The sequence below is a fragment of the Vulpes vulpes genome, chromosome 7 (genome assembly GCF_048418805.1).
Source record: "Vulpes vulpes isolate BD-2025 chromosome 7, VulVul3, whole genome shotgun sequence".
NCBI classification, from domain to species: Eukaryota; Metazoa; Chordata; class Mammalia; order Carnivora; family Canidae; genus Vulpes; species Vulpes vulpes.
The window spans coordinates 102,223,055-102,295,143 of record NC_132786.1 but is presented as its reverse complement, the minus strand read 5'-3'; the positions used below and the strand labels follow the sequence as shown (position 1 = coordinate 102,295,143).

General features: G+C 39.5%; 1 protein-coding gene and 1 pseudogene across 12 annotated transcripts; both read left to right on the top strand.

Moving 5' to 3' along the window:
* The first annotated feature begins 188 nt into the window (after positions 1 to 188).
* LOC112915808 (poly [ADP-ribose] polymerase 1 pseudogene) lies at positions 189 to 1,458 on the top strand (annotated as a pseudogene).
* Positions 1,459 to 39,680: 38,222 nt separating this feature from the next.
* Positions 39,681 to 62,831, top strand: TRA2A (transformer 2 alpha homolog). Of its 12 annotated transcripts, none has more exons than XM_072764547.1 (10): positions 39,723 to 39,936; positions 40,466 to 40,555; positions 49,558 to 49,870; positions 50,152 to 50,285; positions 53,857 to 54,022; positions 55,710 to 55,898; positions 59,566 to 59,681; positions 61,112 to 61,237; positions 61,569 to 61,636; positions 61,796 to 62,831. In XM_072764547.1, exons 5-10 carry the CDS (start codon positions 53,990 to 53,992, stop codon positions 61,804 to 61,806), a joined length of 543 nt encoding a protein of 180 aa, XP_072620648.1. In that variant the 5' UTR covers positions 39,723 to 39,936; positions 40,466 to 40,555; positions 49,558 to 49,870; positions 50,152 to 50,285; positions 53,857 to 53,989; the 3' UTR covers positions 61,807 to 62,831. The 12 variants fall into 12 exon arrangements, with proteins under 12 accessions (XP_025848918.1, XP_072620648.1, XP_072620650.1 ...); XM_072764548.1 differs by having other exon boundaries at positions 39,742 to 39,936; positions 49,558 to 49,859; XM_072764551.1 differs by having other exon boundaries at positions 39,745 to 39,936; positions 61,572 to 61,636.
* Positions 62,832 to 72,089: the final 9,258 nt, after the last annotated feature.

Here is a 72,089-nt window from a genome sequence, read left to right as displayed (position 1 = left end):
CGCTGAGCAGGGAGCCTGATGTGGGGCTCGATCCCAGGACCCCAGTATCATGACCCAAGTTGAAGGCTAACTGACTGAGTCCCCAGGCGCTCTGACATATGTAATTTTAAAATGAGATATTTATTCCAGAATTTTTTCTCTCCTTCATTCCATTAAAATCGTTATAATCGTTATAATCAAAATGTCCCCCCACCATCATTGGCAGCAACAAACTGGAGCAGGTTGCTATCCAAGGAGGAAGTCATTGAGTACTTTATGAAATCATATGAAGAGAAAACTGGGAATGCCTGGCACGCCAAGAACATCATGAAGCATCCCCAAAAATTCTACCTTCTGGAGATTGACTTTGACCAGGACAAAGAGGCAGTGAAGAAGCTGACAGTGAAGCCTAGCACCAAGTCCAAGTTCCCCAAGCCCGTGCAGGACCTCATTAAGATGATCTTTGATGTGGAAAGTATGAAGAAAGCCTTGGTGGAGTATGAGATTGACTTTCAGAAGATGCCCTTGGGGAAGCTGAGCAAACAGCAGATCCAGGCTGGGAACTCCATCCTCAGTGAGGTGTAGCAGGCGGTGTCCCAGGGCAGCAGAGACTCCCAGATCCTGGATCTCTCAAATCACTTCTGCACCCTGATCCCCCACGACTTTGAGATGAAGAAGCCCCCATTCCTGAGCAACGCAGATTGCGTGCAGGCCAAGGTGGAAATGCAAGACAACCTGCTGGACATCAAGGTTGCCTACAGTCTGCTCAGGGGGAGCTCTGACGACAGCAGCAAGGACCCCATCAACATCAACTCTGAGAAGCTCAAGACTGACATTAAGGTGGTGGACAGAGATTCTGAGGAAGCCAAAACCGCAGGAAGTTAGTTAAGAACACTCACGCGACCACGCGCAAAGCACATGACCTAGAGGTAATTGATGTTTTTAAGGTCGAACGTGAGGGCAAGATCCAGTGCTACAAGCCCTTCAAGGAGCTGCATAACCGGAGGTTGTGTGGCACGGGTCCAGGGCCACCAACTTCATGGGGATCCTGTCCCAGGGCCTCCGGATAGCCCCACCGAGGCACCTGTGACAGGCTACATGTTTGGTAAAGGGATCTATTTCGCCGACACAGTCTCCAAGAGTGCCAACTACTGCCACATGTCCCAGAGAGACCCAGAAGCCTGATCCTGCTGGGAGAAGTTGCCCTTGGGAACATGTACGAGCTAAAGCACGCTTTATCAAATCAGCAAGCTACCCAAAGGCAAGCATGGTGTCAAAGGTTTGGGCAAGACGACCCCTGACCCTCCTGCTAGTATTACTCTGGATGGCGCAGAAGTCCCTCTTGGAACTGGGATTTCCTTTGGCATCAACAACATCTGCCTGCTGTATCCAACCAGTACACTGTCTACTGACATCGCTCAAGTCAATCTGAAATACCTGCTGAAGCTCAAGTTCAACTTCAAGATGTCCCTGTGGTGAGCTGGGGTGAGAGGCCAGGGTGCAGCCCGGTGGCAGGGATGAGGGTGCCCAGCGCCCTGCACTGCCTGACCCGGCCAAGGCCGCCACCCTGCCCCCAGAGATCCACCTCCACTCAGTCTCCTTAGGAAGGATTTTCTTTCTTTTCTTTCTTTTCTTTTCTTTTCTTTCTTTCATTTTGATTTATTTATTCATGAGATACAGAGACAGAGAGAGGCAGAGACATGGGCAGAGGGAGAAGCAGGCTCCATGCAGGGAGCCCCACGTGGGACTCGATCCCGGGTCTCCAGGGTCACACCTTAGGCTGAAGGCGGCGCTAAACCACTGAGCCACCCGAGCTGCCCTAGGAAGGATTTTCTACCCATGTTTGCTCACTTGTTAAGCGATGTCCTCCCCGCCCCCCCCCCCCCCCCCCCCGCTTTTCAAATCCCTTGTTTGTGTGGGTCTGGGGGTGGGGTGGGGTCCCCCTGCGGCCAGCTGACAGGTGGGAGGGGTGGTTGGGACGACTGGTGGGGACGACTGACAGTAGGAGAGGAAGGGGGTTCCATTCTAGACTAGTCCTGCAGGAAGAACCACTAACGTCACGATGTCTGCCTTGCTCACTGGCTTCCGGGGCGGGGGTCCTTTGCCCTTCTTTCCACGTTGAGTTTCAGTTTTGGAAAAATGTTAAGCATTTATTTTAAAGTAAAAATAAAAAAAAAACAAAAAAAAAAAATAAAAAATAAATAAAGTAAAAATAAAAACTAATTTCATACTAAGAAAAAAAAAGTCCCCCTATTTTGTTTCCTAGTGGCACTAATGCCAACTTAAACTTTCTTGATTATAGTTGTTATATAGGGTTTTTTTTTTTATTAATTTGCAGAAATCTTGCTCAGCCAAGGTCACACCTAGAGTCAAAAATAAATAATTCAAAAATTATTCACAAATAGATGAAGGATGCCTGGGTGGCTCATTTGGTTAAGCGTCTGACTCTTGATTTCAGGTCAATACCTTTTTACACGCTTATGGTCATGTAACCACCATCCAGATCAAAATATAGATCAGCTCCTCAGAAGGTTCCCTAGTGTCCCTTTCAGTCTGTGCCTCCACAAAGGGACCACTATTCTCATTGATGTGGGAAACAAAGGCAAAAGAAAAAATTAAATTTCCTTACTACTTACAGCCCATTGATGAGTCCTTGAAACAGGTAGAGCAACCTTCCTCTGGGAGCTCAGGTGCCTTGATGTTAATACTTTGCTAAGGGCAAAAGGCAATCTTAGTTTAACCCCCAGGATTCTGTAAGTCTACTTTAGTGTGTAAAGATTCCTTTGGAAACTTCCTTTATCTCTACCCCTCAAGATATATATGTCGGCCGTGGATGGAACTGGAGGGTATTACGCTTAGTGAAATAAGTCAGAGGACAAACATTATATGGTCTCATTCATTTGGGGAACATAAAAAATAGTGAAAGGGAATAAAGGGGAAAGGAGAGAAAATGAGTGGGAAATATCAGAGAGGGAGACAAAACATGAGAGACTCCTAACTCTGGGAAACGAACAAGGGGTGGTGGAAAGGGAGATGGGCAGGGGGTTGGGGTGACTGGGTGACAGACACTGAGGGGGACACTTAACGGGATGAGCACTGGATGTTATACTATATGTTGGCAAATCGAACTCCAATAAAATAATTAAATAATTTTAAAAGATATGTCAGCAATCATCCCCTAAGTATATGGTCCACCAATAAATATCTGAAGGGTCTCATGTTTAAGTTTTATTAGATGGTAATAAATGACCTTTTCCTAACCACAGCTAGCCCCTCAAGGTCCTGGAAACCTTGCTTCCAAAATTCCTTAGAGATTTATGCTCTCCCTAATCCCCTCCCAACTTGAAAGTCTATAATTGGCCACTCCTCAAGATCCCAGGGCAGCTCTTTCTGCCCATGAATCTTGTCCCTATGCTTTAATAAAACCACTTTTTGCACCAAGGATGTCTCAGGAATTCTTTTTTGGCTATTTGCTCCAAACCCTAACATTTTTCTGCATCATTATCTCTAAACTTATATACCATGATAATAAAATGGTGCCATCACATTGCAATATTGTAATGCATATGATAAATTATTGTAACAAAATATTACAAATATTCTCACTTTACTAGTTTTCAGTTATATTGCCACCTCATTATCTCTTAAAATCACGTAGATCCTTAGAATATTTCTTAAGTTCCTTATTTATTTATTTATTTATTTATTTATTTATTTATTCATTTTTAAAGATTTTTTTTATTCATTCATGAGAGACAGAGAGAGAGAGAGAGAGAGGCAGAGACACAGGCAGAGGGAGAAGCAGGCTCCATGCAGGAAGTCTGACATGGGATTCAATCCCAGGTCTCCAGGATCACACCCTGGGCTGAAGGCGGCACTAAACCACTGAGCCACTGGGGCTGTCCTTAAATTCCTCTTTTAAAACTCTCAGTGTTGTAATATCATGAAGCAAATCAAAACAAGTGCACTAATCAATTTGTTTAAAAGTCTCTTCATCTGAGACTCTATCTGAACCTATCACGGCCAGAAAATATGCTGCATGGAACTTAGTTTGATGGTTATTGATACCTGAATCTTATTTATGAAATTTATATAAAACCTTTTTGTTTCTTTGTTCTAATTTCCTTATATCTTATTTGAATGGCATTGTTGTTGAATATCTTTTTATTTTGAAAACTACTTTCTCTAAAATTAAAAAATTCATTATTTTCAAAAGTTAAACAGCTGTGTAATTTTTTTTTGGTAAAATTTTGCTAACATTAGTAATAACAATGAATAGTTTATACCAAATAATTGTCAACAGCGCAACTTCAAAAAAATTTCATTTTCCTCCAAAGGCCACAAATTGCTCTTGGCTTGAATTCTTCTATTTTTTTAAGCTTTTCTAATGCATCTTATATCTTGTCTAAATTAAATCCAATTATTTTGACAAAACTTAATGTTTTGAGGGATCTCTGGGTGGCTTGGCGCTTGCCTTCAGCCCAGGGCGTGATCCTGGAGACCTGGGATCGAGTCCCACGTCAGGCTCCCTGCAGGGAGGCTGCTTCTCCCTCTGCCTGTGTCTCTGCCTCTCTCCCTGTGTGTCTCTCATGAATAAATAAATAAAATCTTAAAAAAAAAAAAAGTGAGTGTGTGTATATACATGTGTGTATAATTACTCAACAAGACATTGTACAATCTAGTTGAAGTTGATAATGTAAATATTTCAGGGTTTTTTTGTATATGATTTCTTTTCTTGCTTTACTAGCCATTAAATTAATAATATTATACTTAATTTTCCCCATTCTAGATAGTGATCATTATTTGTCTTAAATGTTTATCCATTCTAGCTTCAACTTTCAAAATCATTTATTCTGAATTTCGAAATGTTCTGCTGCTTTCTGTAAATGTTGTGCTGTTAAAATAATATTACTTTAAGAGTATTACAATAATGTCCTATGTCAGTGTTTACTTGTGTTGATAAATGCTGCCATTGTTTGCTGATTACTCAGTCTTTTCTTTTCCCGGCTCCATAATAGCATGTGTGTGCCAGTGACATTTCCGTTCTTCTAATAAGAAATCTAAATATTTCTAGTCACAAATGCTTTTGTTGGCCAAAACTGACCCTGAAAATTGGTTGTGAGATATATAACAGTATAACAGAATACATAGCTTTAAACTTAAAATATAAAATACAAATCCTATAGTTTTACATTCCATTTGAAAGCATTTTGGTGCAAAGGAAATTACTAAATTTTTGCTGAATGAAAATAAAAATTAAAAATTGTAATCATTCAGGTGAAACAGAAGAATACGATAATCATTGTCCAAGATCATTGTTCAACAAACATTGAAAACCTCAGGGTTTCTCTTGCTCACTCACCTGCTGATTTCATGTATAATTCTCTATTAATTCTAATTGCTTCAGTCAAATCCTAACCTTAATCAGTAAAGAATGTGAAATTATTAAGATTTCATTTGACCCATCCAAGTTGTGTATTTGAAGAGAATAATTTTCTTCCTGCTTTTATTGCATTGATTGGTTATTAAATCTCCATTAAAGATACAATCTCCAATCTCCTATTCAAGAATCTTAAGTGGATCATTTTCAACAGAAGTCTGCTTGCTATCATTGTTTTCAACTTTTAAAATTTTAAGCAGACTAGTTCTTCTAAAGACTCCCTATTTTAGGGTGCCTGGCTGGTTATGTCAACAGACATACTACTCTCAATCTCAGGGGATCATGGTTTCAAACCCCATGATGGGCATAGAATATGTTTTTTAAAAAAATACTTTCTTTTTCATTTCTCTTCAGCTTTTATTCTTTTTGAGCTCCATTTTTGTATTTTCTGATGACCTTGACTTGTATTTATTCTCAATGATCTAAGTTAAAAATAATCTGTAATATATTCAGATTTTACACAACTTAAATATATTTTCATTTTAAAAGTTAATACAGGGGCACCTGAGTGGCTCATCTGAGTCTGACTTCAGCACAGGTCATGATCTTAGGATCCTGGGATAGAGCCCCAAGCCCCTTGTCATTGAGCCCACTGATCACATCCTTGCTCAGCAAGGAGTCTGCTTCTTCCTCTCCCTCTCCCTTTGCTCTCTCTCTCTCACATAAATAAATAAAATTTTTTAAAAAGTTAAAATACATGTAAAATAAAAATTAAAATGAAATTTCATATATTACTTTCAAAGAAGTCTTTTTTCTTCTAAAGTATCCAAAATTATTTATTACGTTAAAATGCAATACACAAATTATAATTAATAGATATTAGAGTATTCAGCCAAAATTGTTTAAATAAAGCTGAATTTTAAATTCAGTTTTCTGAAAATTTAACTAAGCCTTTTAACATTTTTATGAAAGCAAAACTATTCTTAATTCTATCTTTCAATGTCCAATTTAAAGCATCAACTTTCCATTTTAAACATGTTATGTCTAAACTACACATACACATTTGGTAATATGAATAGTTCGTTATTGCAAAAGTTCCTCAGCTGCTATATTTATCTGTCACAAACAGTGCTAATGTAGGAGTCCCGCAAACTGAAATAGAGAGCAGCAAAGAAATGAATGGTCAGTGCTACTGAGAAAGGACACTTCATTACACAATAATCTATTGCATTTGTAGCATCTGAGAGGAAGGATTTGTCAAGTAATTAATTCATTTTCTCTCTCACCTAAGCGTTTTTGCCATCCAAGTGCTCCCTGTCCTCCAAAGCCACGTCTACCTCCAAGGCTAGCAGCAGTGTAACCTACAGACCTTCACAACCATGAAGGGATTCATACCTATTTTTAAGGACATAGGACAACACAGATATGCAGAAGTGTTTCCCTGAGGCCTAAATAGCATGAGTTCTAACTTAGGATGCAAATGGTTACAGGTCAAGCCATGCTAGCCCTAAGTACCAAGTCAGTGACCAAGGTGCCCATGTATACTTTAAAAAATGTACTTTTTGTTTCTTTGTGATATGTAAAGACATTTAAAGTGTAGAGTCCAGAGTAGAGGTGCCTTCACCCAGGTCTAAAGTACCGCGCCTATATGGCTTCCCGTCCTTTGCTACAAACAAAATTATGATAAACATTCTCATTTCTGTCTCCTCAAGGATCTGTGAAGAGTATCTCTGAGATACAAACTCAGGAATCAAATTTTTAATTTCACCAAATATTGATTGCTCACTAGAACAGCCATATTAGCCATACACTCCCTTCTGAAGTACATATTTTCTCTATTACTCCACACAAATATATCATTTTCAAAACCAAATTGGTATTGTACTTTACCTATTATTTCACAGTTTGAACTTCTCATTTGTCTAGTTTGATATTGATCCATTGGCTGGATCCTTTAGGCAAGATTGTCTAACTGGTAACCACTCAATTGTACCAGCATCTGAGCTGTATTTCTGTATTCTTCACTCAATTACTATACTTATTTATCCAGAGCACAGACTATAGCAGATTATTAAGAGCTGTTTCAGGCATTGGGGACACAAAGACAAATGAAGCATAATCCCTTACACTCAAGGACCTTGGAGTCTGGAAGACGCAATAAGAAAACTGTTCCAAAACCTTGTAGAATTCAGTACTTACTGTCATTTTCACTTTTTCTTTCACAAATTCCTTAATTCTATCAAAAGAAAGAAATGTTAATCTGAAAATACATGTCCCTAGCAAACTCTCACTTGCAATAATGTGTTTATTTGGTAAGAGCACATAAATGATACTTTGATCCTTTCCGGAATCTTGCCTAGAAGCAAAATCAGTTTCGAGTACTCCACCTTCCCCTTCTTTTTTAATGGATTGGTTGTTTAATTAGGTTCTTTGTAAGAAATTTATTTATTTTTAAAAAGATTTTATTCATTTGAAAGAAAGAAGATGCACAAGGTGGGCAGGGAGGGGCAAAGGGAGAGGGAGAAGCAGACTCCCCACTGAGTGCAGAGCCTGACAAGGGGATCTATCCCAGGACCTGAGATCGTAACCTGAGCTGAAGACAGACACTTAACCAACTGAGCCACCGAGCAATGCCTCTTTGTAAGAAATTTAGAACACCAATTTGTGAGGGTAAATTCCATTTGTGGGAGAAAATTCAGAGTGGAGGTAGCCCTGAAGCTGAGGAACAGCTCTGATTTTTGGCAGAATTTGTGAGTCTATGGCTTTCTGATCAACCTTGCTGTGCTCTGTAATCTCACGTTTCTCTTTCTCCATGTTGAAGATCTCACCTTCCTGGTGTCTGAATTTATGCAGCTTCTTCTTCTTGAAGTAAGCATCAGCAAGGTGTTTTAGGATTTTCACACTGTTGATATCAATTTTGGTGGAGGTGGCAACAACAAATTTCTAGTGTTCTATGCAGAGGAATCCAACTGAGAGCCAGAGGTCTGGTCACAAGTAGTAAGCCACTGCTCAGTTCGTTCAGGAAAACCACCCTCTTGCCTCTGTGGCACCTAATGAGGATAATCAAAATGGTGCCTCTTTCTTTGTGTCTCTCGTGAATAAATAAAATCTTAAAAATAATAATAATAGACAAATAAATAAATAAAATTATGTAATCAGAATTGAATATTTAAGGGCAACCCAATCCTCTTGATCATTGTACATCTAGCACAGAACAGGGCAAATACATATTTAATGAATGATAATAAGTGAATGAAAATATCTTCCATGGATTTATGCTTGTCTTTTCTTTGAACTTTATATAATCTGAACATTTTTGTACTTTTTAAGATATAGTTGGATATTCCTATTGTTATAAAAATTTATAACTTAGGTAGAGTCACTCTCCCCCTACATCACTGTCATTTTTTTCTTCAGTTAATTCCAATTTTTAAAGCATATACACACACACACACACAAAAGCATATACATCTTTCTGTGTTTGTAACTAGTAAAGATGTTAACTCAAGGCTGTGGGAGCTGCTCAGAAAAAACTTCTTGGGCCTGACACCCCTCACACCTACATGTAATGATTTTCTTTTTCATGGTCAGCAGAAGGACCAACAGCCAGTGACAACTATATTTATTTATTTATTTATTTATTTATTTATTTATTTATTTATTTATTTTTTACGATTTTATTTATTCATGAGAGATACAGAGAGAAGGCAAAGACATAGGCAGAGGGAGAAGCAGGCTCCCCACAAGGAGCCCAATGTGGGACTCAATCCCAGATCCCGGAATCATGCACTGAGCCAAAGGCAGACGCTCAACCACTGAGCTACCCAGGCATCCTGACAACTGCTTTAAAGAAAGATCTATGCCCTTTGCAAACTGAGAAGGTGATATTCCATATGACAGAATTTGAAGCATCTTTTGTTTTTGATAGTCTATAAAAACACTACAAGATATTCTGTGTATCCCAAATAAGATGAAAAAAGGTGTGATAAAGTGTTGCTGTTAACCTAAAACTTCTACCATTGGGAAAGTTATAAAAGGAGGACAAACCCTTCTCCCTGTTTCCCTCAACTGTTGCTGATAATAGTTCAAATGTTCCCATAAGTGTCAGTGCTGTTGGCTGTGGGCAAACATGAGGGACTAACTGCAGCCAGTCTGGCTTAAAGCTATGAAGACTACTGAAAGAATCCTGTCTTTAGCAGGAGCCTGAATACATAGTGGGTAATGTCTGGATACTGTTTCGTTTTGTTTTTGTTTTTGTTTTTGTTTAAGATCTATTTATTTGAGAGAGAGAAAAAAAATAGAAAGAAAGAGCAGGAGGGAGGGGCAGAGGAAGAGGGAGAAGCAGAATCCTTGCTGAGCAAGAAGCCTGCCTAGGGGCTCAATCCCAGAACCCTGAGATCATGACCTTAGATGCTTAACAGACTGAGCCAGCCAGGAGCAGCTGCTTTGCTTTTTATTTGCTAAGGAATTAAGGGGACATGAACCATTAATCAGTCTTTGTTGTTTCTATCCTTTAGTCTCTATCTCACTGTAATCAAAAGAATTAAAGTGTGTTCCTGCCCAAGAAGTCAGGCAAATCCAATTTGGGTAGGCACTAAAACTCTATTATAAAATATTAAGGCAAATTAGAGTTACTTATTATTTCAAAACTGTATGATTTTCCTATCCTGTATAAACTCTGATATTTTAGATGGAACATAGCCTTATTTTGACACATAGATAAATCTTGCCATTAAAAAATACGTGCTACAAGGGTGCCTGGTTGGCTCAATCAGTAGAGCATGCAACCCTTGATCTCAGGGTTGTGCATTCAAACTCCATGTTGGGAGTGGAGCCTATTTAACTTTTTTTAAAAAGTGCTACATATTGTATAATTCTATTTATATGACGCGCCCAGCATAGGCAAGTCTAGAGAGACAGAAAATAGATTAATGGTTATTAGAGGATGGAGGGAAGGGAGGTAAGGAGTGACTACATAATTGGTACAGGATTTCTTTTTGAAATAATAAAATACTCTGGAATTAATAGTAATAATGGGGGATCCCTGGGTGGCTTGGCGGTTTGGCACCTGCCTTCGGCCCAGAGCGTGGTCCTGGGGTCCCGGGATCGAGTCTCGCATCAGGGTCCCTGTGTGGAGCCTGCTTCTCCCTCTGCCTGTGTCTCTGTCTCTGTCTCTCTCTCTCTCTTTCTCTCTGTGTCTCATGAATGAATAAATAAAATCTCTAAAAAAAAAAAAAAATAGTAATAATGGGAGCATCTGGGTGGCTCAGTTGGTTAAGTGCCTGCCTTCAGCTCAAGTCATGATCCCAGGGTCCTGGGATGGAGCCCTTGCATAGGTATCCTTGCTCAGTGGGGAGCCTGTTTCCCCCTCTCCCTCTCAGTGCTGCCCCTCTGCTGGTGCTCTCTCTGTCTCTTTTTTAAATAAATAAATAAATAAATAAATAAATAAATAAATAAATAAATAAATAAAATATTCTTCAAAAAATAGTAATAATGGTTGTAGAACATTGTAGTTATACTAAAACTCACTCAATCATGCAGTTTAAAGGTAATTTTTAGGTTATGTGAATTTTATCTCAATAAAAAAACTGGAAGGGGGCACCTGGCTGGCTCAGTCGGACAAGCATACAGCTCTTGATCTCGGGGTTGTAAGTTCAAGCCCCATGTTGGTTGTACAGATTAGTTGGAAAATGAATAAATTAATTAAAACTTTTTAAAAAATGTTTTTGAATCTGGTTTCTTGTGCTCCGGTATTTTAAACTTAGTTTTGTCAAATGTAAGGGGACATATAAAACAACAACTTATATAAAGCTGCAAAAGACTAATATTAATAAAAGATGAGTTGGCCAAAGGGAAGAAAAAAACGAAAGAAACGTGTATCTTTGAGACGCCTACCTGCGTTCAGGGACCCATGTGGCCTGGAGCCCTGCCCTTGGCTTTCTAGCATGCTCATACTGCCACCTGGTGGCATTGAATCCCCAAAGCAGTCTACCGTCCTACCACCCCGAACGCTGCCCTAGCTCATGTGAATCCCCACATCAGGGAGGATCCCCACACTTATGATTGGCCATCTCTTACCTATTCTTCCCTCCAAGCTTGTCCTCTTCTGGTTGTAAAGGACATGCAAAATGAATACCTCGATAAAGTTTGAAAACCCAAGTGAGTAAACATATTAAGATCTAAATTCTGGGATGCCTGGCTGGCCTGGTCCATATAGCATGCAACTCTTGATCTCTAAGTTGAGTTTGAGCCCCATGTTGGGCATAGAGTTTACTTTAAGAAATAACAAAAAGATTACTAAAATCCCAAATAACTTATAAACATATTAACTCAGAGAGGTGGCAGAGGTAGAACTGCAGACACACCCCCATTTGTTGCATCAAATAAATATGCATTGAGCCTGCTTTGTGCTGGGTATTGCTCCAAGCCCTAGGAATATACCAGAGAATATAACTGATGAAAATGGAGCTCATGTTCTTGGAGTGTGGGGCAGGACAGTAAAAATGAATGAACATATTAACATGGATGGATCTCATCAACATAATTGTGTGTGTGTGTGTGTATAACTTAAGATACATTATATGAACAGCCAAGGAGTACAGGTTAACCACATGTTAACATGAGGAAAAGCACCAATTTGTAGCATTTGCTGATTTCTATAATATAAATACTCCTGTTATGGCTAATTCTCAACTATTGGTGGTTTAATAACCAGCTCACAATATTCCTACAATGTTAACATTCAGTCCTTGCAAGCCTGTATGAGCAGGCTTCAGCACCCACTGCTGAATCAGTTGACCCTGCATAAGAGCATGGATGATTCATTCGTAATAATGGAAGGGAAGAAACAGTAGTTGGTAGAGCTTGCTGTTAGGTGAGTAGATAAGGTAGCGGGAGCTTATAGAAATTATCTTGTTTTCCTAGTGATATAGGAAGCAAATGAGTTGAAGAGGGATAAGTTTTGAAAATAAAGAAAAAGGAAAGAGGAGGGAGGGACCAAGATGGTGACATAAGAGGCTCCTGAACTTTCTTGTTCCCATGGTTGCATCAGATATATAGCTATATGTGGAGCAATTCCCTCTGAGGGAAATCAAGAAATTAGCTGAGTGATTTTTACACATCAGGCAAACGAGATACAATCTCACCATAAACTTCACCTCTGGTACAGTACCACACAATCAAGAGAGAATCCTCAACTCCATTTCATTAAGATCAGTCCTCACTCAGGAGAACCAGCTTCTCTCTGAGTATCAAAGGTTTTGGATCACATATCTACTGTCCCAACTTGTAAAGCTTCCACCTAAGGGATGGGCCCCCCAATCACCTTGCTTTGATAGTCAAGGGGGCTTGTATTCACAGCAAACAAAGAAGTAGTTTTTAAATAGGCATTGGTGAACTTTCCCTGCCCCCACCCCTGAGCCCTACATCTGGGCTCAGCACAGAGGGAACAGATAAAAATGCCCATCTCCCAGTTTCTCTCCAAAAGGGGTTTAAATCCAAACATTCATAGCTACTGACTGAGAGTCCAGCTTCTAATAAGCCTGCATCTAGGTGCTAAATGGTGATCCTTCCTTTTGGGACACTGTCAGGTCTTGGCACACCTTCAGTTACTGGGAGCCATTAAGAAGAAAAATGGTAGTTTGGATCATCACAGTTTTGAGAGGCAACTAAGAGCTCAGGTCAGGCTGATTGGCAAGGTTTATCTCCTGCACAAGTCATGCCTCTCAGATGGGAGATGTGGCTATCTCATATAATGTACAGAAACCAACACAGAGAGTCAAGGAAAATGAAGAGGGAAATATGTTCCAAACAAATGAAAAAGATAGGGATGCCAAGGTGGCTCAGCGGTTGAGCATCTTCCTTTGGCTCAGGTCATGATCCCAGGGTCCTGGGATCAAATCCTGTATCAGACTCCCCACAGGGAGCCTGCTTCTCCCTCTGCCTATGTCTCTCTGTGTGTGTGTGTGTGTGTGTGTCTCATGAATAAGCAAATAAAATATTTTTTTAAAAAAAAGATAAATCCCAGGCAGCCCAGGTGGCACAGTGGTTTACTGCTGCCTTCAGCCCAGGGTGTGGTCCTGGAGACCCGGGATCAAGTCCCACTTCAGGCTCCCTGCATGGAATGGAGCCTGCTTCTCCCTCTGCCTGTGTCTGTGCCTCTGTGTGTGTGTGTGTCTCTCTCATGAATAAATAAATAAAGTCTTTAAAAAAAATAAATCCCTAGAAATAAATTGTAATGAAATGGAGACAAGTGAGAGAACCCAACAGAGAGTTCAAAGTAACAGTCATAGTAGGGTGCCTGGGTGGCTCAGCCAGTTAAGCATCTGACTCCTGATTTCAGCTCAGGTCATGATCTCAGGGTCATGAAATCAAAGCCTGAGTTGAGCTCTGCACTTGGTGTGGAGCCTGCTTAGGATTCTCTCTCTCCCTCTGCCCCACCCCCCACCATTCTATCTCTCTGATAAATAAGTAAATAAGTCTTTTTAAAAAATAACAGTCATAGGTCAGAACAATGCATAAACCAACAAAGAATTTCAACAAAGAGATAGAAAATATTAAAAAGTACCAAAAAAGGGCACCTGAGTGGCTCAGTGAGTTAAGTGTCTAACTCTTGGTTTTGGCTAGGGTTGTGGTCTTGGAGTCAAAAGATCAAGCCCTGTGTTAGATACCACATTCAAAGTGGAGTCTGCTTATTCTTCTCCACCCTTCTCTGCTCCTCTCCCCATGCTCTCTCTCTCTCAAATTAATACAATTTTAAAATATTTATAAAAGATTTTATTATTTATTTGAGAGAGAGAGAGAGAGAGCCAGAGAGAGAGCACAAGTGAGGTAAGGGGCAGAGGGAGAAGCAGACTCCCCGCTGAGCAGGGAGCCTGACGTAGGGCTAAATCTCAGGACTCTGGGATCATGATCTGAGCTGAAGGCAGTTGCTTAACCAAAAGTGGATTTTTAAGTCACCCAGGCGCCCCTTAAAAAATATTTTTTTTTAAAAAAAAGATACCAAAAGGAAATCACAAAGCTGAAGAACGCAATGACTGAACTGAAAATTTTAATAGAAAAAAATCATCAAATCACAAAGGAAGAGAATGAAAGAGGAAGAAAGGAACAAGGAGACTATAAAGCATCTGGAAAACAATTAACAAAATGGCAATAGTGCAGTTTGCAAGTGCATATTATCCATGATTACTTTAAATGTAAATGGAATAAATTCTCCAATCAAAAGACATAGAATGGCTGAATGAATAAAAAAAAAAAACTCAACTACATACTATCTACAAGAGACTCGCTTCAGCTTAAAGGGCACACATAGACCAAAATCAACAGGATGGAAAAATATATTCCATGCAAATGAAAACTAAAAGAAAGCAGCAGTAGCTATACTTACATTAGACAAAAGAGACTCTAAACCAAAATTGTAACAAGAGACAGGTTCGTTGTATAATATAGGAGTCAATCCTTCAAAAGGATATAAGAGTTGAAATGTTTATGTACCCAACATCAGAACACCTAAATATACACAGCAAACATTTTTTTTTAAGATTTTGTTTATTTATTCATGAGAGAGACAGAGAGAGAGAGAGAGAGAGAGAGGCAGAGACACAGGCAGAGGGAGAAGCAGGCCCCACCCAGGAAGCCAGACATGGGATTCGATCCTGGGACTCCAGGATCACGCCCTGGGCCGAAGGCAGGCGCTAAACCACTGAGCCACCCAGGGACCCCCCCTACAGCAAACATTAATAGACCTGAAGAGAGAAATAGACATCAATACAATAACAGCAGGGAACTTTAATAGTGCACTTTCAACAAAAGATAGATCATTCAAATAAAAAACAACAAGGAAACATTGGACTTAAATGGCATGGCTATTTCCACAAAGTAGCAGAAAAGAACACCAGCAAAGAATGGACCCTTCCCAAATAGAATTGCTCACCTAGAAGAGCCAATTGATCAACCACTGCAGCTAAGAGACATTCACTGTGGTCAATTATAAGCATAGCTCTACCATCTGTTTATGATACCAATTGCTATGATTTTGTGAAATCAATATTTGCTAAGAAAAGCCCTGGTGAGCCACTGTTCAACAAAGACCATAGGAAAAATTGAGATACAGAAGTTTATTGCTCACAGGTGCTGGAGAATGTACAAGCATGCCTTGGACCACATGTTTTCTGCTACTTTCCACTACACTGCAGCACACTGCCTATTTCAGAATGCTACTGAGGCTTCCCACCCCAAAGGGCCAGCTCCAAAAGAAACAACCAGAACCGAACCTTCCTGAACCTCAGAGCATTGCTCATTAAAGCCAGTTTGAGGTGTCTCAGATGTTTTTTCAGTCTATTAATTGCCCCACAGAGTAAATTCCCCAGTGGGTATTAGACCAGGTATATTTCCTGACCCTAAGCACAGACAATTGGCTAAGATTGTCATAAGTCCCATACATTAATGGTAACTCCCACAATTAATTAGCACAAGTTCTAATGGCCTAATATAAATAATCCTGGCTCTATTAGACACAGGAGTCCAAGTTACAGTAACTCCAGGTAACCCTTCTAAATTCCCTAAGAGAACCTCATACAGCCTATAAGGCATAGCAGGTAAAACTAAAGAGAGAACAGACTAAGCTATGTGTGTCTGTTAGTGCCATATTTCTAAAACAGTTACCAATAATGATGGCCCCGTAGCTCTCTTTCCCTACTTTAGATATAGATGCCCTCACTCACCTACAAACCTGGTGGAGTAAACCCAAATTTCTGGCCTTTCTTATGGGAGCTGCCAAATGGGAGCCTATCCAAATGCTTCCTCCAGTGAAAATAATAAATACATCACATTATTGGCTGAAGCAAGATACAGAGGGCTTTTGGCTAATCATTAGAGATATTCATATTTATTTATATGAATAAATAAATAAATCTTTTTTAAAAATTGACTATTAAAAGCACAGGTTCTGGGGGCACCTGGGTGGCTCAGTCGGTGAAATGTCTGCCTTCAACTTATATCATGATTATGAAGTCCTGAGATTGAGCCCCACATAGGGCTCCCTGCTCAGTGGGGAGCTTGCTTCTCCTTCTTTTTTTTTTTTAATTTTATTTATTTATTCATGAGAGACACAGAGAGAGAGAGAAAGAGGCAGAGACAGGAGAAGCAGGCTCCATTCAGAGAGCACAATATGAGACTCCATCCTGGGATTCCGGGATCACTCCCTGAGCCAACGATATACACTCAACCACTGAGCCACCCAGGCATTCCTGCTTCTCCTTCTCCCTGCCTCCTACTTGTGCTCTCTTTCACTGTCTCTCTCTCTCAAATAAATAAAACCTTTTAAAAAATAAAATAAAAGCACAGATGCCAGCCACTGTAGCTCCCATTCCCAATATTATAAAGATGATAGATGACGTCCAAAGAACTCACGGCCCCTACTTTGCTGTCCAAGATTTAGTCAGACATGTTTTACCTGGTCCTAATAACAGAAGACCCACACTTCAATTTGCTTTCAGTTTTGAGGGTACCCGGTATACCTTTACTGAGCTTCCCAGGAATTAACTAAATAGCCCTGCCATCACACATACCCTATGCAAACAAGATCTAAATTCACTCAAACTAATCCACTGCTGCCTTCAACATCATATAGATGACATTCTACTGTGGAGGTCCTCTGAGGATGTCATCAGGAAGACTTACACCTAGTAAGCCAACATCTACAGCAAAGAGGATGGACCCTTGCTCCACATAAGATCCAAGGACTGGCCACTTCTATTCAGTTTCTTGACATGGTTGGTCAGGTGAGAGCTACAAAATTCCTCTTGCTATAAAATATAAAATATCAACTCCTCACCATTAAGCCTCCCACTACACTATGGCAGGCACAGCACATGTGATATCTTTTCATCTTTGGACTACATGTTCCACACTTAACCATATTACTTAGGCCTATTTATGCCATTACATGAAAATCAGCTTTCTTTTCTTTTTTCTTTTCTTAAAGATTTTATTTATTTATTTATTTGAGAGAGAGAGAAAGCACATGAGCAGCACGGGAGGGGCAGGGGGAAGAGACTATGGGGAGACACAGGGGGGCAGGAAAGGGATAGCCAGACTCTCCACTGAACACAGAGCCCAACACGGGGCTTGATCCCAGGACCCTGAGATCATGACTTGAGCTGAAGTCAAACACTTAACCACCTGAGCTACCCAGGTGCCACTAAATCAGCTTTTTCCTATTGAGGAGTACCTCAATATACTGCATCATGGCTGGCCCAACAAGATATGCATTAGGCCCTGCTTTAGTCCCTTGAGGTTCAGACTTCTGAATTGAATCACTGGTGATGCTTCATTACCATGGAGTCTCTGGATGAAGCATAGCTCTACCTGGCTGTCCATGGGGTTCTGGACCAAACATCTGCCCCAAATAGCAGTCAGGTATATGACACTTAAGCACCACATGTTGGTAGCTTACTGGACCCTTTTAGAGAAAAAGATATTAACAGGCTTCCAGCTTCACACACCAAGTTCCCATCTTACCTTGGTTTAGGGTTTCAATGCAAAAGAGACTCAGCAGGGCCACTGAGGCCACACTGTTAAATGGGAACTCATACCTTTAGGAAAGGACTAACCCTGATATCAAGGGTTCTTCCAAAATACAGAAGGATGTGGCTTCCCCCATGCTTGGCCCCTTGTCCACTGATACTGAGGTGCAGCGAGAAGCACCTTCACTGCGGGCCCCTCTAATAGTTTGGGCGGACCTTCGGAAACAAACATCTGACATAGAAAGGGAGTGGGCACCAACACCTTTGTACACAATGCAACCTGCTTGGAGGCTGCAGCATATCATCAAGCTAAGCTGCATATCCCTAGTCCAGGGGAGCTCTCCTGGCAGAGCTAGTGACCGTGTGCCTGACTTTACAATGGGCCATAAAAATGAGACTCCCAAGGGCACACATTTTTACTGACTCCTGGACAGTGGCCAATAGGCCCACAGTCTGGTCTGGACAGTAACAAAGGAATAATTTTATGATTCGGGGAAAGCCTATCTGAGTTATCTCTACTTGGAAAGAGAGCCAACTCACATATGCCAATCATGCTTTGTCATGTCTCTGTCCACATGCCAGCAAACACCAGGAATACATTATAATAACATTGTAGCCACCTTATCCAAATTACACACCTGTTCCAAGGCTCTGTGTGGGCCACTTCCCAAAATATTGAACACAGTTCCAGACACAACTACTCCTCCAGAGATGTCATATCCACTAGCAGGGTGGGCGATATCCTCTCAGGCCATAGGGGGAGTGATGGCACTCCCTGATTAGGCCTACTGTCATTGCGTCCCCCTCACCCTGGTTCTAGCCAAAGTGGTGGTAAATAACCGCCCCTCTTTGCTCCTAAAGAAAACTCTACAAGACTCTGGAAAACATGTACTTCCTAGGGTAACAGACCTTATTCATAACAGCAAATTGATTTTTTTCAGGCTGCTGCCACCCTCTGCTGAAGTTGGTAAGTACATAACAACCATAATTGATACCTTCACTAGACTGCTGCTGACCACTTTTCAGCATATCGTCTCTTTCTTAACCAGATATACGCTCATCTCCTTCAGCTCACCAGACATCATAGATTTAGATCAAGGAACCCATTTCTCCTCCCAAGTTGTTTGGTCACAGGCTTTAGAACATAGAATCTTGTGGAATTTCAACCTAGCCTACTGGTCCCAAGAGGCTAGACTTATAAAGAGACGGCACAGTGACCTGCTCAAAGACTTGCTTTCTAAGCTTTTAAACAATAAGGGGTCCCCAACTGGATAGTAATTTTATTCCAGGCTCTAATACTGCTTAATTCTCAGACTTCATGTCTCCAAATTTCCCACATCAATCATCAGTCTCCTCCAAGGACTCCCCTGATAGCATTTCCAGGGAACCTCTACCCCTTTCATTTCAGAGAGGACATCACTCATCTGCTCACCAGGAGAATGCTCCCTTTACTGTGTTGACTTTTCCACCATCTCATCATCTTACATATGCTAGCAACCTGACCAAGGGCAGATGGTGCCAACTCACGCTCTTATAATATATAGAGCCCAATGAGACAAACCTCTACCAAATTGCTTAGCAATCACGATTATATAAATATCATTGGCCCAGTCTGGTTGGCTCAGTCAGTAGAGTGTGCAACTCTCAATCCCAAGATTGCAAGTTCAAGCCCCATGTTGGGCATGGAGCCTACTCTAAAAATAAACAAACAGAGACGCCTGGGTGGCTCAGCGGTTGAGTGTCTGCCTTCGGCTCAGGGTGTGTCCTGGGGTCCCGGGATCAAGTCCTACATCAGGCTCCCTGCATGGAGCTTGCTTTTCCCTCTGCCTATGTCTCTGCCTCTCTCTCTCTCTCTCTCTGCCTCTTATGAATAAATCAATGAAATCTTTAAAACAATTTTTATAGAAGATTGAAGTTATAGCTCTAGGACCCACTAGCAGAGCAGTGTAGATCTCAGAGAAAGGAAAAGAGGCCTTCTGCCTGGTGGATGCCAGTCACATTAGGAAATGAAATCCAAACAGAAATGCTGGGATCTATAACCCTTATCAATAGACTGAGACAAGGCCCCTAACCCACCTTAGAGAAAGAGGTTAATGGTCTCTTGTTCCAAAGCAAGTACACTCATCTTTTGGTCAGTATTCAGATTGTTCAATGGAAGAAAGCCCAACAAGCTAGTCAAATGCAAATGTTCTCTGTTGTGGCTGTTACTGGTATTATGCACAGCCTTGATAAGAGGGTTGCTAGTAGACCCCAGGACCTAACCCTGTTTCAGATGTGCTGGAACATTATCAGCCAAATGTACGACTGCACCACAGAATGACTGTGTGGGCCCTGTTAGAAAGGCTTTAGCCAGCATGTTGTGGAGCCCTGATCCTGACCCAAAGCTCATCTCCATCTACACTAAATGGTGCCAATGAAAGTGATACTTAAATGGTTACTCCCTCCTTATCCTATGTCTCAAATTATTTCCCAGGCAGAATGTAGCCAAATTAGACTCATCTGGATGGCAGATTTGTGCCCTGATAAATTTCCAATAGTTGTAATGGGCTAGTCTCTAGATTGTAAAACTGCTATCCACAAAATCTCCCTACAATTAATGTATTAATATGCCCATTATCTATATAAATTGTGGATGAAGTCTCCACAAATCTTGGTCATGAACATTGCATGCTCCTTGCAGGTACATCCTTAATAACCTGATGGAGTTCCCTCAGATCTTCTCACCTAAGAGCAGAGTGCATACTTGTAGTTCCGTCCTGAGTCAAGCCTCTAGCATATACACTAGGAATTATTTTTTAAATGTTTAAAGTTTATCTATTTATTTTTTTTAAGATTTTATTTATTTATTCATGAGAGACACACAGAGAGAGGCACAGACACAGGCAGAGGGAGAAGCAGGTTCTATGCAGGGAGCCCGATGTGGGACTTGATCCCTGGTCTCCAGGATCACGCCCTGGGCTGAAGGAGGCGCTAAACCGCTGAGCCACTGGGGCCGCCCTAAAGTTTATTTATTTAAGTGATTTCTACACTCAACGTGGGCCTTGAACTCAGTACCCAGAGATCAAGAGCTGCATATTCTGCATATTCATATTCTACCTGGCTGACTGAACCAGCCAGGTACCCCTAAAGTTTTTTTTTTTTACAGATTTTGTTTATTTATTAGAGAGAGTGCAAGAGAGGGAGAAGCAGGCTCCTCACTAAGCAGGGAGGGGCTCAATTCCAGGACCCAGGGATCATGACCTGAGCCAAAGGCAGATGTTTAACCGACTGAGCCACCAGGTGCCCCTAAAATTTTAATTATTAAGTAATCTCTACGCCCAACGTGGGGTTTAAACTTACAACCCCTGGGATCCCTGGGTGGCGCAGCGGTTTGGCGCCTGCCTTTGGCCCAGGGCGCGATCCTGGAGACCCGGGATCGAATCCCACATCAGGCTCCCGGTGCATGGAGCCTGCTTCTCCCTCTGCCTATGTCTCTGCCTCTCTCTCTCTCTCTGTATGACTATCATAAATAAATAATAAATAAAAAATAAATAAATAAATAAACTTACAACCCCAAGATCAAGAGTCACATGCTCTTCTGACTGAGCCATCCAGGTGCCCCAAAATGAGTCCTTTTTTAAAAAAATATTTATTTATTTATTCATGAGAGACACACAGAGAGAGGCAGAGGCATAGGGAGAGGGAGAAGAAGGCTCCATGCAGGGAGCCCAATGTGGGACTCAATCCCCAGACCCCGGGATCATGCCCTGAGCCAAAAGCAGATGCTCAACCGCTGAGCCACCCAGGTGTCCCAAGAGTCCTTTTCTTATATACACTTGGAATTTAACACCAGCCAGCCACTCATACCCTTCATGGATCTCACCTGGGAAGGCCATCCTTCCCTGGGCTGGTCTCTGCCATCCCAAGCACACAAATATCTCAGATGACATGGCCCCAGACTGAGTGAGAGCTCACTGCTGGAGACGACTGTGCTTCAGATGACAATGCCACAACCCAAGAGACAGATGAGGAAGACAAAGCATTCCAGCCTTGCTGGACATGGGGACATTCCCCTCCCAGATTGCCTCCATACCAAGAAAGAAGTGACTGTGATGACTTTTAGCCTCAAGACCAAGTTGCAAAAATACCTCCAGTTGATTAACATCAAGAATCCCAGAGTTCTACTTTTCTGAAATAGCTAACTACTTGCCTCATGAATTTTGCATCTATCAAAATGCTTGCAAAACTGTAAGTGCCCCTGGCAACACCAGACATCACTTCATCCTTACGTCAGGCCAAACATTCTAAACAGCACTAGCCATAAACACTTGGTTGCAACATCTCTAACATGACTTGCTTAGATTCCACGGTTAGGGACCTCCTGCTGCTGTGTTCACTGCTCAATGTACTAGATTACAGCTTTTGTTTTCTACCCTCTGCCTCTATGACAAACCCTACTACTCTCATTATTCCCACCACAATCACCAGCATCTTCTCAACACCTGAATTTGCTACCTACACTCCTCTACTCATCTTATTCAAAAGCTCTTCCCTGTTGTACGCAACAACCTTGCCCCACACCACAACAAGTGAGCCAGATCTGACATGATTACATTCACAGAAACCTCCAACACAGCAACCCAGGCCTTGCAAGTAAAATGATATTGGATCTGGGGGTTCCCAGATGGCTCAGCTGGTTGAGTGTCTGATTCTTGGTTTCAACTCAGGTTATGACCTCGAGGTTGAGATTGAACCCTGTATTGAGCTCTGTGCTCAGCACAGAGTTTGCTTGGGATTCTTTCCCTCTTCCTCTCCCTCTTCCGTGGCCTCCACTCCCTCCTCCACCCATCCTGCATGCATGCATGTGCACACACACTCTCTCCAAAATAAATAAATACATAAAATTTTTTCTAAAAATTATATTAGATCTGTTACCATTCAGGGTCAGACCTACAGCCCCATTTCACTATCTATACCACTGTTCTTCCTAGTGATCAGGCCCTTGTCCTAATCCCCACCCTCTCAAACACCATGAACCTCATTTAGGCTAAGTAAAACCCCTAACCTAGACCCCATACAGGCATGTGGATAAGCATCAAAATAATTAACTTCCCACAGTGGTATTTTATAAAGGCTACCAACTACATTGAAACAGAAAAGGTTGGACCTCACCCTATATGCTCAGAGCCCCTTAATAATAAATAATGTCCCATTCAAACTCAAATTCTACTGTGTACCCAATTCAAGAGGCCAGGAGCAAGTTCACTTGGCTCTGCCAAGGCTACAAGCAGTCTACAGAGATGACCCTTATTACTGTAATATTGTTACCTCCAATATTCCAGCTACCTTTTATACTCCTGGCACCTCTCCACTAGAGATGTCCTGCTAGTGTACCAAGAAAGCCATTCTTATCCCTATCCTGCTGGGACTGGCTATTACCACTGTTTGACAGACATAGGAACAATACTTCCACCCTAGCCAAATTAAGATAAAATATTAAAAACCACTCAACAATAATCAGCTACCCTAACTAACCACATGCAGACGCTGCATCATACTGAGTCTGATGCAGCAATAATGCTCACTACTACAAAATGGTGATGAATAATCAACTGGCATTAGATTTCCTATTGGCTGAATGGTGTGGAATCTGTTCTTTACAGGGAACTTCTTGCTGCTTGTACATTAACAACTCAGGACAGGTACAGACCAACCTCTAGAAGATGTGTCAAGATTTACATATCACTCATCATATATCCAAAATATTTCAAAAAATTCCCACACTCCTCAAGTTCCCTGGTTTGTTCTCATGGCTTTCACCATCGACCTGGGAGGATAAATAAGAACTGGATTTCAAACAGTAGCATGTTAATTAATCACAGGCTTCATCATTATTGCCTTGGTTAAATATGCTTTACGATGGCTTCAGAAAACAGTAGCTATTCTTTGAACATATCTGCTACACAAGTGATTGTTATTCCTGATGCTGAAGCATCACAAGATGGATTGCTGAGAGTTTAGCTAAGCTACTCCACAGCATTGCTGCCTTGGCATCCATTTTGTTTGGCTAACTGACCCGTGGGGACTTTAAACTGATGCTAAAAAATAAAAAAATAAAATAAAATAAAATAAAATAAAATAAAATAAAATAAAATAAAATAAAATAAACTGATGCCAGCCCATCATGCAGGTAGATCTCCCAGATGACAAACATATCCTGTCTCTCAGGAACACAAGTAAATGTAAATTCCCAATGTGACTCTTCCAATAGCCTTTGTGATAAAGTTTCTCCAATCTCCCAGGGCCTACCCCTTGTGCACACCTTAGATGAGACCACCCCCGTCCCATAGAGTTTACCAAAACTCCACTGTTTTTTGTTTAAATCCAGCCTCAGCCCAGGAAGCACTCCATCCTCAGACCCTAATAAGGGCATGTGCTCCAGGTCCTGTAATTCTCTCGGCCTATACCCTGCCTTGACCTACCCATGTGGCTTTGTGAAGCATCATGGTACATATCTCACCAGGACTGTGAGTTATTATAAGCTTCTGTATCTCAATTTCTCTTGTGGTCTTTTATTGAGCCATATGCACCACAGGGCTCTACTTAACAAATGTTGATTTAACAAAATCATAACAAAGTTCTGCACAGCAAAGGAAACCATCAACCAGATGAAAAGACACCCTATGGAATGGAAGAAAAATTGCAAACCATGTTGCAATTATCTCTTACCAGATAGATAAGAAGTTAATGTCTAAAATATACAAGGATTTCATGAAAAAAAAAAAACAAATAACCCAATTTTAAAAGGGGCAAAGGACCTGAATAGACATTTTTCTGAAAAGAAATACAAATGGCCAACAGGTACATGAAAAGATGCTCAACATTACTAATCATAAAGGATGTATAGCTTATGCAAATCAAAACCACAATGAGATATTACCTCATATGTGTTAGGATGTCTATTACCAAAAAAGGTCAAAAATAACATATGCTGGCAAGGATGAGGAAAAATGGAAACAAACACTTGTACACTGTTGATGGGAATATAAACTGGTATAGCCACTACGGAAAACAGTAGGAAGGTTCCTCAAAAAATTAAAATTAGAACTACTGTATGATCCAACAATCCCACTTCTTGGTATATATCTCACGTCCACCTGCAGCACTATTCACAATAGTCAAGATATGGAAACAACCTAAGTCTCCATTGGGTGGCGCAGTGGTTTGGCGCCTGCCTTTGGCCCAGGGCGCGATCCTGGAGACCCGGGATCGAATCCCACGTCGGGCTCCCGGTGCATGGAGCCCGTTTCTCCCTCTGCCTGTGTCTCTGCCCTCTCTCTCTCTCTGTATGACTATCATAAATAAATAAAAATTAAAAAAAAAACATTAAAAAAAATGTGATATATATAAATACATAATAGAATATTATGCAGCCTTGAGAAAGAAGGAAACTTGCCATTTGTGACAACATGGGTGAAATTCAAAGGTATCATGCTAAGTGAAATAAGCCAAAGAAAGACATATTACACAGTATCACTTTATGGAAACTTAAAAAAAACAAAAACAAAAACAAAAACAAAAAAACGGTGAACTTAGAGAAACAGAGTAGAATAGTGGTTGCCAGAGCTGAGGGATGGGGAAAAAAGGGAGAGGTTAGTGAAAGGGTACAAACTTTCAGTTATGAGTAAGATCTAAGGATCTAATGTAGAACATGGTAACTATCATTGATAACACTATATTGTATAACTGAAATTTGCTGAGAGAACTTAAGTGTTCTCATCCAAATCCATCAATCAATCAGATGGACTGACTGCTTGAATTGAGATGATGGAGGGGTTGCAATTGGAGTCAATGCCAATCTCCATAATGAGTGAGTGACTAGGAGGCGGAGAGCAAGGGCCTTGCAGGAAGGGACCAGGATGTTGGAAAGTGCATCTACATGGAGAGGGAGAGCACCCAGATTTAAGACTGGTGTAGAGTTGAAGAGAAGGACAGAAACGGAGCTAAGTAGACAAATGCAGTAGGGAGGGGCAGTGAGTGATAAGGTCTGATCTGGAGTTCAAAACTAAACTTTTCTAGAAAATAATTCAGGGAAGGAGAATAGTTTTGAAGCAGTGATAAGGAGGAAAGAAGCCTGCCCCACCTCCAAGTTCCCATACAAGACAACACTGACACAATTTGAGAAGGCTCCTGAAAAAGCAGCTCCTTCAGGGCAGAATCAGTGTTTCTCAACCTAGCACTACTGAGGTTTGAGGCCTGAGAATTCTTTCTTTCTTTCCTTCTTTCTTTTTTTCTTTCTTTCTTTTTTTTTTTTTTTTTTTAAGATTTTATTTATTATTTGAGAGAGAGAGAGAGCATGAGTGGAGGGAGGGTCAGAAGGAGAAGCCGTCTCCCCACTGAGCAGGGAGCCTGATGTGGGGCTCTATCCCAGGACCCCAGGATCATGACCAGAGCCAAGGCAGACACTTAACTGACTGTGCCATCCAGGTGCCCCAAGCCCAAGAATTCTTTACAGTGGGGACTGCCCTGGGCATTGTAAGATCTTTAGCAGCATCCCTGGCTTCTGTCCAATAATTGCTGGTAGCACCATCTTTAATTGTGACAATCAAAAATATTCCAAAGCTTGCAAAATGTCCTCTTAGGAGCAGGGCAAATTACTGCCATTGACAACCAATGGGCTAGCACAAGAAGATAAAGGAAAAACTCAGAGATTTAGAACATAGAGGGTTTTGCAGATGACTAACCATGAGCCCTAGAAGGCATGGTGGAAAAGGTGGAGATAAATTTAAGCTGAAAGTTCTTCTGTACACCACCCAAATTATATCACTATAACAACAAACAGATCAAGGTTAGTCCTATTGAGGTGTTTATAGATGCAATGAATATTCTCTGTTTTCTGCAAAGGTGTCTCTCTGCTTCTGAAGTTGTTCTCCCTGATATTATCATCACCCTATGAAGGTTGGACTGATGCTCCCATGTGACAGGGACGAAAAGCTAACAGACTTGGCTATCAGTGCAGGTCCGATTGACAGTGACAAAATTCCATGGTACAATGAGGTTGACATATTTAAGACTGTAATCACGGGAAGTTCTGAAAGTTGGAAAAGAATCCATAAATTGGACTTAAGTTTAATCAATGATCTTGTATAAGTAATGTCGGTGATTTAAGATATTTTTTGAGTAATCAGGTTAGTTACGTGATTCAAAATTCAGAAAGTACTGAAAAGTTTATAGTAAAAATTATTCCTTATCAGCAGGGAGGAGAACTGAAAGGCTTAGGTGAAGGGAGTAATACCAGTTTTGTTTATATCCTTTCAGATACTCTGTGTGTATACAAGCTAATATGGATCCTAAATAGATCTTTTTAATGTGTTATATGTTAATATTCTTAGACAAATGCAAACCATCATATTCAACTATAAATGATATTGTTACATTACATAAAACTTCTTATACTTTACCTGAACCTAATATAACATTGCATGTCACTAATATTTCAACATTAAAAATTTAAATTTAAAACTTCTATTTTATATAACTGCATTATCAGTTTGTATAATTAATTATATTTAATGCATCATACAGCATCATAATTTTTCTTTTTTAAAATTTTTTTTTTGGGGATCCCTGGGTGGCGCAGCGGTTTGGCGCCTGCCTTTGGCCCAGGGCGCGATCCTGGAGACCCCGGATCGAATCCCACATCAGGCTCCCGGTGCATGGGGCCTGCTTCTCCCTCCGCCTGTGTCTCTGCCTCTCTCTCTCTCTCTGTGACTATCATAAATAAATAAAAATTTTTAAAAAAAAAATTTTTTTTTGGACCATAATTTTTCTATAGGGTCCTTCTATTACTTGAACATAACATCTGACTCTTTTTTACTGCTGCAATAAATTGGAAAGGAAAAAAAATCATCACCATCATGGATTCACATTGCTTCATTGGGGCAATTTTGTTTGGCATCATTTTGGAATTAAAGCAAGTAAGAGTTGGGACGCCTGGGTGGCTCAGGGTTGAGCATCTGCTTCTGTCTCAGGGCATGATCCAGGGGTCCTGGGATGGAGTCCTGCATTAGGCTCCCTGCAGGGAGCCTGCTTCTCCCTCTGCCTGTGTCTCTGCCTCTCTATATATGTATCTCTCATGAATAAATAAATAAAATCTTTTTTAAAAAATTAAAAAATAAAGCAAGAGTCAATATAATGGTTTTATATTCTAGGTAAATTATTTATTTATTTATTTATTTATTAGTTTGTTTATTTTTAAAGATTTTATTTATTTTTTTAATTTATTTTTTTGAGAGAGAGTGAGAGAAAGAGAAATGAGGCAGGTGGAGGGGGGCAAAGGAGGAAGGAAGAAGCAGACTCCCTGCTAATCAGGGAGCCTGATTCAATGTGGGGCTCTATTCCAGAACTCCAGGATCATGACCTAAATTAAAAGCAGACACTTAACTGACTGAGCCACACAGGTGCCCCCAGGTAAATTATTTAGATGCCTTTTTTCTCTTTGTTGATGTTTTCCATTTTTATTTATAGCATGCTTAAATTTGAGATATAAAATATAAAATTCACTATTTTTTAAAAAGATTTTACCCATCCACTTGACTACAGAGAGAGAGAGAGAGCAAGCACAAGCAGAGGGAGCAGCAGAGGAAGAGGAAGAAGCAGGCTCCCCACTTAGCTGGGAGCATGACCCTGGCAGGATCATGACCTGAGTTGAAGGCAGATGCTTAATTGATTGAACCACTCAGGAGTCCCAAAATTCACTATTTTAAAGTGTACACTTCAGTGGGTTTTTGTATACTCAGTATGTTGTGCAACAACCATTTCCACTATCTAATTTCAGACCATTTCCATCACCCCCAAAAGAAACCCCGTACCTATTAGCAGTTAGTCCCTATTCCTCCCCTCCTCATCTCCTGAATGATTACTTATCTACTTTCTATTTCTATTGATTTGCCTACACATGACATTTCACATGAATAGAATCATACAATATGTGGCCATTTGTGTCTGGCTTCTTTCACTTACCATGTTTTTAAGTTCCATCCACGTTGTAGCATCTATCAGTATTTCTTTTTTTTTTTTTTTAGGTAGGCTCCACACCCAGTGTGGAGCCCAACACAGAGTTTAAACTCATGACCCTGAGATAAAGACCTGAGCTGAGATCAAGAGTTGTACACTTAACCAACTGAACCACCCAGATGCCCCCAATATTTCTTTTTTTTTATGGCTAAATAATATTCTATTGTAGGGATATACCATATTTCGTTTTCTTATCAGCTGATGGACATTTAGGTTGTCTCCACCTTTTAACTTTTAGGAACAGTGCTGTTATAAACATATGTGTACAAGTTTTTATACAAACATGTTTTCAGTTCTCTTGGGTGTACACCTAGAAGTGGAATTGCTGAATCATATAGCAACTCTGTGTTTAACTTTTTGAACTGCCAAACTGTTTTTCACATCAGCTATTTTATATTACCATCGGCAATGTATAAGAGTTTCAATGTCCTATTTTTCCACAGTTATCAACGATTATTATTGTCCAGTTTTTTAAAATTATCATCATAGCCATTCCAGTAGGTATGAAGTGGAATCTCATTGTGGTTCTTTTTTTTTTTTTTTTCATTGTGGTTCTGATTTGCATTTCCCTAATGACTCATGATGTTGGACCTCTTTTCATGTGCATATTGGTTATTTGTATATTTACTTTGGAGAAAGATATATTCAAGTCCTTGCCCATTTTCTTTTTTTAAGATTTTATTCATTTATTCATGAGAGACACAGAGAGAGAAAGGCAGAGACCAAGGGAGAAGCAGCCTCCATGCAGGGAGCCTGATGTGGGACTTGATACCAGGATCACACCCTGAGCCAAAGGCAGACGCTCAACTGCTGAGCCACCCAGGCGTGCCTCCTTTGCCCATTTTCAAATAGAGTTGTTTGGGTTTTTCTGTTGTTGAAATGTAAGAGTTATTTATATATTGTAAATATTAGACTCTTATCAAAGATGTAATCTGCAAATACTTTCTATTACATGTTTTTTCACTTTGTTGATAGTGTCCTTTGACACACAAAAGTTTTAAATTTTGATGAAGTCTAACTTATCTATTTTATACTTGATATTGATCTCTCTTTTACTTTTAAGTGTTAAAGTTACAGATTATAGGTGAATGTGGCAGTCACCTGCTATGAGTGCTCTAGGTGATATGATATATGTAAGTGTAAAAACACTGTAAGTGGGAATCCCTTTCAGATCTATCATTGAAAAACTTCTGAAAAAAAAAAAAAGAAAAACTTCTATGCCACCTTTGGAGGTAACTATCATACCAACACCTTACTTTGAAATTGACATTAAAGGGAAAGAATTAAACATTTATCCTTTCTAATAGGAACCATATTTCAGAGTCATCAATTTTTGGGTGAGTAAGAAAGGTCTTCCAAAATATCTATTGTTTTGACAGAAGATTGCCAGCTGGTGAATATAGAGATAAGACAGAGGTGGTAAATCACCATTTTGAATAGAATGATTGATTCCAACAGAGATTTTCAATAGGTAATGACATACTGAATGAAGAGTTGGTAGGAAATTGCATATTCACATGGTGTGGAAATATCATTCCCTGATTGCTTGTTGGTAGAATGTAGCTTAGCAGGGAAGAGACCTGTCTATTGCAACCTTGACCCAGTGATTTGTCTTGGCATCACTGCCAGTATGATCACCTGACATCATGTAGCTTCTGATATATACTGTACAGCATCACCCATGAACTATTCTTGCCAAAAATATTTAACTTGAATCTAACAAGCCCTTAAAATACAGGAAACATAGAGAATAGAGGAGCAAGTGAAATGACATTATGAGGAAATAATCAAATATCTAGAAAGAGGGACATAATACACCTCTGTTGCCAGGTCTCTCCAACAAGCAAATGTCACTTAAAAATAAAGAAAAAGGGGAAAGAAAGAATGAAAGAAAAGGGGAAAGAAGAAGAAAAAAAGGAAGAAACAGGGGAGAGGGGTGCTGGATGGTTTAGTTGGTTAAGCAACTATTGATTTTGGCTCTGGTTATGATCTCATGGTCGTGAGATCAAGCCCTGTGTAGAGCTCCAAGCTTAGGATAGAGTCTTCTTGGGATTCTTTTTTTTTTTTTTTTAAGATTGTATTTATTTATTTATTCATGAGAGACACAGAGAGAGAGGCAGAGACACAGGCAGAGGGAGAAGCAGACTCCACTCAGGGAGCCCAATGTGGGACTCAATCCTGGGACTGCAGGATCACACCCTGGGCGGAAGGCCGCTCCTGGTGTCACTCTGCTTGGGATTCTTTCTCTCCCTCTCCCTCTGCTCTTCCCCTCTGCTTGCTCACTTGTGAGTACACTCTCTCTCAAATAAATAAGTCTTTAAAAAAGAAAGGGGAGAAGGCATAAGGGAAAGAGAAAACTAGGAATTTTCTAGATTAAAAGGGATTTAAGGGCAGCCCGGGTGGCTCAGCGGTTTAGCACCTGCCTTCAGCCCATGGTGTGATCCTGGAGTCCCGGGATCAAGTCCCATATCGGGCTCCCTGCATGGAGCCTGCTTCTCCCACTGCCTATGTCTCTGCCTCTCTCTGTGTGTCTCTCATGAATAAATAAATAAAATCTTAAAAAAAAAAAAAAAGATTTAAGAGGCAAAACCAGCAAAAGCAATCATGATGCTTGATTAGATTCAGATTTCAACAAAAAAAATTTGAAAGTTTAGGGACAGTAGTGGAAATCTGAATATGGACTGAGTATTAGATAGTACCAGAGAATTATTGTAAAATTTTTGGTGTGATAATGGTATTGTAGGTTGTTGCAGTTATTTTTTTTAAGATTTTAATTTATTCATAAGAGACACAGAGAGAGAGAGAGGCAGAGACATAGGCAGAGGGAGAAGCAGGCTCTATGCAGGGAGCGCAATTCAGGACTCAATCCCAGAGCCCAAGGATTAGACCTGAGCCAAAGGCAGACGTTCAACCACTGAGCCACCCAGGTGCCCCAGTTATATAAGAAAGGTCATTTTTTAAGAGATGTATATGGAAAGTCACACAATATCAGGATATTTCAATTTCATTAAAACACTCATGCAAAAAAAAAAAAACACTCATGCATAACAGTCTTTTTGTATGCATGTTTAAAGCTAACACTCAAATTTTAAAAAAAAACCTATCACTGCAAAATAATGACTTCTTTGGACCATCTTGCTACACTGTCAAATCATTTGTATAAACTCTTTTGTATATTTGCTTTTACTTTACTCTTATGAATGAGTGTACAATTTCAACACTTCCATTCCTGATAAACAAGTAGGATTTGAATGATTAATTAATTAATGATTGAATGATTAATATAAATCTTGGGTCTACTCACCTGAACTCTGTATCTGAGGTGCTAGAGGCATGCTGGGAGCACTGGAGCCTAGCATTTAGGAGTATAAATCCACCCAATTTTATTTATTTTTTATTATTGGTTTTAAGTAAACTCTACCCTCAATGTGGAGCTCAAACTCATGACCACAAGATCAAGAGTCGCATGTTCTTCTGACTGATCCAGCCAGATACACTAAAACATGGCCAATTTTAAATCCCAACTCTGCATTGTGCCAGCTGTCTGACTCATCTTGGACGATCTACTCTACCAACTTTCAGCCTCAGTATTCCTACCCATGCAATAGAGGCAACAATTTTTAACTTTTTATTAGGTTGTCATGGAAATAAGTAAGGTAAACTATGTAGGATACTTAACACAGTGCCTGATGCAAGGTGAGGACCCAAAGCTGTTTTAATTACTACATGATCTTGGGTGGGTCACTCAAATTCCACCTCTGTAAAATCAAGACAGTGGATTAGATTTTTCTTCTAAACTATCTATTGGTGTAAATGACTTCTCCCTGAGCTTTCATTTCTGCATTTGAAATGAGAAGACTGGAGATACCATCTATTTCTAATATCTCTGATCATGAACGGTCCTACTAAACTTTCACTAACATAGACAAACAGGGATGTTAGCCTCAAATAACCAAAACCACCTCCTGTGTCAGGAGTGAGAAGTTGAGTTTGGGGAAAGGAAAGACACTTTATCGTATTTTCAACATCTCCCAAGATCTGCCTGGATATTGATGCTTTATTAAATGAGAAAATGTAAAAAAAATAATAATAAATAAATAAATAAATAAATAAATAAATAAATAAATAAGAAAATGTATATAAAATGATTCATCATAGGGGGTATAAATAGTACAGATGGCATCATGATCATAGAAATGTTATGATGATGATGATAATGAATTAAGAAGATAGTTATTTTCCTTTGTTAGGAAATGGTACTATTTTTCCCATTAAGTGGATTGTGGCTATTAAGTAATGAGGCTTACTTAGCAATATACAGAAAGGACTTGAGTAGCTCAGTTGGTTAAGCATCCAACTCTTGGTTTCAGCTCTGGTCATGATCTTGGGGTCATGGGATAAAGCCCTGCATGGAGCTCTACACTCTGCTAGAGCACCTGCTTGAGATTCTCTCCCCCCCACCCCCTCCCACTCCTGCATTATGTGCACTCTCTCTCCCTCTCTCCCTCTAAAATAGAGAGAGGGAGCATGCAAGTGAGAGGAGAAGCAGAGGGAGAAGGACAAGCTGACTCTTCACTGAGCACAGAGCCCTTATAGATCAAGGGGCTTGATCCTAGGACCCTGAGATCATGACCTGAGCTGAAATCAAGATTCAGGGGCGCCTGGGTGGCTCAGCAGTTGAGTGTCTGCCTTCGGCTCAGGGTCTGATCCCGGGATCTGGGATGGAGTCCCGCACTGGGCTCCCTGTGAGGAGCCTGCTTCTCCCTCTGCCTGTGTCTCTGCCTCTCTCTCTCTCTCTCTCTCTCTCTCTCTGTGTGTGTGTGTCTCTCATGAATAAATAAACAAAATCTTAAAAAAAAAAAAAAGAGGAAATCAAGAGTTAGACAGCCAACCAACTGAGTCAACCAGGAGCCTCAGCAAATAAATCTTAAAAAAAAAAAAAAAAAAACAATATATAGAAAGAGGATTTGCCCTATCAAATTTAAAACTAAAAAGCCTTTACAATTAAAACAGTATAGGTGGGATGCCCGGGTGGCTTAGTGGTTGAGTGCTTGCCTTTGGCTCAAGGCGTGATTCCAGGGTCCTGGGATCAAGTCCCACATTGGGCTCTGCACAGGGAGCCTGCTTCTCCCTCTGCCTATGTTTCTGCCTCTCTCCCTTTCTCTCTCATGAGTAAATAAATAAAATATTTTAAGAAAAAGACAATATAGTACTGGAGCATGAACAGACCAGGGGAATACCATAAAAAACCCAAAAACAGATTCAAGTGCATAAGGAAATTTAGTATATGATAAAAGTGGTATCTTACTTAACTGGGGCAAAGATTTTTTTTTTTTTTTATAAATAGTACTTTGACAAATGGGTAGCCATTTAGTAAAAGGTAAAATTAGATCCATACTCCATAATATATGTAAGAATAAACTCCAAGTGGATCAAGAATCTAAATGTAAAATATAAAACTATACAATGATTAGAAGAAAACATGAATGAACTCCTCTTTAACCTCACTGTAGAGAAATGTTTTCTAACTATGATTCAAAATCCAAAGGCAATAAAATAATAAAAAGATTCAGAGGCACTTGGCTGGTTCAGTCAGTACAACATGTGACTCTTGATCTCAGGGTGGTGGCTTCAAGCCTCACATTGGGTGTAGAGATTACTTAAAAATAAAATATTAAAAAAAATAGATTCAAACTAATTAATAGAGAATTACTTAGAGATTCTTTACGGCCCAATCCGAGACAATTTGAGCAACAAAATAATAGCAATAGATTATAACCCATAGAATAAAATAAATATCTATGAGCTCATACTGATAGAAATAAATAACTGAATAAATAAATTGAGCGAATGAAAGAAAGAGAAGAGAGAAAGCTTTTCCTTAGAGTAGAATACCAATTAATAAATGTAGAAGGAGGGGATGCCTGGGTGACTCAGCAGTTTGGCACCTGCCTTCAGCCCAGGGCCTGATTCTGGAGCCCCGGGATCAAGTCCCAAATCAGGCTTCCTGCATGGAGCCTTCTCCCTCTGCCTGTGTCTCTGCCTCTCTCTCTCTCTCTCTCTCTCTCTGTGTGTGTGTGTGTGTGTCTCATGAATAAATGAATAAAATCTTTAAAAAAAATAAAATAAAAATAAAAAAATAAATGTAGAAGGAATGACGGTAATAGAAAACCACCACTTGGCAAATTCTGTGGTAATAATTCCTGGAAGCAAGAAGGTATTATGAAAAGCAGGATATTTTACATAGTCTCAAAGAATTGCCCCACAAGATACTCTTTTATTACAAAGACAAAGAAAGCAATTTTACACTGGAGAAATCCAGCAAACACTACCTGATAAATAGTGATTGAGGTTAATTTCACCAGTAATAAACATTGACATCAGGTTCCTGTAGATATTATGCATTGAGTAGAACACAACACCACTTTTGTGATACTCTTGCCAAAACACACAACCTGAATTTAATCAGGAGACACATCAGAGAAACCCAAATTGAAGTAGGTCTACAAAAAGCTGGCTAGTGCTAGTACTCTACAAAAGTGTGGAGGTCATAAAAGACAAAGACTGAAGATGAAAGACAAAGACTAAGGAACTATTCTGAAGAAAGGGCGAGGACAATTAAATGCAGTGTGTAATCCTGGATTATATCCTAGCCCAGAAAGGGGATATTAGTGATGAAATTGAATAAAGACTGCAGATTTGTCAATACTATGTCAATTTCCTGGTTTTGACAATTGTACTGAGGTTTTATAAGACATTAACACTTGGGGAAGCTGGATGAAGATAATCGTTTGAACTATTTTTATAATTTTTTTAAATGAACTTGAAATGATTTCAAAACAAGGAGAAAAAAATAGAACTTGTCTATTCAAATAATTATCTTTCAAAAATACTGTCTCTGAGATGTTTATTGTAAAGTTGTGATAAAGTTTTGACCTTTGGAAAGTGCTTTTGTTAGCAGTTTAATATGACATAAGAAAAGTAGTTTCTTGCAATATATTGGGTTTTTATTTTAAGATTTTATTTGTATTTATTCATGAAAGACACACACAGAGAGAGAGAGAGGCAGAGACACAGGCAGAGGGAGAAGCAGGCTCCTCGTGGGGAGCAAGAGGCAGGACTTCATCCTAGGACCCTGGGATCGTGCCCTGAGCCAAGGTAGACGCTCAACCCCTGAGCCACCCAGGCGCCTCAGTCTTGCAATATATTGTTAAAAAAAAACTTGGCAGTGCCTGTGTGGCTCAATGGGTTAGGCAACTGCCTTGGGCTCTGCCTCTGCCCCTCCCCCCATGCACATGCACAGGCACCAGTTCTCTCTCTTAAATAAACTCTTTAAAAAATTAAATAAACAAAAGAGTTTTAAGAGACATAAATAAGTACTTCATGATCTTGATTCAAGAAAACTATTCTGAGACAGCAAGATTTGAATGAGGACTAGACATTTGATGATATTGAGGAATTAATTTTATTAGGTGTGATAAGGGTGTGGTGGATATATTTAAAGAAAAAAGTTTTTACCATGAAATGACATACCTAGGATTTGCTTTATTTATTTTTATTTTAAAATTTTTTTAAAGATTTATTTGAGAGACAGAAACCACTTGCATGTGTCCACCTGTGTGTTCTGTAAGGGGAGATGAGGGGTGGGGTAGGCAGAAAGAGAGGGAGAGAAAGAAACCCAGGAAGACTCTGAGCTATGCCTGGAGCCAATGAGGGATTTGATTCTGCAACTCCAGGATCATGTCCTAAACCAAAACCAAGAGTCAGTTCCCAATTCAGTGGGCCCCCACGGTGCCCCTATATTTTTTTTGTTTTGTTTTTAAAGATTTTATTTTTAAGTAATCTCTACACCCAATGTGGGGCTCAAACTTACAACCTTGAGGTCAAGAATCACATACTCTATGGACTGAGACAGCCAGATGTCCCTCTCTGGGATTTGCTAGGGTTTTTGTTGGTTTGGGAGAGGGAGGTGGGGAGGGGCAGAGGGAGAGGGAGAGAGAGAATCCTAAGTAGGTTCCACACCTAACACAGAGCCCAATTCGGGGCTGTATGTATCTCACAACCCTGAGATTATGACCTAGGCCCAAATCAAGAGCCAGATGCTTAACTAGCTGAACCACCCAGGCGCCCCTGGGATTTGCTTTAAATTATTCCAGGAAAAAAAACCCGAATTAATAAATACTATACAAAATAATAATAATAAATAAATAAATAGATAGAGAAATAAATAAATAAATAAATAAATAAATAAATAAATACTATACATATGGGGAAGAAACTATTTGCTAAAATTAGGTAATGGGGAGGTGCCCAGCTGGCTCAGTCAATAGAACATGTGACTCTTGATCTTGGGGTTGTGAGTTCAAGCCTCACATCGGGCATGGAGCCTAATTAAAAGCCAAAAAATAAATAAACAAAATCTTTTTTTCTTTAAAGATTTTATTTATTTTAGAGAGAGAGAGAGAGAGCACAAGCATGAACAGGGGGAGGGACAGGGGGAGAAGCAGACCCCTTGCTGAGCAGGGAGCCTGATGTGGGACTTGATCTCAGGATCCTGGGATCATGACCTGAGCTAAAGGCAGGTACTTAACCAACTGAGCCACCCAGGTGCCCCCCCAAAATAAAATCTTTAAAAAGTTTTGGGTAATGGGTACATAAGTGCTCATAATGGGAATATAAAAGTTATTCTCTTTACTTCTGTGTGTTTGAAATTTTCCACAATAGTTTTTTTTTCTTTTAATGTAAACTCTACACCCAACGTGGGGCTTGAACTCACAACCCTGAGATCATGAATCACATGTTCTACTGACTGAAAAAAACAAGGCACCCCCCCAAAAAAGTTATTTAAGAGAGTGAAAGCATAAAAGAGAGCAGAGAGTATAAGTGGGGAGTAGTGAGAGAGTGGCAGAGGGAGAAGGAGAAGCAAACTCCCTGATGAGCTCCAGGACCCCGGGATCACGCCCTGAGCCAAAGGCAGACACTTAACCTAAGTCACCCAGACGCCCTTAGAGAAAAACTCTTTTAGTCTTTAATAGTCCACCTTCCCCCACACCATTTTTTTTTTTAAGATTTTATTTATTTATTCGAGAGCTAGACAGAGAGGGAGAGAGAGAGAGGCAGAGACACAGGTAGAGGGAGAAGCAGGCTCCATTCAGGGAGCCCGATGTGGGACTCGATCCCCCGTCTCCAGGATCACGCCCTGGGCTGAAGGTGGCGCTAAACCGCTAAGCCACACAGGCTGCCTTTTTAAAAAAAGATTTTATTTATTTACACCCATGTTTCTAAATGTATTCAGTCTGTTGGGGGAATTAGGTTATTTGCTCTGTGAAAACAGACCACTTCCTTCTGATTGACTTTTTTTTTTCAAATTTATTTTTCTGTTTATCTATTTCTATTTTTCTATTCCTTATAAATTTTCCTATAAATTATTGGTGAGACCTAAGGCTTAATTAGATTTGAGTTCAATTTGGAGGAATTGCAAATACTTTATAGAAGGCGCTCTGTGCTATCGCATCCCATCATGAGGTACATCGCTATCTGGTTGTCACTGAGATGGATTGGGATCCTCAGTTTAAAGTCCAACTTCTTTTTTAAAAATAGATGTTATATGTGTTTAGCTTTATCAATAACAGAGTCACATTTTGAAATCTTTTTTTTTAAATATTTTATTTATTTATTCATGAGAGACAGAGACACAAGGCAGAGGGAGAAGCAGGCTCCATACAGGGAGCCCGATGTGGGACTCGAACCCTGGTCTCCAGGATCACGCCCTGGGTTGAAGGCAGGCGCCAAACCGCTGAGCCACCCGAGCTGCCCCACATTCTGAAATCTTGCTCAGGAATAGTAATCTCCATAATACTGTTCGTTTAACTTTCCTAACAAAACCGTGGTTCAAAGTCTAGGTCAACTCTTTTATCATCAAGTATTATGGGAGGAAATTTTTTAGGAGGAAACTAATTTTTAAAATTGTGAAATCCAGATAAAGCTCAGAATCACCTCACACATTATTACCCCGACTGAGAACCAAGTGGATAGGTCGGGGTGGGGTCTTGGCTCCAAGGCTGTAAGGAAATGACTCAAAGAGGAAAAAAACAAGTTGATTGAGTTATCTCTGGGTGGAAGGACTGGGGACAGCCAGGAGTGAGGCAAGAACTGTGACTTTTCATTAAAATCCCCCTGCGCAGGTATTATGTTGATAGCCTTACAAAGGGCAAAGGTTGAAGGGTAGGAATAGAGCACTGAGAATACCCCCAAAAATAAGAGCATACTAAATTTTATGCTGTATATGCTTCCAGTTTTTTCCGTTCCATCAGAATCCCTTTGGAAAATAGTTAAAGGGGCCAAGGTCAATAAAAGCCCACCTGGTGACTCAAAATCTTCAATAGAACTGACGTGTTAGAAAGGTCACTCTGGGGCAGCCCAGGTGGCTCAGCGGTTTAGCGCCGCCTTAGCCTCAGGACGTGATCCTGGGGACACGGGGTCGAGTCCTAGGTCGGGCTCCCTACCTCTGCCTGTGTCTCTGCCTCTCTCTCTCTGTCTCTCATGAATAAGTAAGTAAATAAAATCTTTAAAAAAAAAGAAGGAAAGGAAAGGAAAAGAAAGAAAGAAAGAAAGAAAGGTCACTCTGCTGGGGACTCTGAGCCCAGGCGCCTCGGCGCCCCGCACACGCCGTCCCCCGCCCCCCTCCCAGGTAGGCCGGTACCACCACAAAGCCTCGCGGGAGGCGGGGCTAGTGACGTCACAGGAACGCCCGCCCCCTTACGTCGCGCACTGGGAGGCCAGAAGGTTTCTGGCGGGGCCGGCGCCATTTTGCCGGAGCCTGCGACCGAGTGGGAGTGGAGTGGAGCGGCCGTTGTTGCCGACTCTTTCCTCCTCCCCACGGTCCAGTCAGCGGTTGATTAGGCCATCGGCTCTCAAGCCGAGACTTGTCTCTTATTTAGTTCTGGGGAGCGCCTGGCCGACATGAGTGATGTAGAGGAGAACAACTTCGAGGGCAGAGTGAGTACAAAGCCGCGGGAGCCGTCTTCGGCGGCGGCCCGACGCTCGGGGTTTCACGGGGACGAGCGCGGTCGGGCGGGGTTGCGGGGAGTCCTGCGGGGGCCCGCGGGGAGCAGCCTCTCTGGAGCCATCGCGGTGGTTTCCTCACATACCAAGATGGCTTCTGGGTTCCACTCTTTCCCCCCAAACACCGCGGATAACCCCCCCTCCCCGTTTTTTGGAGACTGACTGATACCTGGACTCCTGGGTCCGATTTCCCCCCGCAGTGCGCCCTCCCTTCTCCCCACCCCCTGAGGCTTCCTCACCTCTGTTCCGAGGAGTAGGTCCCCGTCGCGGTGGGGCGGGAGGAGACGGCAGGGAGTTCCCCTCCGGCCGGATAGTGGTAGGTGCTTCCTGCGGTGGCATTTGTGGCGACCCCCGAGCATCGTAGAGGGTCTCGGGGTCGAAACTGCGCGGGGCTGTTGTCCGGGCGGGGAGAAGCTGGCGTGGGACTAGCTGGGGCCTGTGTCTCCTTGGCTCTCTATTGCAGTGAGCGGCCGCGTCTCTGTTGGAACCGGCGGCGTTGCGTCTATAAAGGCGAAAGCCTTGAGGTTGAAGGTGGGACGAGCCTAATGAAGTGGTTAGTCAACGACCGCACCGACCCTTAAGCGTTCTTAAGACGAGAGCTGTGAGGGGAAAACTACGCGAGGAGCCCTTTTCCCTTAATGTCCCCTTCTACTTTCTTTTCACTTCAAAATGAATGTGGAAATGCTATAACGCCTGAATTTTCTAATTCCTTGATGTTGGGTTTTTTTATTTTTTTTCCCTCTCTCTCTCCTTTATATCTCACCTTCTAATGCATTCCTTCCTGTGATCTTTCATCTAAAAACCACTTCTTTGCAGGTTTTTACGGTAATAAAAAAAAAACAAAAACACACACACAAACCTTATTCTTACGTAACTGAACAAATTTTGTGGCTCAGTGTTTTAAAAATACCTAGTGAGTTTTAATACTATTCTGCAACTCGGAATGCTACCTGAAAACCAAAGGCCCTCACCCTACTTTCTCTTCTTAATCGCATCCAGCAAAGAGGGCTCAAGGATTTCTATTATTTGGGGGTCAGTGACTATAAAAATCACAAAGATAAGTCATCCTCAGCCTAGGTGTAGTAGAACATTGATAATTTGAATTCTGCTTCCGAAGTTACCCTCGTTAGTGGTAATTGGTGGAAGTGGGTTCGTGTGAAACCCTGAAAAGAAAATCCCCAGGCAGCAAGTTCTTGTTTTGTTGGTATTGTAGTCACTAGGGGAAACGCATAAAAACACTGACGGTGTGTGGTGGATGGCACGAATTTTATCATTTGTAGAAGCTCGTAATAAAAGTACTCGAAACGAGGAGGAAAGAGATTTAAATAGGTTAGAAACCAAACAACTTTGTGATGCCTTTAAGATTGGATTTTTAAAATCTCTATCAAAGGTATAGTGAGTAGTTGAGCCTGCTTATTTCTTAGGATGGGATATTGATTGTCCCAACTAAACTTTTTAAAAATCTTGTAAGAAAAATATTTGGTGTAAGTTGCTTGTTTTGATCATGTTAGGTAGTTATGGGAAGTAATTTTTGCTGCCATTAATCTTTTCGTCCGTTGACTTCAGTACAGAAATTTATTTTTTGCTAATGTTTGTTTTGGTTTATGGGAAAGTGAAGAGGACTATGTGGGACCTTCTTTTCCTTTAAGTTCTTAATGTTTTAAATACTCATCAAGTCAAGGAATGGAACAAGTTCTAGATAACTGTCACCCACTTAAGAAAGCAGTGTATGTAAGATTCCCACCCAGTTTTATGCTAAAATGTATGTAGACATTAACATTTTACTTTCATAGAAAAAGGGTTCTCCCACCTTACAGTGTTTACGGTCATAGAGCAATATTTTTGTCAGGTGATATCTAAGGGTATTTTAGTGGAAATGAACTCAGCAGATTGAATAATAAATATGCCCACCCTTACCTGTTACATCTTTTTTTCTTTTTTGTAGGTTGGTTATAGAAATTTTAATTGGTTAAAGAATTAGGAGAATGCCAGGAGCTTTTCTAAGGGTGTACCTTTTTTTAAATTGTTTCAACAGTTTAGTATTCACTAGTGCTTTTGGTTTTTAAACTACTCTGATCTCTTATCTGCTAACCACAAACCAGTTTTTAAAAGTTTTTATAGAATACAGTTGTGTTGTCATTTAGAGAGGCTCAAAACAGGATTTTCAAATGATGTCTTTGAGGTTTTTTAAGTGGTTCGAATTTTATAAGTACCAGTCAACATTGACAGGTCAGATTTGTTTGCTGTATCTATGGGATAAATAGTACAACCATTAACCCCATCTTACTGAAAAGATACTTAGAGGGTAATTTTCTGTGGACTGTAGAACACATTGAAGAAACAGGACTAATAGTTCTGATATTTATAGCATTTTAGAATGCTGCCACACCCCACCCCACTGCCAGATTTTTCACATATTTTTGAATGTACTACTTACAATCTTTTTACAAGTACTGGAATACTCAAATCGTTTTAGAAATTAAAAACTTGAGGCCTTAGAAGACCTTACAGTCACTAATCAATTTTACAGGTCCCAGTCCATTGCCATTATTCCTCCTGTCATCCCAATGCCATTGTTCATTGCATACGTAGATTATGATTATATATAATGTCTCTTCCAATGTAGAGGACTGGAGTAAAAGAACTTTAGGAAAGAAAATGTAATTGGCTGCATTTTGTTATAAGTAACCCTAATAGTTAACCCTGTCAAAATTCCCTTCTGCCCGAGGTAAAACTGTTAAGCATCTACTACTGCTTTTTAGTAAAGGTCAGGTGTTCTTGAGGGAAAAAGAACTAGGAATCTAATTTGAGATGACTGGCAGCTCAAATGTAGGTAAAAGTAAGTATATAATCGAGTGCCCTGTTCTAGAATTAATAGAATTTAGAAAATGGAGCTGAGTAGTTTTGTGAGCTGGGGGAAGAGGAAGTTTTACCTAATGTGTAAAATTCACATTAGATTTTATGGTTAGGGAATAGATTGTATGGATATGACAATGAGGAGGTTACTGAGGTAGTGAGAAGGTAGATTTGCCTTACTATGCAGATAACGGAGGGTTTTGAATTCTAGATACAGGGATTTGGACACAATCCGATACGCAGGAAGAAGGCATGTATTAATTCTTAATTCTGGGAGTGGCATAATGAAAGGAATTTTAGTAAAGAGCAGAAGGACTGGTACAAGAAGAGTAGTAAGGCCCACTTGAACTATTTAAAGAAGGAAATTATGAAAACTGGTCTAAACAGGACAGCAGTGGGATGTAAAGAATGAGTGAAACATTTACAAGGGATCCAGGAGAATAGGGGTGCCTTTAAAATAAATAGGCTGATTAAAGCAGTTTACTTGGGGTATGTATATCAACAGAAATAGTTTAAGTAGAAATGGTTTTTGGAGCTGAGATTGAGGTTGGCACTTCAGCTATGACTTTGCCTGTCACCTTCCTAAAGAGTTTGCTTCACACAGCTTCACCTAAAATTAGTTTAGGGCTCAAAAAAATCTTAGTCTCCTTCATAGAAATTAAGGGAAATGAAAATTAAGCTTTTCTTATCATTTTACTTTATTCACCCTCTACCCCTAATTTTTTTTTTTTTAGACAAGTCTTAGGAAAATGTTAAGCCCAATTTTTTTCTCATACAGTGGCGCATTGTTTTTAATAGAGGTTAATGATTCTCATGTAGGAGTCCATCTTACAATTCCATATTGTCTATACTTTGCAGTACAGTTGAAGAGGAAAGATAATACTTATTCCTGTCTCCTTTTCAAAGTTCATTCTGACAACAACAACAACAACAAAAAAGTTCATTCTGGCATCTTTAGTAGTTAGAATTTTTTTTTTTTATTTTAAGTTAGAATATTTTTAAGCAACTCCTGGTGTTCGCCTTCTTAATATACTAGATGGTTTGACTGGATGACAAGTGAAAAGCAAAATAAATACAAATTCTTCTGTACCCATTGGGAATTAAAACGTGAGAGTTAAGGTATTTCGTTAAAGAATAGCAGAAATAGGGGAAGCTTTTATTTCTTCCCTGAAACCTGACATAATTGGAGTGATGATTATGCCACTCAAAACCCATCTTGGTGACTGGCTTTAAAAACAAAACAAAACAAACCCTTAAGCTAGGTTTTACTTTTTTTTTTTTTTATTGATGAAACTTAAGTAAATGTGAGAGTACAAGTGAAGTTTACATATTCCTTAAAAAAAAAAAAAGACAAAATCTCTTCCTTAAAAAAAAAAAAAAAAGACAAAATCTCTTTTATAGATAAAAATATCAGGTCAGCAATTTATCTCTTAAAAGTATTTAGTAAAGGGATCCCTGGGTGGCTCAGTAGCTTAGCGCCTGCCGTTGGCCCAGGGCAGGATCCTGGAGTCCCAGGATCGAGTCCCACATCAGGCTCCCGGCATGGAACCTGCTTCTCCCTCCTCCTGTGTCTCTCTCTCTCTCTCTCTATGTCTATCATAAATAAATAAATAAATCTTTAAAAAAATAGTTATTTTGGCAATTCAATATCATATATTATCATCACATCCACCTATTACAAAAGGATAAGATTTTTCTCGTAATACTATTAAAACCCAAGACAGTCTCGTCTTAGGTTTATTTGTTAAAGTTCCATCATTTATCCAATTTTAATGCTTTTTTATTCCTCCTGTCATATTTTAAGCAAAGTATGTGTAAACTTAAGGAAACTTTTTAATGCTAGATTTTTTAATATTTATGACTATTGCACTGAAGGGTGCTAATTTACTTGATATAAGAAGGTGGGATTTTTAAAAGGAGCAATGTGACTTGGGTCCACGGTGCACAGATTTGTTATAGATGCTTAGTGACTTGTGCCATTCCTAAAGTTAATAAAAATCATGAGATCTGAAAGAATGCAAAGAGATTTAAATAATTAGGAATGAGAGTCGTAAAAAAATACATATGAGTTTTCTTTATGGATTTAATTTTGGAAACTGAATTTATTCACCCATGGTATGTGTAGCGGAACAAGTTGAGATGGCCATGGATAATCAACATGATAATTTCTTAAAATCTTCCCGACAGCTTGAAAACCTCTTTGATACTATCAGTGGGTGCTCAGGCATCAAATAACTAACAGTGGAACCTTTGTGCTAAATGAGTTAATACTGATTGTTATTTATTCACCTGTCCTAACAGATTTAGCAGGACAGAAGTGCAGGTGAGAAAATGGTGTAATGATCAGATAACAAAAAGAATCAGTAAACACTTAAAAAAAAATTCTGAGAGGAATAAGGAAAGGAAATGTAGTTTCCCCTTCCACCTCTAAATTACTATCAGTAGGTAGTTGTGTATAATCTTTATTGTCTCATGATTTTTCACTGAAAGTATAAGTGAATAGGGCTGCCTGACCAATCTGAGGTAGAAGTTTTGTTGTTGTTTTAAACTAAGGCCCTGTAGTCTGTCTTACTCAAGATTCATATATACTCCTATGATCTTAGAAGATGAGAATCTAAGTAGAAAATTCTATCACAGGTTCTTAGTGGTTTTAGCTGTTATTTATTGGCTTTTAATATAGCTAAGCCTTTTGGACATTACAATTGATCATGACAAATAAGCTGGCCAGTTTATGAACCATATTTAAAATTTGTACAAAAGATAAATTTTACAGGTAATTTTGCACTTATGACTAGTTTAAATTTTATTATGTATGCACAAGTGCCAATTCCTATGTAATTTCTTTAAGCATTTCCAAAATTATTCCAAATTTCAGAGAATGTAAAGACACAGTGTTAGAATATCTGTGAGCCTTTGCAGATGGAAAGACTGCTTTAATCTCACTTAAAATGCATTATACACACAAAAAAAATAAAAATAAAATGCAGTATACAGGTATTTTTAAGGAATTGTTTTAATAGCAGTTATGGGTTAAGAGAGTGGATTTCTTTTATAAGCTTAAGAATCCAAGAGAAGCAGCTTATTGTACTCAGGAAGTAGGCAGAACTGCTATTTATGTAGACTGAAATTAAAGAATTGGATAAACAGTGGTTTCCCATAAGCCCCAAAGAATGAAGTTCTTAGTACAATAAATATTATAAGCTATTGGAGTAATTTTAAGTACCACCCCCCTTGGGACATAAAATTTACCTAAATGCTCTAGTGTTGTTGTTTTTTTATAGAAATAGATCTCTTAATTTCATAAAGTAGTGGGAAAATGTTTTGAGATAGTTTGTTTTAAAAGTTTATGCTATTATAGATTTGAATTTGTATAAACTTGGCACTATGACTTGGCATAGAATTTGCATTACCATAATATTAGAATGGGATATAGTTTAGCATCTACATGTTATATGTTTATTTTAATGGGCTTTAAGTACTAAGCATATATGTTGGAATTTTTTACTTCCACCCATTATATAATACTAGTTATATTAAAAGATATACTGCAATTATTGCTTACTGTAGGAATTGTTCATGTTCTGCAACAACTTGTGCATATACTTAATAACGCTTTGTCTTGATTGAAAGAATAGTACATGGTTGTTGTGGTTATTTACAGTGTGTAAAATGCAGCTGTATTTTTTAACACAGATTGCTTGAATTGGATACTGTGGTACTCTTAGTATTCATGGTTAGTTCTTTTGTTATTTTTGGCTGTGTCCTTCAGCTACCACCAGAGGTACCTTGATAACAAAGAATAGTTATAAGAACAAACACACACTGTTTAAGCAAGTTGTACTGTGAAAACTTTCTGCCTGGCTTCTGGTTTATAATAGGTAAGGTAGACTGGAAGCCTGTTTGATTCCTATTGAAAACTTGGATATGATTTGGTTGAGTCAATCTGCCCATTTCAACTAGACAGTGTATTTTGTTTGTTTGTTTTGTTGTTGTTGTTGTTGGATTCAGATGCAGGTTACTGAGGAATTTGCAGAATTTGAACAGCTTTAAGAGTAGATTAAGTATAGGCTAGTGAAACAGGACAGATAACCATCCTCAGTATTTTATTTTGCTGTTTGCAATTTCAATTCATTTTCCAAATTTTGAATAGTTGTGTGTATTTCTTTGAAAAAAAAAAAAGTTACCATTTTGTAATGAAGACAAGTCAAAGGTAGAAAAAGATAATCTAGCATTTGTCCATAAAGGGCTTATTGTATCTTGGTTTCTAATGCACAGTTTGATGAAAATGGTACTTACTTGGAACTGCTTTTGAAAAATAAAGTTACTGAAAAATGGCAAATATTCATATGACCATTTTTCTATGCATGAAGACTTAACTACCAGTTCTTAGAATGATGCGCCCACCCCCTTTTTTTTGGTATTATAGCAAAACTAATTCTGAAGAATTAAAAGTTTATTTTATGCTTTGTAGTTCTTCAGGTTAAGTTTACTGACAGTTAATTGATTTACCTTTTGAGAGAAGTCTCTAAATTGTTTTTGGAAATTAAAATGGTAGTGACAACTTTATAACTAGGTGTTGAAAGGGAATTAAGAGGACTCTTTCTTAACCTTGAATGATTTTGCAAAGAAATGAAGGCCGATTCAGGTTTCCCTGGTATATAAAAACTGAAGGATAGGCAACAAAGGAATTGTTAGGTATTGGTGATACCTTAGGTAATTAAAAAGCAGGATTATTTTAAAATATTCTAATGTCTTTTGAAAAGATGCTGTTATATCTTAATGTTTTGTTAAACCAAAAGAAAGTTTTCATTTTTTCCAATGAGTTGCTGTGCCAGAACTGAAATTTAAACTTTAAAATTTAAGGTGCTCCAAAGTTTCCTAGTTTATATTAATTCCTAGGAAGTGGTATTTTCATCACTTTTGAATAATTTTCAACTGTTACATTTATGAGGGAAGACTTGGAAATCGAATGTACACATATTTGGACCATAATATTTTTATTATGCACTAGGAAGCTTCACATAAGCTTTTAAGAATAAAATTTTCAGTTTTAATATAAGACTTTGATTTTTATACTAGTAAAATTAAAGGTTTTATAGTGTTACAGAGTGCATTCTGATATGTATGTGTAACATGAGCTGCGGTGATGTTCATAGGTAATATTCCATCTACTGCTGTTCTACAGTAGGATAAATGTTATACCACAGGATTTGTTTTATAGAAGGGAAAGCCAAGAGAGAGGGGAAGATCATTCTTTTCAGTTTAATGAACCAGTCTATGTGATGCTTCAATTACAAGCAAATTAGCTATTACTTTTTTTTTTTTAGTACTGAATATGCTGCTTTTACAGTTTCAGTGAATGAAAAAGCCTAAATTGCTGCTCCAGGCATCTGTCCAGGAATTTAGAGAGTATCAGAGATGTGCTTGAAAGACTTACTGTAGTAGGTAGCTTAAATGGGAAAGGTTGATAATGAATAGAAAGGTAGCTATCTATATATTTCACTTTTGTTTGCATCTAAAAAACCAAATAGGCCTAGCAGCATTAGTACAGTTCTTGATAAGTAAGTCTTTTGACATTAAACTCCAAATAGGGGGAAATTTTTAAGGAAGTTGCGTGGTAGTCTTGTGGCATAAATGAAAATTGGTGTGGAGTTGCGGTGATTTTTTTTTTTTTTTTTTTATACTAATAATCAAGACTTAAAAGGACAGAGAAACCAAACTGTCCTACTTTGGTCATCAGTGCCTCATATATCTGTCAAATTTTTAAAATCTCTTAATTTTAAATCATTTGATTTGGAGAGTTGATTTATATCCAGCTTTTCAGAAGCCAGTTTTCTACAGAATATAGGAATATATGTATATATGTATAGCTGCATAAAATATGCAAAACTATGAGTAAAATTGGTGTAGCTAAAAAATAAAGACCATGATAACTAATTTTGTGACTTTTGTACGTTATGATACTTCATGGATAATATAGAATATTAAAATGGCACAGTTGCAAAACTACATGTAATAGTAATTTATAAACCAAAGGGGGAATTTTAAGAATTTCATGACCTTTTCCCCTTTGTTTTTTCTTTATACTGCTTTTACATCAGACCATATGTTTCTGATTAAGTCAGTGTGCAAAGATAGTGGTCAAACATACTTGGAAGAAGATGTTAGTAATTTCACCAATATAATTTTTTTTACTTCTTTGAACCTCAGCATGTGTCCTATAATATGTGAGTTTTAGGTGGGTGTGTACAAATTTCAGCCTAGAATGCTTTGCTTTAATTGTACCTTGGTATCTTAGTATGGCTTAGTGAAAGCTTATTTTAAGATGATTAAGAATCTTCAAGTTACAAGTTAGTAAAAACGTAAGACATAGGTGGGGGGATTACAGATAATGTTAGATTTATGCTTGGGTTAAGTACTTATATTAAAATTGTTCACGTTTTAGGAACTAGGATGAAACCTGAGAGGGGAGGAGGGTGAAGAATATGGTAAAAACATTTAGATAAATTCAGTAAATTTTTTAATTGTTAGAAACTAGGCTTTGGACAATTTTAAAGATTATAAAATTGTTTTTTTAATAAACTAGTTATTTGCACTTTACCTGCTGGCTTTTCCATTTGGTAGATAACATTCTGAACTCCAGCAGAGTTTTATAATCCCCACGTGCTTAAATATACTAAATGTTCTTTTTCCATTAAGGTTAATGTTCGTGAAGAAATTGAAGAGTTTTTTCCAAGAATGTGGAAGATAAATCAAGATAAAAGAAGGCTAATGAAAAGTATTAAAGATCAGAAAATTAAAATTGAATGGGGGAAAAAATTGAACAGAAGATTGGTCAGATAGAAGCACTTGAATATTTTTTTTAAGGCTATTTTGAATTGTTTGAATTGGGGAAGAATACACGAAGTATGAAAAATGAAAAACTCAATGAAGAATGAAGAGAAGTAGAAAGCAAGAGTGAAGTAGAATTAAAAGAATCTGGAAGAATGAATGGGTCCTAGGTTAAGTAAATGTATGGTTTATGTTCCAGTGTCTGTATGATCAAGTTGTAGATGAATTTGCATGATTTCTTAGTTAATAGAGAATTGGTGATCTGGTTCAAGTAGGGAATTATTGAGGACAGTTAGCAGTATTAACAATGGGTTATTAATGAGCTGAAATTTTTTTCTGGAGGGTGTTGCCTAACCATTTGTTTTTCAGGAGCAATCAATATAAATAATTACGGTACATTAAATGTTAGGTGTTAGGCATCTACGTGACCAGTGCCATTTGTAATACTGTCTTCTTTGTTAGGAGTCTCGCTCTCAGTCAAAATCTCCAACGGGAACTCCTGCTCGTGTAAAATCGGAGAGCAGGTCAGGATCTCGTAGTCCATCAAGAGTTTCCAAACACTCTGAATCCCATTCTCGATCAAGATCAAAATCCAGGTAAGTGTGCTTAAAATAATAATAAAGATACTTTACTTGGATTTTTTTAGAGCAGGTTGGTTTTTACCAAGTCCCTCGGCTTTCCTGCATTTTATATAGAAATTTCACAAAAATATTGTGGAGTTGAGAAATAAATGTTCTAGGTGTGCCTGGGTAGCTCAGTTCATTAAGCATCCAACTCTTGGTTTCTGCTAAGGTCATGATCCCAGAGTCTTGAAATTGAGCCCTGCATCAGGCTCTGCTCTTCAGGGAGGAGTCTGCTTCTCTCCTTCTGCCCCTCCTCCCATTTATGCTGACTCTCTTGTGTGTGCACGTGCTCGGTCTCTCTCTCTCTCTCTCAAACCTCAAAAAATAAAGAAATGAGGGATGCCTGGGTGGCTCAGTGGTTGAGTGTCTGCCTTCGGCCCAGGGTGTAATCCTGGAGTCAGAGGATTGAATCTCACATCAGGCTCCCTGCATAGAGCCTGTTTCTCTCTGCCTATGTCTCTGCCTCTCCCTCTGTCTCTCAAATAAATAAATAAAATCTTTTTAAAAAATAATAAAATAAAAAATAAAGAAATGAATGTTCTAGATAAGATTTAGATAAGGCAGAGTTGAGTCATCTCTTACCCAGTTAGCCTATCTAGCTATTATAGCTAGCTATTTTATTTATAAATGTATACACACACACATATATATATATTTAAAAACTGGCTTTAGGGCTGCCCTGGTAGCTTGCCGGTTTAGTGCCGGCTTCAGCCCAAGGGACCCGGGATCAAGTCCCACGTTGGGCTTCCCTGCATATGGCTTAGTGGTTTAGTGCCGCCTTCAGCCCAGGGGACCCGGGATCAAGTCCCACGTCTGGTTTCCCTGCATAGAGCCTGCTTCTCCCTCTGCTTGTGTCTCTCTGCATCTCTCCCTCTCTCTCTCTCTCCAATAAAATCTTTAAAAAAAAAAAAAACTGGCTTTATAAATTAAATATGTTAATTGATGTAAATGTACTTGGCTATTGAAGATTGGAGTTTGATTTTATTTCAGCAATATTTGTACAACAAAAACATAATTTTCTCTGTTGGAGACTTGGTATGTGATTTAGCTCAGTAAAGATTTTTTAAGATTCACATTCCAGGACACCTGGGTGGCTCAGTGGTTGAGCGGCTGCCTTCACCTCAGGTCGTGATCCTGGGGTCCTGGGATTGAGTCCCACATCTGCCTGTGTGTCTGCTTCTCTCTCTCTCTCTCTCTCTCTCTCTCTCTCTCTCTCTCAAATAAATAAATAAATAAATAAATAAATAAATAAATAATATTTTATATATATATATCTTTTAAAAGGATAAATAAAAAAGATTCACATTCCAGCTACATCCTTTACTAAAGATTGTGACTCAACAGGTCCAGAGTGGAACTCTGGCCAGATGTAATTGGGGCAGGGAGTGGAGGAGTCTCTGGGTGATTCAGAAGCCCCTACCACTATTGTTTCCACTGACTAGTGAACACCGCAAAGTTCATTGTATCAGATGTCCCAGCTGTACGGGAATAGATGAAAGTTTAAAAACAACCTGGATGGTTAAGTCATAAATAATTTCTTGATTAGAGACATAATGTGTCTTTGTGTAGAGTTTGCTTGATGGTGGAGCATGAGACAATTGGTTAAAAGGCTGTACTTTTTTTGAGTCCACAAGTATGTCTTTTTTTCCTCCATCGTATCCAGGATCCAATTCAATTAATAACCATTCTTGTTAAATATACATGTGGCAGAATAGCACTGTGTAGAATTTGGATGTGCAAACAGAAATAAGCATATTTTCATTTTAGGACCATTGCACATGCTGCTCTCAGCCTAGAATTCTCTTCCCTCAAGATATTCAGTCACTTAATTCATTCTCTGCTTGAGCATCACCTGAAAACATTAAAGAGCATGCATGTTCTCTATTCTCTTACAACACTTAATCACTATCCAATTTAGAGGAAAGTTAGGCACTCCACAAGGGTTTTTAATTAATGTCTCGTTTTTCATTACTATTTAAAAATAATGATATTTTCTTTTTCAAAGAGTTTATTTATTTGAGAGAAATAGCAAGAGAGAACACAAGCAGGGAGGAAAAGGAGAAGCAGCTTCCCTGCAAGCAGAGACCCTGACATGGGGCTCCATCCTAGGTCCCTGAGATCATGACCTGAGCCAAAGGCAGGTGCTTAACTGACTGAGCCATGCAAGTGCCCCAAAACTGGTATTTTAAATGACAGGTTTTCTTATTAATGTTTGGTGTGTTTTTTTTTTTTTTCTTTTTCACTGAGACTATAAAATAATGCTAAGGAAAATGAAAAATACCTAAAACTATCCTAAATTTGCCAGGAACCATATCTCCATGTCTTGCCAAAGAACCTTTGCTCTTGATATTCCTAGAACACTTTTCCCCTGTCTACCTAGTAAAATTTATCTCTCAGCTATCGTTAGCCTTCTTTGTTTTGAATAAACTACCCTCCTTAGTTTACTCTTTTCACCCATGTGTTGTCTTTTTAGACTTTCTGGCCCTTAACATGTATAACATTTATTGAACATCTTAAACAAGTTATTTTGTAAGACTGTGATCACTGCTGATCTGGGTGTTCTATTAGGGATGAGTCACATGAATAGTAAATAAGAAGTTGTTGCATTAAGAGGCAAAGAGAATCAGTGACCGGAAGTAGAGATAAGAATTGAACTAGGGAATCAGCCATGGAAGGAATGGGTGAGATGCTGTAGAAAGCTTGAAGAAATGAAGACTGTTACATGGGCATTTGGGTTGTTGAATTAATTTAGTAGATGCTAGATTGCAGTGAGCTAAGGAAAGATTAGAAAGGAAATGGTATTTAATAGTGAAGGGAGGGGCAGCCCTGGTGGCGCAGCGATTTAGCGCCGCCTGCAGCCCAGGGTTGTGAACCTGGGGACCCGGGATCGAGTCCCACATCAGGCTCGCTGCATGGAGCCTACTTCTCCCTCTGCCTGTGTCTCTGCCCCTCTCTCTCTCTCTCTCTCTCTGTGTCTCTATGAATAAATAAATAAAATCTTTAAAATAATAATAATAATAGTGAAGGGAGTTTAGAACTATATTGGTAAGATGGTAAGAATCAAAGGATTTTACTGTGGTGGTAATGGTAGTTGGTGGTTTGTGTTGTCTTTGTTGTGGTAAGATACACATAACATAAAATTTACAGTCTTAATCATTTTTATGTATATGATTCAGTGGTGGAGAATATATCCACATGGTTGCACAGTGTGCATCCACCACCACCGTCTGTCCCCAGAGCTCTTTTCATCTTGTAAAACTGAAGCCCATTAAATAGTGGCTCCTTGTTTTCCTGTCCCCCCCATCCCTTTTTCTTTTTAGAGAAGGTAGAGTTGTAACATGCTTGTAATATAAAGTGAAAAGAGTAAATGTAGAAAGGACAGACTGAGAACATGATTGTAGTGATGAGAACAAGAATATTCTTTCCTTAGGAACTGGGATACATGTATAGATCCGTGGCACTAAAAAAAAAAAAAAAAAAAAAAAGATCCGTAGCACTCGCCATCTTGCTTCAGTATACTTACCTAAATTTATTTCTCTCAAAGGTCGAGGTCAAGGAGGCATTCTCATAGACGTTACACTCGATCCAGATCCCATTCTCACTCTCATAGGAGACGCTCTCGAAGTAGGTCATATACACCAGAATACCGGCGTCGAAGAAGCCGAAGTCATTCTCCAATGTCTAACCGGAGAAGACATACAGGCAGCAGGGTATGTGGTTTCAAAAAATTAATGAACTTATTTTGTCTTTTATATGTTTAGTCAGAGCATAATATCTTGCTTTCATGAGACTAGACCATTATTTTAAAGTGGTACTACAGGGGCTCAGTCAGTGGAGCATGTGACTCTTGATCTCAGGGTGGTGTGGTTGAGCCCCTTATTGGGTGTAAAGATTACTTAAGGAAATAAAAAATAAGGTGGTACTCCAAAAACATCCTTAGGCATATGAATATTGTTTTTATACATTTTCATATATTTTCTTGACTTTGGAGTAGTTAAAAGATGAAATTTGGGGGAAGGGAAATACATGCTCTGTGAATTAAAATGAAAAGCGTAGGGCGGCCCTGGTGGCGCAGCGGTTTAGCACTGCCTGCAGCCCGGGGTGTGATCCTGGAGACCCGGATCGAGTCCCACATCTTCCCCTCTGCTTCCGAGCCTGCTTCTCCCTCTGCCTGTGTCTCTGCCCCTCTCTCTCTCTCTGTGTCTCAATAAATAAATACAATCTTAAAAAAAAAAATGAAAAGCATAAACTGAGTTGAAGATTATTGAGATTAGGGACACCTGGGTGGCTGAGTGGTTTAGTGCCTGCCTTTGGCCTAGGGCATCATCCTGGGGTCCCAGGATCGAGTCCCATATCAGGCTACCTGCATGGAGCCTGGTTCTTCCTCTGCCTGTGTCTCTGCCTCTCTCTCATGAATAAATAAATAAAATCTTTTAAAAAAAAAAAAGAAAGAAGGAAACTATTGAGATTAAAAAGTTTTGGTGAGGAGTAGGGGAAGCTGGCAAAGAAATACATGTAGTAATAATAGCTAACACTGAGCACTGTACAATTTTTCAGTACATTTAATGGATAAGGAAGTTGAATCTTGGATAGGTGACGGTCAGGTTTGGTTTTTGGCTAACTGGCAGAGCCCAGGTTTCAGCCAAGCTGCTTGACTCTTAAAGTTCCTATGCTTAATGGCTGTGCTGTGCTTTTCCCTCATGTGATACCAGATTATTGAACTGTGATGGAGTCTGCTATTCAATGATGTTTTGAAATTTGTACATAGATTTTTCAAATCTGAATTGTGGGAAAATTGAAATATCCTTGGTAAGAATGAAAATGAAGGAATGTCTGATCAGCACTTAATGGATAAAGTATTAAGTACAAAGCTGTAAGCTAGAAAACATTTGAATAAACCACAAATATGGCTTTAAACTATGGTAGATTCTTAGTCTAATTCTGAAAGTTGCTGGACTAGAAAGTAGGAATGTGGGGTGCCTGGGTGGCTCAATGGTTAAGCATCTGCCTTTCGCTCACATTGTGATCCCAGGGTCTTGGGATCAAGTGCTGCATCGGGCTCCCTGCAGGGAGCCTGCTTCTCCTCTGCCTCGGTCTCTGCCTCTCTCTCTCTGTCTCTCTCATGAGTAAATAAATAAAATCTAAAAAAGAAAAGAAAGTAGGAATGTTTTTTATTCAGGCTACAATGGAAATATACTCCAAAGAAGGCTTGAATGTACTGTGAACTGTAAAATATGACTCATCTGGTTTTTTTCCTCTTTAATTCTTCTTTCCCAAGTGACTTGAAACAGTATACTTTGTGTATTTGATAAGGTGTTCTAAGCAAAGTATTTTCTGTATGTTTTAATTTTTATTTCAATTGGGAACCTGAAATTAAATCACATCTTTATTCAACAGGCAAATCCAGATCCCAACACTTGTCTTGGAGTGTTTGGCCTCAGTTTATACACAACAGAGAGAGATCTTCGTGAAGTATTTTCCCGATATGGACCATTGAGTGGTGTCAATGTGGTTTATGATCAGCGAACTGGACGATCACGAGGATTTGCTTTTGTTTATTTTGAAAGAATAGATGACTCAAAGGAGGTAATTTTATTTTTATAATTATTTTTCAGTTTGAAATTTTTCTCATGTGCATGATTATGTTGTTAAAAGTTGACTAAGAGTTTCCCAGTTCCATAACCTGTTCTCTTTCATTCTGTGACCTGAGTTTGGTTAAAACTCTTCCTCTCAGTATTATAACAGGAAATTTCCAGTTTTACTTTCTAGCTATTCATTTCCTGATATAAGCATATCCTGATTGAAATCTGGTTTTAGGGACGCCTGTGTGGCTCAGCAGTTGAGCATCTGCATTTGGCTCAGGGCATGATCCCAGAGTCCCAGGATCGAGTCCCACATTGGACTCCCTGCATGGAGCCTGCTTCTCCCTCTGTGTCTCTGCCTCTCTGTCTGTGTCTCTCATGAATAAATAAAAAAAATCTTGGGGGGGAATAATCTGGTTTTACACACTGAGGTGTATGTGTTTGAATTAATGGGAAAAGTAAACTACATAAGTATTCTCTTTTGATTAAGGCTTATTCATACTCCAAACAGATGATTAAACTTACTTTTTTAAAAATTAAATTATATTTTGGGGCATCTGGCTTGCTTAGTGAAGGAGAGTGACACTTTATTTCAGGATTGTGAGTTCAGGCCCCACATTGGGTGTATAGAATAACTTTTTTTAAGAAAAATAAATTATATGTTATTTAGGTTTAATCTGTTTAATTTTGGGTGGAATTAGCTGCCTGTGTATAGATACAGAGCTTTGCTTATCCATTTTCATCTGTTACTCTGTTTTATTATTTAACATATAATACATAGTATTGGTCCTTTTTCATTTTTGTTTTAGTGCTGTTGTGGTGTTTTGTTTTGTTTTGTTTAAGATTTTATTTATTCATGAGAGACAGAGAGACAGAGACACAGGCAGAGGGAGAAGCAGGCTCCCTGCAGGGAGCCCTATGTGGGAGTTGATCCCAGGTCTCCAGGATCAGGCTCTGGGCTGAAGGCAGATGTTAAACCACTGAGCCACCCAGGGATCCCTGTTCTTTTCTTAATAGTGATCCTTATCAACATCAATGATTTGATATTGTGGTGGGTTGTTTTATTTTGTTTTGTTTTGTTTTTTTAAGATTTTATTTGAGAGACAGCATCCAAGCAGAGGAAGGGGTAGAGGGAGAAGGAGAGAGAGAATTGTCCAGCAGACTTTGCTGAGCCTTGACACTGAGATCATGACCTGACCCAAAATCAAAAGTCCAACACTTGGGGATCCCTGGGTGGCTCAGCAGTTTAGCGCCTGCCTTTGGCACAGGGTGGGATCCTGGAGTCCCAGGATCAAGTCCCGTGTCGGGCTCCGGCATGGAACCTGCTTCTCCTTCTGCCTGTGTCTTTGCCTGCCTCTCTCTCTCTCTCTCTCTCTCTCTCTCTCTCTCTCTCTATGTCTATCATGAATAAATAAATCTTAAAAAAGAAAAAAAGTCCAGTACTTAACTGACTGAGCCACCCAAATGCCCCTGAAGTTGTGCTACTTAACATATTACATACTAGATTATAAAGGGAGCAGTAGGCTTGCTTTCTATTCTAAAAGTTGATTGTGATTGGGTTAGAAAATTCCATTTTAAAGAATTTGAAGCCCATTGTTAAGTTTGTATCAAACCCTTTTTAGGGTAACTGGGTGGCTGAGTCAGTTAAATATCCAAGTCTTGATCTCAGCTCAGGAAGTAGGTAGTGGTGGTATTTAAATCAAACCTTAATAAATGGTGGGGCACCTCGCTGGTTCAGTTTGTAGAGTACGCAACTCTTGATTTCAGGGTCATGAATTTGAGCCCCACATTGGGCATAGAGTTTACTTTAAAAAACAAACACAACAAACTAATAAATGGCAAATACTGCCATTTCTTGTTTGTACCATTTTACATGTGGTAGTAGTTGGACATAGGCCATTGATATCTGCATCAACAACATTTGATTGCAGGGATCCCTGGGTGGCGCAGCGGTTTGGCGCCTGCCTGCCTTTGGCCCAGGGCGCGATCCTGGAGACCCGGGATCGAATCCCACGTCGGGCTCCCGGTGCATGGAGCCTGCTTCTCCCTCTACCTGTGTCTCTGCCTCTCTCTCTATCTCTCTGTGACTATCATAAATAAATAAAAAATTTAAAAAAAATAAAAAAAACATTTGATTGCAACATAAACAGTCATAATAAAAGTTAGCTTATCTTAAAAAAAATTGTAGATGCTAGTGGCATCTAGTGGATGGAGGCCAGGAATACCAAACCTCTCACAATGCACAGGATAGGCCCCCACGATATAGAATTAGCAGTCCAAAAATATCAATAGTGTGTAGGTTAAAAAACCCTAGATCATTCTAACAAAATAACACTTAACAGTCAGGTTGTAAATTACATATTACCTAATGTAATAGACATTGTAATCAGCATTCTCTAATTTTTTTTTTATTGAGAGAGAGCTTGCATGTGCACCAGCAGGGATGGGGTGGGGGTGAGGGAATAAGAGAATCTTAAACAGGCTCCACGCCCAGTGCAGAGCCCAGTGTGGGGCTCGATCTCACAACTCCAGAATCAAGACCTGAGCCAAAATAAGGTTAGGACACTCAACCAACTGAGCCACCTAGGTTGCCCCTCTAATGTTTTAATCTATTACATAATATGACTCTTTAGGTTACATATTTGTGATTTATTTCTGTTCTCAATTAAGAGATAAAGGTATAAATTTTTAAAAGAGTAAGATATCTGACCTGAAATAAAAGTAGTGAAGTATAGGAGCACCTAGGTGGCTCAGTGGTTGAGCCATCTGCCTTGGTCTCAGGTCATGATCCCAGGGTCCTGGGTCCTCCGGGGAGCCTGCTTCTCCCTATGCCTATGTCTCTGCCTCTGTGTTTCTCATGAGAAGCCCGATGTGAGACTCAATCTCTGGGCCCCGAGATCACACCCTGAGCCAAAGGCAAATGCTCAACTGTTAAGTCACCCAGGGGTCTCAATAAATAAATAATCTTTAAAAAAACAAGTTGTGAAGTATAGATTGCTACAATTAAAATTTTTTTAAAATGTATTTGTCCTAGCTCTTGATTGCTCCCATAACCACCCTGCCAGGTTTGTTTCTTTATAAAATAAAATGAAAATGGCAGCTTTAATTTTAGTTCCAAGAACTTGCAAATTTGGTGAAGTAGTTGACTTACTATCCCATTTATTGGTATTAGTGCCTAGGAGCAAAAAAAAATTTTTTTTTTTTTTAGGGGCAAATTGATAGGGAAAGTGAGTACAGATAAAAAAAGACAGCAACTAGTTGGCAGGTTTAGCGGGTTTAGAAGTTCTTTTATATTTGGAGTTCACTAGGTGGCGGTGTGTTACCTAAGGAATGGTTTTGTCTAACTGAGGCTTGTCACCTGAATTGCAGTATTTGGTTGGAGTTGCCTAGACATGAGTTAGCCAAGTTGTGTGGTTCTTTCTCAGCAGCTGCCCCTGGTCTTTCAGCAGAGGCCTGTTTAAGTGTCTGTGTGTACATTAGAAAACTCAATGCTATTGACATGCACGTAGCAAGGATTAGAATGTAAAATCTTGGTCTGTTTTTTGGGAAAGAAGTTTAGAGAATTTAATTTTTTCACATTTCAAATGGAAAATGTGTCTAATTAGTTGTAGTTTTAGTAGTTTCTCATTATTGAATTATGCATGACTTTCTGTGCCTATTCTCCTTTACAGGCTATGGAAAGGGCAAATGGAATGGAGCTGGATGGTAGAAGAATTCGGGTGGATTATTCTATTACCAAAAGAGCACACACACCTACACCAGGCATCTACATGGGCAGACCAACTCAGTAAGATTTCAAGTTGTTGTTTTTGTTTTTTGATATTTTATTTGTTTATATATGAGAGACACAGAGAGAGAAGCAGAGACACAGGCAGAGGAAGAAGCAGGCTCCATGCACGGAGCCTGATGTGGGACTCGATCCTAGGATTCCAGGATCATGCCCTGGGCCGAAGGCAGGAGCTAAACTGGTGAGCCACCCAAGGATCCCCAGATTTCAAGTTTTTAAAGCTAAACTGTAAGAGGCAGAAATGTACACAAATTTTTTATTAATAAAGAGATAAAATGATTTTTTTCATAAAATTAGAATCGAAAGTTATTTGTGTATATTCTTACATCTACTTGAGGAGAGAGACAAATTAAACCATCAAAGTCATTCCTGAGTCCTTTTTGGTGCCATACAAATAGAAAAATTAGTGGGCATCTGGGTGGCTCAGTAGTTGAGCATCTGCCTTTGGCTCAGGTGGTGATCCTGGGGTCCCGAGATTGAGTCCTGTATTGGGCTCCCCTCAGGGAACCTGCTTCTCCCTCTGCCCATGTCTCTGCCTCTCTCTGTGTGTGTCTCTCATGAGTAAATAAAGCCTTTAAAAAAAAATAGAACGATTATTAAATACTGGAAAAGTAGTGTGTGTTTTTAAGTATTCTCTTTCTATTCTTAATGTGACTTTAGAAGCCTTGTGGATAGGGAAGGGTTTTACAGATAGTGGTGTGTATTTTTTTGTTTAAGCCAGTTTTCACATCATGCAGGAAATAGAGGTCTTTTGTAAACGTTTTTAATATACAACTAAGACTATTTCTTAAGAGTGAAAGAAGGTGTTTGATTACTTTGAAACCTTAACTGGGGAAAATGTAAGGTTTGGCAAGGAGAGCCTACAGAAAGCTAAAATGAAAATACTGTCCCTGTGATTGGGAGTTGGGAAAAATTATAGAAGAAAGTATTTAGTTTAATTTTGCTGCCAAAGATTTAAAAACCAGACCTTGAAATTGATTTAGTGCTGGGCCTCAGTGTAAGGTAGTTTTAGTTCTTTTTGCTGTTCACGGTTGGTTAACAAACCTTTTTTAAATCTTGATGTTTATTGTTTTTTAATTCATTCTAATGACTCACATCTTAGCATTTTGATACTGTTTCCCAGCACAGTGCTCCATTTCATCTTGTTCAGAAGAAAAAGGTCCTACTGATTTGGGTAGTGCGTTAATAAAAGAGCAGTTTATAGTTTACAGAGTTTTGTGAAATCATTCCTGATTACTTATGTAATGAATAGGAAATCAAAGCAGAATAATACCATGGGAGTTCCGCAAAATGAGACATGGGGTTGCTGACATGAAGAGGATTATTTCTCTTATCTTCCCTCCTCCCTCCATTTTAGTTAAGTGCCAGTTGGTATTAAATAATACTGGAAAATAATCACATTGTTGTAAAATTTTTACATTTTTCTGTAGTAGTGGTGGTGGCGGTGGCGGAGGCGGAGGTGGAGGTGGAGGAGGTGGCAGGCGTCGAGATTCTTACTATGATAGAGGATATGATCGTGGGTATGACAGATATGAAGACTATGATTACCGGTACAGGTAATGTTTTAATTTGTAATTTCTGTTCTAAATTGGATGATAGTTGTATTATTTGGTACTTTTAATTTGTGTTTTATATATATTTTTATATATACGTATAAATACAAATATTTAAAACGGTGGTTTCTTGAGAAAGTTAGAGGGAGATTATTTTCTCATGTTTGAGGGCAAAGATTAATTATCTTTGCCAGTATTTTGTTGTGCCTTATGGTCGTTGTTCTAGTATTAATTGGCACACAAAGAATGTATTTGAATGATGGGAAATTTTTATTTTCACCTGCTTCAGTGGAGTGATTATGTGGCATACTAAGTAATCTTTTATTTCCTTCAGAAGAAGATCACCTTCTCCTTACTATAGTCGGTACAGATCACGATCGAGATCTCGTTCCTACAGCCCAAGTATGTATACTTCTACTTTTGTGGCATTAGGAACCATTTCTGATTAATGGTTTATTTTAGAAAATTAGAGTGTATGGAGATTGTTAATAATAGGACAAATACTAGGCAAGTCAAACTATAATTGTCATTTTGACTTTCGTTTTTTTTGTTCTCTTTCAGGACGCTATTGATAAGCAGAATGATTGCAGATGAGGACAGCTTTTTCTTTTCTCTTTTTTTTTTTCGTGTGTGTGTGTGTGTGTGTGTGTGTGTGTGGGTTTGGTTTTGGGGGTTTTTTGTTTGTTTTGGTTTGGTTTTGGGGTTTGGTTTTGTTTAATTCTGGATATCCCCAAGCTTCTAATCCTTCTACTTGTTAAAAAGAACCCTTACAAAAAATCTTTGGTTTATTCACCATCTACACTTTGTCAGTTGTATTGCTCTTCCCACCCCTTTTAGTATACTAAACTCTTAAAGATGTAATTGTTGTCATTTTGAGCAGTTAAACATCTAAGTTAAAAAAAAAGGATCCCCCAATGTTATGCTTTGTAAATGATTTTTTTTCTTTCTTCCTTTCTTTTTTTTTTTTTTTTTCCTCTTTTGGTTTGCTTTGTTTGCTTTTACAGAAAATTAATTCCTGACTAATCAAATGAGGAAAGAAATTATCTTAAGACTTCTTTTGTGTTAAATATTGAATTAGACATCGTACTAGAGCTCCATTTATGACGAACTCCTTTTTTTAACTTTCTTTTGGGGAAGATAGTAACACAAAAAACCAGTTCAGTCATGTAAAGTTTGGGGTGGCATGGAGCGGTCAAATAGTTGAGTATAGAAAGTTTGAAGCTATCAAAGAAAACACTTGGTCATTTCTTTGGAAGAACGAAGTTTTTGAACCCTAAAAATGATGTCTTTTTTTTTTTTTTTTTTTTTAAGAAATGAAAGCTTGTGGGCTCCTACAAAACATGTTGTATTTAAAATACATCTGTTAAAATTTAAAGTGTGATTTTTGTGTTGAATTTATTGAAATTTAAGTATTCCCTTAATCAGTGAAGGACAACTCTTATTATTTATTACATAGAGCAATTGTATACTTTGCTGTTAGAAATTTTGGTATTGGGACAATGGTTAAGCAGGCTATTATTGTATAGTATAGAGTCCTTAGAAGATATGTGTGAGGAAAAGTAGTCTCCTTTCAAATAAAAGTTAATTTCTTTGAAAATGGGACTGTCTCTTTATTGTGGTAGGATGGGAAAATGTAACTGGATTGATTTGGGAACCAGTCCTTTTCCTAACATTTTTGCTTATACCTAACAGTATAATTCTTTCTCTTCCTCAGTCTTTAAAACTCCTTTTTCTTCCCTCCTCTCTTCTGTCAGCCAAGTTGTCAGTAATGAGAAACTTCAGTACCAAGCACCATGGTGAAGAAAAGATAATAATACGGTTTATATCTTCAAAAAGCCCCCATTCTAATAGAAAACATACTCAGACAACTGTAATATAATGTAAGTGAGGGTGTAAAGAGATGGATTATGTTTCAGGTTACTTTATTTTTTTTTTTAAAGATTTTATTTATTTATTCATGAGAGACACAGAGAGAGAGCGAGAGGCAGAGACACATGCAGAAGGAGAAGCAGGTTCCATGCAGGGAGCCTGACGTGGGACTTGATCCTGGGTCTCCAGGATCCCGCCCTGGGTTGAAGGCGGAGCTAAACCGCAGAGCCACCGGGCTGCCCTCAGGTTACTTTTATAAGAAGGTATAGGAGCATGAGCTCCTTTGTTTTCTCCCTCAAAGCAGCGGGGATAAAATTAGATTATTATCATTTATATAATAGATGGGGGATCTATGAGATTGAAGTGCCTCAGGTATCTATTTGTAAAATATTTATATAGAGAGCATCTCAAGCAGACTCTTCAGTGAGTACAGAGCCTGATGTTTACCTCAGCCTTACCATCCTGAGATCTTGGTCTGAGCCGAAATCAAGAGTTGGATGCTTAACTGAGCCACCCAAGTGGCCAGTATTTTTTATTTTTTAAAGATTTTATTCGGGGGCACCTGGGTGGCTCTCTTAGTTAAGCATCTACCTTCAGCTCAGGTCGTGATCCCAGGGTTCTGGGATTGAGCCCTACTTCAGGCTCCCTGCTTGTGTGCTCACGCTCACTCTCATGCTCTGGCTTTCAAATCTTTAAAAAAAAAAAAATTTTTTTTTTCTTTTTAGGATTTTATTTATCCATGAGAGACTGAGAGACAGAGAGGCAGAGACACAGGCAGAGAGAAGCAGACTCCATCCTGGGACTCCATGGTCACACCCTGGGCTGAAGACAGATGCTCAACTGCTGAGCCACGCAGGCGTGCGTCCCAAAAGATTTTATTTTTAAGCAATCTCTACACCCACTGTGGGTCTCAAACAATACCATGATCATGAGTTCAAGCCCCACACTGATCATAAAGCCTACTTAAAACAAGGCTGCCTGGATGGCTCAGTCGGTTGGCTCAGATTGTGATCCCCAGGTCCAGAGATTGGGCCCCAGGTTGAGCTCCCTGCTCAACAAGGAATTTGCTTCTGCCCCTCCCCTTGGTCTCGTGTGCTCTCCTAAATAAATAGATAAAAATTATTTTTAAAGATTTTATTTTTATATTCATGAGAGACACAGGCAGAGGGAGAAGCAGGCTCCCTCCGGGGAGCCTGATGGAGGACTCAATCCCAGGACCCTGGAATCACAGCCTAATCCAAAAGCAGATGCTCAACCAGTGAGCCACCCAATAAATAAAATATTAAAAACAAAATCTTAAAATCTTCAAAACAAAATGTCTTTTAAAAAAAGTTTTTCTGGGGGATCCCTGGGTGGCGCAGCGGTTTGGCGCCTGCCTTTGGCCCAGGGCGCGATCCTGGAGACCCGGGATCGAATCCCACGTCAGGCTCCCGGTGCATGGAGCCTGCTTCTCCCTCTGCCTGTGTCTCTGCCTCTCTCTCTCTCTCTCTCTGTGACTATCATAAATAAATAAAAATTTTAAAAAAAAGTTTTTCTGGGATCCCTGGGTGGCGCAGCGGTTTGGCGCCTGCCTTTGGCCCAGTGCGCGATCCTGGAGACCCAGGATCGAATCCCACATCAGGCTCCCGGTGCATGGAGCCTGCTTCTCCCTCTGCCTATGTCTCTGCCTCTCTCTCTCTCTCTCTCTCTCTCTCTCTCTCTCTCTCTGTGACTATCATAAATAAATTAAAAAATTAAAAAAAAATATTTTTTAAAAAAAAGTTTTTCTGTGGAAGGAGCCCCCAGGATCGAATCCCACATCAGGCTCCCGGTGCATGGAGCCTGCTTCTCCCTCTGCCTATGTCTCTGCCTCTCTCTCTCTCTCTCTCTCTCTCTCTCTCTCTCTCTCTCTCTCTCTCTCTCTGTGACTATCATAAATAAATTAAAAAATTAAAAAAAAATATTTTTTAAAAAAAAGTTTTTCTGTGGAAGGAGCCTCGGTGTCCATCAAAAGATGACTGGATAAAGAAGATGTGGTTTATGTATACAATGGAATATTACTCAGCCATTAGAAATGACAGATACCCACCATTTGCTTCAACGTGGATGGAACTGGAGGGTATTATGCTGAGTGAAGTAAGTCAATCGGAGAAGGACAGTGTATGTTCTCATTCATTTGGGGAATATAAATAATAGTGAAAGGGAATGTAAGGGAAGGGAGAGGAAATGTGTGGGAAATATCAGAAAGGGAGACAACATAAAGACTCCTAACTCTGGGAAATGAACTACGGGTGGTGGAGGGGGAGGAGGGCAGGGGGGGGGGGTGAATGGGTGATGGGCACTGAGGGGGACACTTGACGGGATGAGCACTGGGTGTTATTCTGTATGTTGGTAAATTGAACACCAATAAAATTATTTAAAAAAAAAAAAGTTTTTGCCAATAAAGAATATCCAAAGAACAAAGCAGGCTCTTGCTGGTGCCTAGAGAGTTTAGTTCCTAAGCTAGGTTATTAAAATACTGGGAATTGCCCAAAGAGAATATTAATCTGTTGACGGTGAAAGTACTTAAAGATTTAAGCAGCATATCACCAACAAAAAAACATTTGTCATTATCTATTAGAGAATAGCTATATGAAGAGGTAGTACACATAATTAAAGACAAAAATATGTATGTTATATATATGTGCTAATGGAAAGGAGAATAGGGGAATAAGGGAAATAGAATTTAAATAGGGTAGTCTTTGAAGGCTTCCCTGAGAAGGTGAGATTTGAGTAAAATCTAAAGGTGATAAAGGAGGGATCCTTGGGGCACCTGGGTGGTTTCAGTTGGTTGAGCACCAACTCAAGTTTTGGCTCAGGGTTTTGAAATTGAGCCCCAGGGTTCCCCACTTAACCAGGACTCTGCTTGAGATTCTTTTCTTCTCCCTATGCTCCTCCCTCACTCATGACTCCCCCCCCTCCCCACATACACACACACACATTTGTACTCTAAAAGCTTTAAAAACCTTAATGATACGTCAATAAATAGAACTATATGGAACAGGGCAGCCCGGGTGGCTCAGCAGTTTAGCGTGCTGCCTTCAGCCCAGGGCGTGATCCTGGAGGCCCAGGGCGTGATCCTGGAGACCCAGGATCGAGTCCCACATCAGGCTCCCTGCATGGAGCCTGCTGCTCCCTCTGCCTGTGTCTCTGCCTCTCTCTCTGTGTGTCTCTCATGAATAAGTAAAATATTTTTTAAAAAACTATATGGAACAAATTAAGATAATTGAATCATTCTGTTTATTTAAAAAAGGGAGGGGGACACTTGAGTGGCTCAGTGGTTGAGCATCTGCCTTTGGCTCGGGTCCCACTTTGGGCCCCCCACAAGAGAGCCTGCTTCGGTCTGCCTCTCTGTGTGTCTCTCCTGAATAAAATCTTTAAAAATAAATTTTAAAAAGGGAGCCTTTTAGATACCTGGAGGAAGAACATGTTAAGTACAGGGAACCAAAAATAATGCCTTAAGGCATTTCTTGTCCAATTTCAGCATATCTGAAATTGGACAAGAAAGGCCTGAGAGGACAAAGATTATAACAACAAAGGACCAGATGTTGCTGGGGAGAGGAGGAGGTTGGAAGGTGTGGCTTCAATAGTCAAGAGGCAAATTCTTTATAAAAGAACTATCAGAAGTAATACATAGGTGTAATGTTACATATTAGATATTAGGATAGATACTAAGCTTAAGGACTTTAAAAATTAGATGTATTGGGATGCCTGAGTGGCTCTCAATAGTTGACTGTCTGCCTTAGGCTCAGGTCGTGATCCCTGGGGTCCTGGGGATCGAGTGCCTGCATCCAGTTCTTTGCAGGGAGCCTGCTTCTCCCTCTGCCTAGGTCTTTGCCTCTCTTCTCTCATGAATAAATAAAATATTTTAAATATATTTTTTTAAATTTTTATTTATGATAGTCACAGAGAGAGAGAGAGGCAGAGACCTAGGCAGAGGGAGAAGCAGGCTCCATGCACAGGAAGCCCGACACGGGATTCGATCCCAGGTCTCCAGGACCGCACCCTGGGCCAAAGGCAGGCGCCAAACCGCTGCGCCACCCAGGGATCCCCCATAAATAAAATATTTTAAAAAGTAAATTTTAAAATTTTGATGTGTTAAATTTGTTGTGAATGTCCACACTAGTTGTGGAGCCTACTTATAAATAGTTGTCTATCAGTGTATGAATTTTCTTTTCCCACGATAATTTAAGGAGATTGGTCAAAATCAGTACATTTTTCTTTTTCCTTTTTTTTTTAAGATTTTATTTATTTGTTTATTCATGAGAAACCGAGAGAGGCAGAGACACAGGCAGAGGGAGAAGCAGGCTCCATGCAGGGAGCCCAATGTGGGACTCGATCCCGGGACTCCAGGATCACATCCTGGGCATGAAGGCAGGCACTAAACCACTGAGCCACCCAGAGATCCCTAAGTGCATTTTTCTATTACAAAGTATACATTGAAAGGTAAGATGAGAGGTGCCTGAGTTAGGCATCTGCCTTCAACTCAGGCCATGGTCCAGGGCTCCTGGGTTTGAGCCTGCCTTGGGCTTTCTGCTCAGTGAGGAACCTGCTTCTCTTTTTTTTTTTTTTTTTTGAGGAACCTGCTTCTGTCTCACTCTGTTACCCACTCGTCCTCTATCTCAAAATCTTTCAAAAAAAAGAAAGGTAATACCACCGATAGGAGTAGAAAACAAAAAAACTTCCAAGAAAGCAAACATGCACAAGTGGAATAACAAGCTTGTCAATTCAACCTCCTACCAACAGTATATGGGAGGGAGGTCTTGAAACAAAAAGTATTGGGATTTTACTAAAGGAAAAAAAGCTATATTCTGAATTATTTACGGCACAAAATTATTTCACAACGAAATTAAGGTACCACTTTACAAAAACAACATGGCAACATAACTACCGGAGGGACTCTCGGCTAGCTCAGCTGTTAGAATATGTGATTAGATCTCAGGGCTGTGATTTCAAACCCAATGTTGGGTGTAGAGTTTACTTTAAAAAAAAAAAAAAAAAAAACAATGGAACTAAGACTACGTGATGTTAATACAAAGATGGATACTATGGGATCCTGTATACTTGAAATGATTCTCTAATTCTTCTGTGTACTTGTAATTGATCCCCAAAAGCCTATCTCCACTTGAGAAACCCACAAGTGGTGTTCATAAAAAGAAAGCCGTTGCTTAACACAAACCAGTCATGAGTCCCCGTGGTATACTGTGCTGTGCAATCTAATTTAATCCAGGGATAGATTTTCATGGCGTAATTTTCAGATTTCTACAAATATTTCTTTGTGTGTAAATCTGAGAAGATAACTCCCTTGATGCAAGAAGCATAATTGGCATGATAATTTTAACGAGTTGGGAATAAAATTGACAAACTTGGGGAAAATGAGACAATCAAAAAGAGGGCCTAAGCACCTGGCTGGCTCTGTTGGTGGAACATGCGGCGCTTGATTTCAGGATTGTGAGTTCGAACTCCATGTTGGGCATAGAGCCTACTTTAAATAAATGTATAAAGAGGTGGATCCCTGGGTGGCTTAGTTTAGTGCCTGCCTTCGTTCAGCCCAGGGTGTGATCCTGGAGTCCGGGGATGGAGTCCCACATCAAGGTTCCCTGCATGGAGCCTGCTTCTCCCTCCGCCTGTGTCTCTGCCTCTCTCTCTCTCTCTGTGACTATCATAAATAAATAAATAAAAAATAAATAAAACTTTAAAAAAATAAAAATAAAAAAAATAAAAAAATAAAAAAAAAATGTATAAAGAGGCCTAAGTAGACTATCCTCCTCTCCTCTCAGAGGTGAGCATGAGTATATATTTATGGGTATAGGTGCCACAGTTTTGTAACACAATGGGGCTCTGATCACTTTATTAAAAGATTTTGAGAAAGCAGGAACAGGGGTAGGGGCAGAGGGAAAGGGAGAAACAGATTCCCCCCTGAGCCAGGAGCTGGCCTCTGGGCTCTATCCCAGGACCTGAGATCATGACCTGAGCCTAAGGCAGATGCTTAACTGACTGAGCTACCCAGGTGCCTCTCTGATCACTTAATTTGAGAAAATTCAAAGTACGTATACAGGGGAGAATGGGGTGTTTGTGTGTTGGAGATGGATGGTAGTGAAGTTTGCACAATGCCAATGTACCATACATCTTTGCACTGTTACAAATGGTAAATATATGTTTACCACACACAAAGACATGGTAAAAAATCAAAACTTCCTTAAATAAAGATCCTCGGGCAGCCCCGCTGGTGACCCAGCGGTTTAGCGCGCCTTTGGTCTGCGGTGTGATCCTGGAGACCCAGGATCGAGTCCCATGTCGGGCTCCAGGTGCATGGAGCCTGCTTCTCCCTCTGCCTGTGTCTCTGCCTCTCTCTCTCTCTCTCTCTCTCTCTCTCTCTGAGTCTGTCATGAATAAACAAATAAAATCTTTAAAAATAAATACATAAAAAAGATCCTCATGTATCTAATTTGGTATTATTTCTTCCCGGTGTATCCTGTCATTTGATAGTTGCCAATTGATTAGGTAATCAGTGAGGTAACTTGCTTCATGATCTGCTATGTGGTGGGTGCCTAAAAACAATATCTGGCATGGAGTAAATGCCCAATGAATGTTTGTATAAATGAATGAATGAAAATGAATGAATGAGGATAGTAACAGGAAAAAGATTGGTAAGGTCCATAAACTAAATTCCCAATCAGAAATTTCCAACAAGTTAAACTAAAGAGCTAAAGTATACTCCTCAAGGAAGTATACAGAAGGGATCTAGGCTGAAAGCATATTCAATCATTATGACCCTATAAAAGGGTTGAGAATTACTTAGAAGTCCATCTAATGAAGAGAAGTGAAAATATAAAAGGATTGGTGCTTAAGTCACCTTGAAAGTTCATTTATATGGAACACTGAGATCCCTGATGTCAGATAAGTGAAGTATTCTGATACTTACAAAATCAAGTGCAGAGAAGTCACAGTGGAAAATATTCTTGTTTTGAAAGGCATGAATTTTGTTTTCTGGGTACTGTACATTAAAAGTTATTTTTGTGGGGATACCTGGCTGGCTCAGTTGGTAGAGCATGTGACTCTTGATCTCGGGTTCATGAGTTTGAACCCCACAGTGAATGTAGGGATTACTTAAATAATCTTTGAATTATTTTCAGGGGGCCTGGCTGGCTGTCAGTGGAGCATGGGATTCTTTTTTTTTTTTTTTTTTTAAGATTTTATTTCACAGCACAAAGCACTGGGGGGAGCAGGACTGGGAGAGGAAAAAAGACTCCCCACTGAGCAGGGAGCCTGATGACGGGTTCGATCCCAGGACCCTGAGATCATGACCTAAGTTGAAATCAAGAGTCGGATACTTAACTGACTGAGGCACCCAGGTGCCCCAGTAAAGCATAGGATCTTGATTGAAAGGTTGTAAGTTCAAGATCCATATTGGGTGTAGAGATTACTTGGAAAAAATAAAAATCTTTTAGAAGTTATTCTCACTAATCTCTTTGTAAAGGTACAAATGTAGTTAAACTTTTAAAATAATTTTAAAAATTTTTGGGTGCCTGGGTAGCTCAGTTGATTAAGTGTCTGCCTTCAGCTTGAGTCATGATCCCAGAATCCTGGGATCAGGCCCTGAATCGGGCTTCCCTCCTCCATGGGGAGTCTGCTTCTTCCTCTCCCTCTGCCTGCTGCCCCTCCTGCTTGTGTGCTGTCTGTCAAATAAATAATACCTTTAAAAAAATTAAATTATTGTTTATATGCTCTGGTTCCTCAGGATTATTTAGAGCTGTTTGCTTTTTTTTTTTTTTTAAAGATTTTACTTATTTGACAGCACAAGCAGGGGGAGCAGGAGTGGGAGAAGCAAGTTCCCCACTAAGCAGGGAGCTAGATGAGTGCTTAATTCCAGGACCCTGGGATCATGACCTGAGCTGAAGGCAGACACTTAACTGACTGAGCCATCTAAGCACCCTACACTTATTTTTTTGTTAAGTTTATTTAATTTTTAAGTAATCTCGACAATGTGGGGCTTGAACTCATGACCCTATCAAGAGTTGAATTCCATCTGAGCCAGCCAGGCACCCCATTAATACCATGACTTTAAGTACAAGACTCAAAACAGTATTTGTTGTTTTGTATGCATGGATCCTGAATCTATTTGTACACTACTGAATGGGAAGCCTAATATAAACATTCCAATCCTTACCTCAAACTTGTTTATAAATTTCAATGGAGTTGGTACGCCTGGGTGGCTCAGCAGTTGAGCGTCTGCCTAAAGCTTAGGGTGTGATCCTGGAGTCCTAGAATCGAGCATGGGCTCCCTGCATGGAACCTGCTTCTCCCTCTGCCTGTGTCTCTGCCTCTCTCTCTGTGTCTCTCATGGATAAATAAATAAAATATTTAAAATAAAAAAACCAGGGATCCCTGGGTGGCTCAGTGGTTGAGTGTCTCCCTTGGGCTCAGAGCATGATCCTGGAGTCCCAAGATCGATTTCTGCATTGGGCTCCCTGCATGGAGCCTGCTTCTCCCTCTGCCTGTGTCTCTGCACCCCCCCCCCTCTGTGTTTCACATGAATAAGTAAATAAAATATTTTTAAATAAATAAATAAATAAATAAATAAATAAATAAATAAATATCAATGGAGTTTCAGAATGCTCTGCTACATCCATCAAGGTGTCCTCTTAAATTCCAAAAAATAAGTGCCTGGGTGCCTTGGTTGGTTAAGCGACAGACTTGATTTGGGCTCAGGGAAGTGATCTCAGTGTCCTGGGATTGAGCCCCAAATCAGGCTCTGTGCTGAACGGGAGTTTGCTTCTCTCTTTCCCTCTGCCCTGCCCCCTGCTCATGCTCTCTCTGTCTCTCAAATAAATAAAATATTTTTTAAAAAATTACAGCAAACATTCAGGGGTGCCTGGGTGGTGCATTCAGTTAAGCTCAGATCGTGATCTCATGGGTGATGAGATCAAGCCCCACATCAGGCTCTGCACTCCACTAGAGTCGGCTT

What these genes read in the sequence shown, in the direction of transcription:
- TRA2A (XM_025993133.2), top strand. Translation starts at nt 39,901, where the DNA reads ATGAGTGATGTAGAGGAGAACAACTTCGAGGGCAGA. An exon ending in GAATAGATGACTCAAAGGAG is followed by an intron (nt 55,899 to 59,565) that starts GTAATTTTATTT and finishes TCTCCTTTACAG; the next exon opens with GCTATGGAAAGGGCAAATGG. An exon ending in GACTATGATTACCGGTACAG is followed by an intron (nt 61,238 to 61,568) that starts GTAATGTTTTAA and finishes TATTTCCTTCAG; the next exon opens with AAGAAGATCACCTTCTCCTT.